The sequence below is a fragment of the Lithobates pipiens genome, unplaced genomic scaffold (genome assembly GCF_037356315.1).
Source record: "Lithobates pipiens isolate NorthernLeopardFrog02 unplaced genomic scaffold, aLitPip1_a1.2 Scaffold_27, whole genome shotgun sequence".
Classification (NCBI taxonomy): domain Eukaryota; kingdom Metazoa; phylum Chordata; class Amphibia; order Anura; family Ranidae; genus Lithobates; species Lithobates pipiens.
The window spans coordinates 16,761,185-16,833,190 of record NW_027507788.1 but is presented as its reverse complement, the minus strand read 5'-3'; the positions used below and the strand labels follow the sequence as shown (position 1 = coordinate 16,833,190).

The 72,006-nt window shown below is 44.3% G+C and overlaps 1 protein-coding gene across 1 annotated transcript; it reads left to right on the top strand.

Annotated features, from left to right (window-relative positions):
• The first annotated feature begins 36,960 nt into the window (after nt 1-36,960).
• Nucleotides 36,961-71,656, top strand: LOC143933581 (uncharacterized). Its single transcript, XM_077456528.1, has 5 exons — nt 36,961-38,173; nt 50,297-50,413; nt 55,367-55,519; nt 58,287-58,427; nt 67,909-71,656. The coding sequence occupies exons 1-5, from the start codon at nt 38,038-38,040 to the stop codon at nt 68,079-68,081; spliced, it is 720 nt and encodes a 239-aa protein (XP_077312654.1). The 5' UTR covers nt 36,961-38,037; the 3' UTR covers nt 68,082-71,656.
• The last annotated feature ends 350 nt before the right edge of the window (nt 71,657-72,006 follow it).

Genomic DNA, 72,006 nt, shown 5'->3' with positions numbered 1-72,006 from the left:
GCCATGATTGTTATGGTGTCAGGATGATTGAAGCTCATTATTTCTATGATTACATTGTAATATGAAATGAAATCATTCAACTCACCATAATGCAGAATCAGTGGGAGCCCTGAGTGCGTCACTAGTAGGGATGAGCCGAACACCCCCCGGTTCGGTTCGCACCAGAACTTGCGAACGACCCCCGCGTTCGGTACGAACGTTAGAACCCCATTGAAGTCTATGGGACTCGAACGTTCGAATTGGAAAGTGCTCATTTTAACGGCTAATATGCAAGATACTGTCCTAAAACGGGTTTGGGGACCTGGCTCCTGCCCCTGGGGACATGGGTCACTGCAAAAAAAAGTTTTAAAAACTGCCGTTTTGGCGGGAGCACTGATTTTAATGACGATTAAAGTGAAAAAAAAAAAGGTGAAATATTCCTTTAAATATGGTGCCTGGGGGTGTCTATAGTATGCCTGTGAAGTGCCACGTGTTTCCCGTGTTTAGAACAGTCCCTGCACAAAATGACATTAAACGGAAATAACACCATTTAAAACTGCTTGCGGTTTTAATGTTATATCTGGTTCCTGCAATATGGTTGAAAACCATTGAGAAACATGGCATGGGTAGCCCTCCCTGCCCATTACCAGCCTATTTGGGTCTTGTACGCATATTAAGGGGAACCCCGTACCCATATTAAAAAAAGGAAATGCGTGTGGCCCCCAGGCCCTATATACTCAGAACAGCAGTATACAGGCGGTGCAAACAAGACAGGGACTGTGTAGGTTTGTTGTGTTAAGTTGAATCTGTTTGTCATTTTCAACCGGTACATTTTTAAAGTGTAGCTCCAGTCAAAAAAACTATCTTTAAGCTTTTTGGAAAACATAGGGAAGGGTTATCACCCCTGTATAATTTGTTTTGTCGTCCATCTTTTTTCATCTCACTTGCTGCTGTCTCCTTGCGTTTGCAAGTAGGAGATGTTTGTAAGTTGGATGTTTGAAAGTAGGGACCTGCCCTATATTATAGCGGTATGTACTGGGTACAGAGCACGCAGACAGCACGCACTATCTCCTAACACTACTGACTGCAAGCTCTATTATTAACCACTTGTTAGCCCAATGTTTGCATAAAGTGAAAGATGAAGTTATGCTGAGTAAATAGATATCAAACATGTCACTCTTCAAAATTGCACATGCCCGTGGAATGGCGCCAAACGTCGCTACTTAAAAAATCCCCATAGGCGACGCTTTAAATATTTTTTTACTGGTTACATGTTTTGAGTTGCAGAGGAGGTCTAGGACTAGAATTATTGCTCTCGCTCTAACATTCTCGGCGATACCTCACATGTGTGGCACATGCGAGCACATGGGGACATGGGCGCTTTAATTTTTATTTTATTTTTTTATTGTTCATTTTACTTTATTTATTTTAGTTTGACATTTTTTTCCCCAAAAATATATTTTTGATCACTTTTATTCCTATTACAAGAAATGTAAACATCCCTTGTAATAGGAATATGGGGTGACAGGTCCTCTTTACAGTGAAATCTGGGGGGTCAATATGACCCCACATCTCACCTCTAGGCTGGGAAGCCTGAAATAAAAAATAAAAAAAAGATTCTGGCTTTGATCGTACTGGCAAGTTGGTAGAAGCACCGGAGGGCGGTGAGGGGTGGGGGGCGTCTATGGCTGGGTATTTCAGGGTATCACCGAGTATGGCTGGGTATCTCTGAGTATGGCTGGGTATGGCAATTTATGGCAGGGTATTACAGAGTATTGGCGGGGTATTGGCGGGGTACTGCAGAGTAATGGCAGGGTACTGCACTGCAGAGTAATGGCGGGGTACTGCACTGCAGAGTAATGGCGGGGTACTGCAGAGTAATGGGGGGTACTGCAGAGTAATGGCGGGGTACTGCAGAGTAATGGCGGGGTACTGCACTGCAGAGTAATGGCAGGGTACTGCACTGCAGAGTAATGGCAGGGTACTGCACTGCAGAGTAATGGCGGGGTACTGCACTGCAGAGTAATGGCGGGGTACTACAGAGTAATGGCAGGGTACTGCACTGCAGAGTAATGGCAGGGTACTGCACTGCAGAGTAATGGCGGGGTACTGCACTGCAGAGTAATGGCGGGGTACTGCAGAGTAATGGCGGGGTACTGCAGAGTAATGGCAGGGTACTGCAGAGTATGCACTGGTATTGCAGAGTATTGGCAGGGAATTGAGGGGTTAAATTCGGTGAGCAGCGATGTGGGCACTGCAGATGCAGCCCACATCGCTGCTGACACCGATCTCTTTCCCCTCCGCTGTACCGATCGGTACAGAGAGGGGAGGGAGGAACAGGCGTCATAACATGACGCCGGTTTGTTTCCAAGTGATCACTCCGTCATTTGACGGAGCAATCACGTGGTAAACGGCCGCTATGAGCGGCCGTTTACCGTGATGCGCCGGGTCCTATGGACCCGGCGGTCACGGATGCTCTTGAGTGCGCACACCTCGGGGCACGCGAGAGCAGAATTCTGGGAGGCCATTAATTAACGGCCTCTCTGAGTTAAACAACCGCCCTGAAGCCGTTAATCGGCAATGGGCAGTTAAGTGGTTAAAGCTAGATCACTAGCTATATAGGTGAGGTGAATATAGTGGTGTATACTGCAGTCAGGGCACAGACAACAACCACTACACAGCAGCAAGATAGGAAATCAGCCAAAAACGATTGGTGTGTACTGTGTTGAAGGTACACAGAACACCCACTGCTTCAGATGCAAAGTAACACACTACAGGAGGCCGCCTTAAAGGCGGCCTTATATAGTGTGGGGTGTGCACTACACAGCCTGAGCTATGATTGGCCACAGGCAGGATGCCTGTGGCCAATCATGGCTCTCCTCGCTGCCGGCGCTGCGATTGGCCAAGCATGCGGGGTCACAGTGCATGCTTGGCCAATCATCGGGCAGCAATGCACTGCGCCAACGCAGTGCATTGTGGTCCGCACGCGCGTCACTCGAATTTTGACGCGAACGGCCAAAACGTTCGGAATTCGCCGAACGGCCAATGTTCGAGTCGAACGTACGTTCGACTCGAACACGAAGCTCATCCCTAGTCACTAGCCACGTTGCCTGCCATCAGGTGCCCCATCAGAGCAGCCTTCCTCACATCTGGTGTCCATCAGCGGAGCCCCTCCTTACATCTGGTGCCCCCATCAGTTCTCCTAACATCTGGTGCCCCTCTGACATCCAGAATCTGACTGGCCCCCCGACATCCGGACTCTGACTGGCCCCCCGACATCCAGACTCTGACTGGCCCCCCCGACATCCAGACTCTGACTGGCCCCCCGACATCCAGACTCTGACTGGCCCCCCTGACATCCAGACTCTGACTGGCCCCCCGACATCCAGACTCTGACTGGCCCCCCGACATCCAGACTCTGACTGGCCCCCCGACACCCAGACTCTGACTGGCCCCCCGACACCCAGACTCTGACTGGCCCCCCGACACCCAGACTCTGACTGGCCCCCCGACACCCAGACTCTGACTGGCCCCCCCAACACCCAGACTCTGACTGGCCCCCCGACACCCAGACTCTGAGTGGCCCCCCGACATCCAGACTCTGACTGGCCCCCTGACATCCAGACTCTGACTGGCCCCCCGACACCCAGACTCTGACTGGCCCACCGACATCCAGACTCTGACTGGCCCCCCGACACCCAGACTCTGACTGGCCCACCCAACACCCAGACTCTGACTGGCCCCCCCAACACCCAGACTCTGACTGGCCCCCCGACATCCAGACTCTGACTGGCCCCCTGACATCCAGACTCTGACTGGCCCCCCCACACCCAGACTCTGACTGGCCCCCCGACATCCAGACTCTGACTGGCCCCCCGACATCCAGACTCTGACTGGCCCCCCCAACACCCAGACTCTGACTGGCCCCCCGACATCCAGACTCTGACTGGCCCCCCGACATCCAGACTCTGACTGGCCCCCCTGACATCCAGACTCTGACTGGCCCCCCCGACATCCAGACTCTGACTGGCCCCCCGACATCCAGACTCTGACTGGCCCCCCTGACATCCAGACTCTGACTGGCCCCCCTGACATCCAGACTCTGACTGGCCCCCCCGACATCCAGACTCTGACTGGCCCCCCGACATCCAGACTCTGACTGGCCCCCCTGACATCCAGACTCTGACTGGCCCCCCCGACACAGACTGGCCCCGACATCCAGACTGGCCCCCGACATTCAGACTGGCCCCCGACATCCAGACTGGCCCCCGACATACACAGACTGGCCCCCGACATACACAGACTGGCCCCCGACATCCAGGCTGGCCCCCGACATACACAGACTGGCCCCTGACATACACCGACTGGCCCCTGACATCCAGACTGGCCCCCGACATACACAGACTGGCCCCCGACATACACAGACTGGCCCCCGACATCCAGACTGGCCTCCGACATACACAGACTGGCCCCCGACATACACAGCCTGGCCGCCGACATAAACAGACTGGCCCCCGACATAAACAGACTGGCCCCCGACATCCAGACTGGCCCCCGACATACACAGACTGGCCCCCGACATCCAGACTGGCCCCCGACATCCAGACTGGCCCCCGACATACACAGACTGGCCCCCGACATCCAGACTGGCCTCCGACATACACAGACTGGCCACCGACATAAACAGACTGGCCCCCGACATAAACAGACTGGCCCCCGACATTCAGACTGGCCCCCGACATACACAGACTGGCCCCCGACATCCAGACTGGCCCCCAACATACACAGACTGGCCCCTGACATCCAGACTGGCCCCCGACATACACAGACTGGCCCCCGACATCCAGACTGGCCCCCGACATCCATAGACTGGCCCCCAACATCCACAGACTTGCCCCCGACATCCACAGACTGGCCCCCGACATCCAGACTGGCCCCGAGACGCGGCACGCCGTCGTTGCCGCGCGGAGACTTTGAACTGCGGCGCCGCCCAGTGCACTTCACACACACTGGCAGCGGGGGTGGGCGGCGCCGCAGCATCTCTATTGAAGACCAACTTCTGGTCTTCATTAGAATGGCGGCCAGTGGAGACATTGTTTCCGCCGGCTGTGGACCTCTAGCGGCTGGCGGCGAAAAACGGGGAATTTGAATTTCCCGGGACAAACCAAATTTCCCGGGACATTTCCCAGAACAAAATTAATTCGGGACAAATGTCCTAATCCTGGGAATGTCCTGGGAAATTGGAGACCGTTGGCAACTATGCTGGAGGCAGTGGCGTAACTAGAACCTTCAGGGCCCCGATGCAAGAAACCATGAAGGGCCCCCCTGAACCCCAGCCAGGGCCCTTCCCTCCGAGTCCGGCGGTGGAACTCCAGGGCGTGGTCACAGGTATGACCTTTGTGAGCCCTGTAGTTCCACCACTGGTATCAGTATTTTTTAATTTTTAGGTGCCCCATTGGGGGACTGTCCCTAGGCAGGGTGGGGTCCCCGTCCCCAGAAGAGATGAGGTCCTTTTCTCCAGGGCAGATGAAGTTACTGCCCCCAGGTGAGAAGGGGTCCCTGTCCCCAGGGGAGGTGGGGGTCCCTGTGCCCACGTGAGAAGGGGTCCCTGTGCCCAGGGGGAGATGGAGGGGGTATGTAATGGTGTGTGGAGGGGGACTCTGGCTGGGGAGAACAGACATCGGACTGAGCGGCAATGCATGGAGCAGGAGAGGGGTACTCTGAGGACACAGGTCATGTGGGGAATGCACAACTAAAGAGCAGCCAGTGCGATAGTTGAGCATGGAGCTCTGCTAGTCACCCTCCACCTCCAGCCACACATGTGCATGGTGCACTGGTACCCCTAGCTGCCTATGCTGCTGCCGGCCATATGTAGAGGGGGCTGAATGGGCCCCCTGCATCACAGGGCCCGGTTGCAGTCGCAACTGCTGCACCCCCTATAGTTACGCCCCTGGCTGGAGGGATGGGGGGGGGGGGCTTATGAACTTTGGACCCCTAGCCAGTTCACCCAGCATGCTGGTGCACAAAAATAAAGAAATAAAAACCTACCACAGTCACCAGTTTAGTAGCTGCTAATCCAATGACCGGAGCAGATTTTATGCTGTTTTCCAGGATCAATAAGCCGCGATGAAGGGAGCCTCTTGGAATATATGAAACGCAAACCACTTGAAGACCAGGCCTGATCTAACACTTCTCTCCTACAAGTAAAAAAAAATCTGTATTTTTTTGCTCGAAAATTACTTAGACCCCCCCCCCCCCCCCAACATTATATACATATATTTTTAAACAGAGGCCCTAGAGAATAAAATGATGGGTGTTGCAATTTTTTTATGTCACGCAGTGTGCGGGCAGCGGTTTTTTCAAACACAATTTTTGGGGAAAGAATACACTTTAATCACCTTTAATGCACAAAAACACAATATAATATACATTGGTGTACGCAGGCTATTGCATTAGGGCAGTGATTCTCAACCAGGGTTCCTCCAGAGGTTGTAGGGGTTCCTTCAGCGTTGGGCAATTTCTGCCTCTCAGATAAGTTCCCACCAAAACCATTGATCTTTTTAGCTATTTATAAAGAAGTAATTCTTCCCAATGACCACAAGTGTAAGGACCATTCTTCCCACTGACCATCACACTAATGTATCATGAGTTGTAGATTTCTTTTTTTTAGCAGGGGGTTCCTCTGTGTTGAAAAAGGCTACATTAGGGTGTGCACCCCAGACCACAAACCCACATGCGTGTATATCAGCAGAACAGTGGGCGGTATCAGCAGAGCCGAGATTGGTGTCGGTAGCGCAGTGGCTGTTGTCAGTAGTTTTTATTTATTCTTTTTTTTTTTTACAATTTTTTTTAGGAGCCCCGTTTGGGCTTTGGTTAAATATCAATGGTCTAAACAGAGAGAAAGGGACTGAGGATATAGCTACCCCCAAAGGCTTTTTCTGCAGCCTCAGCTGAACTGGACAGCGAAAAAATGGGATGTGCTCTGTGCTGAGTGGCTTCCTGTTCATTCACGATCTGAAGCATAGTAAATGGTTTACTATGCTTCCGTTAAGAATGTACACAGGAGCAATTGGTACAGATCACTCGATGTGTTCATTCATGAATCCATCCTGAAACATCCCCCAAAGCAGCGGGCAGGAGAGGAGAGAATGGAAGCTGGCAGCACTGCATTGGGGAGAATGGGGGCATCAGGAAGTAGGAGGAATTGGCACCGCACAGGGTGATTAGGGTGTGCCCAGGCACACCCGTCACACAATGTGCGCACGCCTATGATAATATGCAATTATTTGGTAAACGATAAAAGATGGTGGTACGCCACATAAATAGATACCCAACATTTCACATTTTAAAACTGTGCATGCCCGTGGAACGATGACAAACTATGTACATCATATTAGGTTACTGATTTCGATTTACACGGGAAGTCTTGTGCTAGAATTATTGCTCTCAAACTGAAGTTTATTTTATTAGATTTTTTATTTTTTTTAATCATTTTTATTGCTATCACAAGGCATGTAAATGTCAATAAAGCATGACAGGTCCTCTTTACTGAGACATTCCTATCGCCTGCCCTTAAAAGCATCTGATCAAACCAAGATCGGTTTGATCTAATTATTTCCCAGTCCAAAGATGGATGGTTTACATTCTGCTCAAACCAGAAATGTGGGGACTAAATACGTATCACTTCCAGTCTCTTAAACCATAGAGATGATCGGTGGCATCCCGGTCCCCGATCAGCTCTATGATCATCTGGTGGAACCACCAGCTTCAGTCCTGAGCTGCCCAGTGGGATGGGAAAGTTGCAGCCATGGTATAACCACTCGAGCTGCCTCTCCATGATTAAGCCCTGAGGGTGGGGCGAAACACGTTGGAGTTGTGGTCTCAATGAATCGAGCTGAGGCTGCAGATTACCTTCTAACCACCCCGGGCCTGGTGAGGTGTGCAGTCAGCCGGGCCTTCTCTTCCTATGTTTGTAGTACACTCAAACTGCCGAGATGGACTAGTACGTCATTTGGTGATAATTGGTATCTCCTTCCCCTTTTCTTCTTCTGGTGGACATCCCAAGCTACACCTGATATTGTAAGCCAGTAATGGGGATTATTTACTGCATGGTGCAAAATCGAGTGCAGCTCTGCATAGAAACCAATCAGCTTTCAGGTTTTATTGTCAAAGCTTAGTTGAACAAGCTGAAGTCAGAAGCTGATTGGCTACCATGTACAGCTGCACCAGATTCTGGGTGCTCCAGTGTTAGTAAATCTCCCCCTTTGGTGGAATGACACATTTTTGGGATTTGTTCGACCACCAAACCACCAAATCACAACCTCTGTCTTACATACAATAGTTAACCACTTCAGCTGTATTAGCTGTATACATACAGTACCTGGTATGGACCAGAGCAATTTTTATATTTCTGCTACTGGCCTATACAGGGCCAGTAATAGAACTCCTCCCTTCTGAGACATCCCTTGACTCCGCCCCCCCTAACCCACCTCCAAGCCCCTCTCTTTGGTCCCACCCCTTACCCACCTCCCAGTACCACTCCTTTTAGAGAACTTGCAGAAAATAAAGTATCATTTTGCCGTGCCATTTTGTTTGGAATTTGTTATTGATAATGAAAGCAGTAAAGTAGATCTAACAACAATGGACACCCAAGGGAAAATAGACCCACCCCTGGCAACAATGGACTCCCAGCAGCCAGCAACATTAGACCCCTCCCTCAACAGTAAATCCCTCCCAGTAGCGATTGACCTCCTGCAACATAAGACCTACATCAGCAACAATAGATCCCCCACCAGCAACAATAGACCCCCCCAGCAACAATAGACCCCCCCCAGCAACAATAGATTCCCCACCACCAACAATAGACCTCCCCAGCAACAAACCCCCCCCCCCCTCAGCAACAATAGACCCCCCTGCAAAAATAGATCCCCTCCTGCAACAATAGATTTCCCAGTAGCCAGCATCAATAGACCCTCCAGTAGCGAGCAACATTAGACCCCTCCCTCAACAGTAAATCCCTCCCAGCAGCGATTGACCTCCTCCAACATAAGACCTACATCAGCAACAATAGATCCCCCACCAGCAACAATAGACCCCCCCTGCAAAAATAGATCCCCTCCTGCAGCAATAGATTGCCCAGTAGCCAGCATCAATAGACCCTCCAGCAGCCAGCAACACAGACTCTTCCCTCAACAATAGATCCTTCCCGGCAACAAACAACTAACCCCCCCCCCCCAAGCAACATAAGACCCACCCCAGCAACACATGATCCCCTGGAGCAAAAGAAGACCTCCACAGTAACAATAGATCCCCTTCCTCTAAAAAAATAGATCCCTTCCAGCAACAATTGATTCCCCAGCAGCCAGAATTACTAGATCCTCACGAACATCCCAGCACCCCTTGCCATCACATAAATTCAGTTCTGAAGGTGTCGGAACTGCGTTCCTCCACGTTACTGCTGAAAAAAAGCTCTATTTATTTTACTTTTATACTGTTACTTTCTCATTACTGACGATAACAAAGTGATACATGTATTGTTTTTTTTTTTGTTTGTTTTTTTTCAGCACAAAAACTCTTTGACTTTTTTTATTTTTTATTTGTACAATTGATTTTGTTCTCTATACGATCTATAAACAAAAAGGAACAAAATGAAAACAAATAGCTTTTTTTTTTTTTTTTTGCCATTACCTTTAAAGCAATTGGGTGTTAGATAAACAAGTGCATTTTTTTTTTGTTCTATAATGTGTCTTATTTATGGGGATAACATTATAACTGCGCAAAGCATTGTTAAGTCATTTCTAATTGAAAAGAAGTTGCATAACAAAGGAAACATCTGCCTCCACTGTCTGATGGTTTTACTTTTGCCACATCCTCTACAATATTACATACCACAAAAAACAAAACAAAAAAAAAAAAAAAAAACCTTATGCAAAAGAACTAGATGGGATTTTAAAGAGAAAGTGGGTTTTACTTCCTCTTTATTCCCCTGCAAAGGATAAGAATATGCATAGAAGCCCATTATGTGTCACTTACCTGAAACCGAAGCCCGCGATGTCACTGCTGTCCCCACTAGCAGCGAGTGTCCGTCTTCACCCCTCTTCCTTCCATGGCCGCGAGCTCTGGCTCTATGACTGGCCGGACCCCGGACCCCCAGTGACGTCACTCCCGTGCATGCACGTGGGAGCCGCCAGTCTCGGCATGACCCCTATTAGAAAGGGCCCTTTCTAAAGTGCGCACGCGGCGTGAAGTCATCGGTGATCGGCTTTTTTCTAAAGCTATCCTAAACCGTGGAGGTTTAGGAGATATTTCAAGCACCTACAGGTAAGCCTTAGTATAGGCTTACCTGTAGGTAAAAGTGGTTGTACAGGGTGTATGACTACTTTAAAGGTACTACACCAAATGAATACATTAAAACTTATATTTTTATTAGACAATCCAATATAACCCTTTCATGACTAAGCCAATTTTTGGCATTTGGTGTTTACAAGTTAAAATCCATATTTTTTGCTAGAAAATTACTTGGAACCCCCAAACATTATATATACAGTGGTGTGAAAAAGTGTTTGCCCCCTTCCTCATTTCCTGTTCCTTTGCATGTTTGTCACACTTAAGTGTTTCGGAACATCAAACCAATTTAAACAATAGTCAAGGACAACACAAGTAAACACAAAATGCAATTTGTAAATGAAGGTGTTTATTATTAAAGGTGAAAAAAAATCCAAACCATCATGGCCCTGTGTGAAAAAGTGATTGCCCCCCTTGTTAAAACATACTATAACTGTGGTTGTCCACACCTGAGTTCAATTTCTCTAGCCACACCCAGGCCTGATTATTGCCACACCTGTTCACAATCAAGGCATCACTTAAATAGGAGCTGCTTGACACAGTAAGGTCCACCAGAAGATCCTTAAAAGCTACACATCATGCCGAGACCCAAAGAAATTCAGGAACAATTGAGAAAGAAAGTAATTGAGATCTATCAGTCTGGAAAGGGTTATAAAGCCATTTCCAAAGCTTTGGGAATCCAGCGAACCACAGTGAGAGCCATTATCCACAAATGGCGAAGACATGGAACAGTGGTGAACCTTCCCAGGAGTGGCCGGCCGCCCAAAATTACCCCAAGAGCGCAGCGACGACTCATCCAAGAGGTCACAAAAGACCCCACAACAACGTCCAAGGAACTGCAGGCCTCACTTGCCTCAGTTAAGGTCAGCGTTCATGCCTCCACCATCAGGAAAAGACTGGGAAAAAATGGCCTGCATGGCAGAGTTCCAAGGAGAAAACCACTGCTGAGCAAAAAGAACATCAAAGCTCGTCTCAATTTCTCCACAACACATCTTGATGATCCCCAAGACTTTTGGGACAACATTCTGTGGAGCGATGAGACAAAAGTGGAACTCTTTGGAAGGTGTGTGTCCAAGTATATCTGGCGTAGAAGGAACACTGCATTTCAGAAAAAGAACATTATACCAACAGTAAAATATGGTGGTGGTAGTGTGATGGTCTGGGGCTGTTTTGCTGCTTCAGGACCTGGAAGACTTGCCGTGATAAAAGGAACTATGAATTCTGCTGTCTACCAAGAGATCCTGAAGGAGAATGTCCGACCATCTGTTCGTGTACTCAAGCTGAAACGAACTTGGGTTCTGCAGCAGGACAATGATCCTAAACACACCAGCAAGTCCACCACCGAATGGCTGAAGAAAAACAAAATGAAGGCTTTGGAGTGGCCTAGCCAAAGTCCTGACCTGAATCCTATTGAGATGTTGTGGTATGACCTTAAAAAGGCCGTTCATGCTCGAAAACCCTCTAATGTAACTGAATTAGGACAATTCTGCAAAGATGAGTGGGCTAAAATTCCTCCAGGACGCTGTAAAAGCCTCATTGCACGTTATCGCAAACGCTTGGTTGCAATTGTTGCTGCTAAGGGTGGCCCAACCAATTATTAGGTTTAGGGGGCAATCACTTTTTCACACAGGGCCATGATGGTTTGGATTTTTTTTCACCTTTAATAATAAACACCTTCATTTACAAATTGCATTTTGTGTTTACTTGTGTTGTCCTTGACTATTGTTTAAATTGGTTTGATGTTCCGAAACACTTAAGTGTGACAAACATGCAAAGGAACAGGAAATGAGGAAGGGGGCAAACACTTTTTCACACCACTGTATATTTTTTAGCAGAGACTCTAGAGAATAAAACAGCGATTGTTGCAATATTTTATGTCATTTTAAACTTCTGACTTTACAACCACTTTAAGGCCTCTTTCACACGGGGCGGATCAGTAAAGACCCGCCCCGTGATGATCCGCCCGCTCAGCGGGGATCGCTCCGTTGTCCCCGCTGAGCCGGCTGCGGACAGGGCGGTCTCCGCACACTGTGCAGGGACCGCCCTGTCAGCTCTCTGTTCTCCTCTATGGGGATCGGATGAGCACGGACCGTCTGTCCGTGTTCATCCGATCCGCTCTTCAGACGGACAGAAAAATAGGATTTTCCTCCGTCTGCAGAATCGGACAGTTGCGGAGGCGGACAATAGCGGGTGTCTGCGGATGCTCATCCGCAGACACCCGCTATCCCATAGGGATGAATGTATGCCCGTATTTCATCCGCAAACGGATGGATGAAATACGGACATACCATCCGCATGTGTGAAAGGGGCCTAAGTTTTGACGATCAAAACTGAAAGCTGATTGATTTCCATGCAGAGCTACACCAGATTAGGCACTCTCCAGTTTTAGTAAATCAACCCCCTTATACTACCCCCCTTTTTTCTTTTTTTTAAAATCTATTTTAACCCCTTTCCGCCGAGCGTACGCAGATGTGCGTACTCGGCTTCCGGGGGGTATACCGGGATGATGTCCGCACCTGCAGGCATCATCCCGGTACCGTTTTTTTCAGCAGGTGATTGGCTATCCAGCCATAACAACCGATGCGGCTAAAAGCCGCTCAGCTGTTATGCCGGAGGAGCGGGAGGGGACGTCCCCCCCTCCCGCCACCTCCCGGCGCTGTTACCGGTGCTCCCGCTCGATCGGGAGCACCGATTCCATGTCCGCTGCCTCCGGCTGCTGGGGAGGAACTGGAACGAAGCCGTAATCGGCTTCATTCCAGTCTCCTCATAGTAAACATGGAAGCGACGTCATGACGTCACTTCCTGTTTACTCGGCTGCCAATGGCGCCGGTTTTAAAAATATATACGGTATTCAGAATCGCCGTTTTCGGCGATCTGAATACATTGAAGTGTAAAGGAGGGGTGGGGGGTCTTTTAGACCCCCGATCCCTCCATAAAGAGTACCTGTCACCACCTATTACTGTCATAAGGGATGTTTACATTCCTTGTGACAGCAATAAAAGTGATCACATTTTTATTTATTTTTTTAAAAACAATTTAGTCATTTAAAAAAAAAAAATAATTATTAAAGCGCCCGCCGTCCCCGCGAGCTCGCGAAGCAAAGAAAATGCATACGGAAGTCACGCCCGCGTATGTAAACAGTGTTTAAATCACACATGTGAGGTATCACTGCAATCGTCAGTGGGAGAGCAATAATTCTAGCACTAGAACTCCTCTGTAACGCTAACCTGGTAACCGTAAAATTTTTTTAAAGCGTCGCCTATTGAGATTTTTAGGTACCGTACTTTGTCGTCAATCCACAAGTACGTGCAATTATAAAGTGTGACATGTTTGGTATCTATTTACTCGGCGTAACATTATCTTTCACATTATGCAAAAAAATTGGGCTAAAATACATAAAATGACATAACCTATGAAAATGTGCCAGAGTACAGCAAAAAAGATCCTCCACCAATGAAAATACTGCCGCTTACCAGCTAGTTAGATCTCTTGTTTAGGGAGATCTAATACGCCTGTGGCTCTGTGTCAGGGTGACAAAAACATTTCCCAATGCTCCACTCAAATTGACAATAGGTGTTCTCCAATATCCAAACCGTAACCGTTAAAAGCTCATCTCCCATATAAAGACGGAAAAGCTACCATAGCGTAATACTGTAAAACCTTTAATAAATATAACAAGCAACAATGATGCACTTACATTTTGCCGTATATAAAAGCGTGTTCGATACAATGTTCAAGCCGGCCAGCATTCTATCACTGCCCGTTGTTTCTGGGACTAGCGTGGATTTGTGGTGACGTCATCACGTCGTTCCTCTCTACGCCGTTTCGTCAAAAGTGACGTCTTCCAGGGGCATGTGCATTTTCAACGAGCTGGAATTGCAACCGCACTGCACCAAAAGTAGAGCATGCACTTCTTTTGGAAACGTGCAGCAACCCGGATCGCATGATCACCTTTGTAGCATGCGATCTGGTGCTAGGGTTGCCACCTGTCTGGGATTCACCTGGACAGTACGGGTTGGACCGGTGCAGATAACCGCACTGCGTTTCTGACCTGTGTTTGTGGTGTGTCGTGAACTTTGCACTGACAGAGCAGCGCGATCGGACTGCTGTGTGGGAAACTAGCAGGGAACTCGAGTTTCCCGCACCCTAACACTGTTATTTGCATGTTCTGTTGTCAGTTATCTCACATGTGTTCACATGTACCTGAATCACATTGTTAAAGGGTGACTCCACTTTCCTGTGGGGGTGAGGGGTGGAATAGCAAATAAAAAAAATAATTATCTAGCTTACATAATTGCTACACAGTCACATTGTAATTACCCACTTCCCGCCCGGCATATAGCAGAATGACGGCTGGGCGGTGGTTGCCTTATCCTGACTGGGCATCATATAATGTGCAGCAGGATAAGCCGCACCGAGGTAATTGGTGGTATGTCGCTCTGACACACCGCAACTCCGATCTAGGTAAAGAGCCTCGGACTGAGGCTCTTTACCACATGATCAGCGGTGACCAATCACAGCGGATTACAGCGTGTAACCAAGAAGTGCCGCTAAACATCTTTCCTCAGTTTGCGCTGACAGGGAGAGCTGATCGGCGGCTCTCCTGTCAGAGGGGTGGGGTCTGTACCGATAATAAGCACATTGATTATCAGCTCAGAAATATGTGAGCGTGGGGTTCCCCCCAAATTCAATTACCAGGCCCTTTAGGTCTGGTATGGATATTAAGGGGAACCCCATGTCAAATAAAAAAGAAAAATTATGTGGGGTTCCCCCCAAATATGCATACCAGACCCTTCAGGTCTGGTATGGATTTTAAGGTGAACTCTACGCCAAATAAAAAAAAAATGGAGTGGAGTACCCCCCAAAAATCCATACCAGACCCTTTATCTGAGCACACAACCTGGCAGGCCGCAGGAAAAGAGGGGGGACGAGAGAGCACCCCCCTCCTGAACCGTACCAGGCCACATACCCTCAACATTGGGAGGATGGGGACAAGGGCCTCATGCTGTGCTTGCGCTGGTGTGCTTGGGGGACAGGAGCCACACTGGGGCAGAGATTCTGTCAGCTCTGCAGGGGCAGGCTGAGAGGTGGTTGATGCCATGCCAGCTTAAGCCAGGAATGGTGGTTTGCGACAATGGCACCAACCTCCTCTCCGCCCTCCGACAGGGACAACTGACCCATGTGCCCTGTCTGGCTCACGTCCTTAACTTGGTGGTGCAGCGGTTCTTGGGCAGGCACCCGGGCTTACAGGATGTCCTGAGGCAGGCCAGGAAAGTCTCTGTGCATTTCCGCCAGTCATACAGTGCCAGTGCTCGGCTGGCTGACCTACAAAAGGAATTGAACCTGCCCAAGAACCGCCTAATCTGTGACATGCCCACCAGGTGGAACTCAATGTTGGCCATGCTGCAGCAGCTGCACACGCAGCAGATGGCCATCAATGAGTACCTGTGTGACTACGGCACCAGGACAGGGTCAGGGGAGCTTGTTTTTTTTTCCCCACGCCAGTGGGCCATGATCAGTGATGCATGCACTGTCCTGTCACCATTTGAGGAGGCCATGAGGATGGTGAGCAGTGACAGTGCATGCATCAGTGACACTGTCCCTCTTGTCCACCTCTTGGAGCATACGCTGCGTGGAATAATGGACAGGACACGTGAGGCAGAACAGAGGCAGGAAGAGGAGGACTTCCTTGCCTCTCAAGGCCCCTTTATCCAGACAATGTTCCTGCTGGGCCGCCGATCACACAGGAAGAGGAGGAGGATTGTGTCAGCATGGAAGTGGAGCCTAGCACTCAGCATCAGCAGCAGTCTTTTAGGGATGATTTACAGTCCCAAGAAACTGTGGACTTTTTACGTGGCTGGGAGGAGGTAGCTGCGGATCATGTTGTCCTTAGTGACCCAGAGGACTCCGGACCGAATGCCTCAGCTAACCTACGCTACATGGCCTCCCTGATCCTGCAAAGCCTGTGGAAGGATCCTCGTATTCCTTGGATCAAGGAGAGGGATCATTACTGGCTGGCCACTCTCCTTGATCCACGTTACAAGGGTAAGGTTGCGGACCTTATCTTTCTGTCGCAAAGGGAGCAGAGGATGAAACATCTTCGGGAGGCCTTGCAGAAAGGTCTGTGCAACGCGTTCCCAGAGACTGGGAGGTTACAAATTCCTGGTCCTAGACAACGTGTTGCTGAGGCTTCTGTCAGTCACAGAAGGAGCGGTGGAGAAGGTGGCCGTCTGACCGATGCATTCAGACAATTTTTTAGTCCGTAACCCCAAGGTATGATCGGTTCCAGCAACCAACGCCAGCATCTGATTTACATGGTGCAGGAATACCTAGGGGCAAGATCAGACTTGAACACCTTTCCCACCGAAAATCCTCTGGGTCTTGAGGCTGGATCACTGGCCAGAGCTTGCACAGTATGCAATTGAGCTACTGGCCTGTCCTACATCCAGCGTTCTTTCGGAACGCACCTTCAGTGCTGCTGGAAGCTTTGTAACTGATCACAGGGTGTGCCTGTCCACCGACTGGGTTGATCGACTGACCTTCATAAAAATGAATCAGTCTTGGATCACCACCAGCTACCAAGCACCTGAAGCTGATGTAACTGAATCTTTTTTTTTAAAATGTCAGATCCCTTCAAGACTGCCTATGTTGATGCTGAGTGACTATCCTGTTATGCTGAGTGACTATCCTCTTCCTCTTCAATCATCATGCTGATAGCTTGGAAGAACATTTTTGGTTCTGTCCACTGCCACCAGTGGCTAAGGCCCAATTTTCAGCCCCTGTTTAATAGGGGCGTGTAATAAAATTTTTTGATGCAATACATTGCAGCGGGGCTCATTCCTGCGCTCCAACTAGAATATCTGTGAGGGGTTGCAGTGTCGTGGCATCAGGACCAGTGCCTACGGCCCAATTTTTCAGCCCCTGTTTAACAGGGGCGTGTAATTACAATTTTTGATGCAATGCTTTCCAGCAGGACTCATTCCTGCTCTCCAACTAGAGTTTCTGTGAGGTGTTGCAGTGTTGTGGCACCAGTGCCTAAGACCCAATTTTTATGCCCCTGTTCAACAGGTGCATGTAATTACAATTCTTGATATAATATTTCACAGCAGGGCCCGTTCCAGCACCCACCAAGAGTAACTGTGAGGACTTACAGGGGGTTATTTATGAAAGGCAAATCCACTTTGCACTGCAAGTGTGCCTGAAAGTGCAGTCGCTCTAAATCTATGGGGTAAATCTTAAATGAGTGGAAGCTCTACTGATTTTATCATCCAATCATGTGCAAGCTAAAATGCTGTTTTTTATTTTCCTTGAATGTCCTCCTCGGATCTACAGCGACTTTACTTCCAAGTGCCCTTTCATTGCACTTTCAAGTCCACTTGCAGTGCAAAGTGGATTTTCCTTTAATAAATGACCCCCACAGTGTTATGGCACCACCAAAGGCCCAATTTTTCTACCACTGTTCAACAATGGCATGTAATTACAATTCTTGATATAATAGTTAACAGCAGGGCGTTCCAGCGCCCACCAAGAGTCACCTTGAGGGCTTACAGTGTTGTGGCATTTTGCATGCCATTTTTCTCAATGATTTTCATCCATATTGCCAGAACCAGACATTACATTAAAACCGCAAGCAGTTTTAAATTACTTTTTTTCCGTTAGAAATGTCATTTTGTACAGGGACTGTTCTAAACACGGGAAACACGTGCCACTTCACAGGCATACTAGAGACACCCCCCAGGCACGATATTTAAAGGAATATTTTTTTCACTTTAAGCGTCATTAAAATCAGTGCTCCCGAAACACGTCCGTTTTTAAAACTTTTTTTTGCATTGATACATGTCCCCTGGGGCCTAAAACCCTTTTAGGACAATAACTTGTATATTAGCCTTTAAAATTAGCACTTTTGATTTCGAACGTTCGAGTCCCACAGACTTTAACAGGGTTCTAAAGTTTGTGCAAATTTTCAGTCCGTTCGCAGGTTCTGGTGTGAACCGAACCGGGAGGTGTTCGGCTCCTCCCTAATAGATACACTCCCAAACCTTGTGGACAGCCTTCCCAGAAGAGTTGAAGCTGTTATAGCTGTAAAGGGTGGGCCAACTCAATATTGAACCCTACGGACTAAGACTGGGGTGCCATTAAAGTTTATGTGCGTGTAATGAAAGGTGTCCCAATAATTTTGGTAATATAGTGTACAAACAGCAAAACCGCCAATGCGTTTCAGGGACATTACCACTGCCCGTTCATCGAGGCAATATTAGAGCCTGCTTAGGAGAACCCCTTCCTTGTCCAGGCATGAATTATTTAAAATGTAACTACATGCTATTTTTTTTCTTTTGGATGGAGTGGAGAGGGATTAGAATCCCTGTGGAGTTTGTATTGCTGTGTGTACCTCAATGCAGGAGATTAACTGTCTCTTTTTGTCCTGTTTGCAGTTTTCACAGAGAGTGAAAGTTAGTTTGTTTATTTGTTATAAAGAACTGTTATATGTAATCAGCAGTAAATTGTGCACGCCTAGAAGTGAAAAAAATAAAACTTCTGTCTGGCATAATTAGTCACTTCTCCCTTGACACCAAACTAGAGATACCGCAAACTCTCATAATGACACCACTTCTCCAAATTCTCTGTGTGCTCTCGGCTTTGGTAATATCTGGTAAGTGCTTATTCAGTTTAATTCTTAATGGACTATTTTATAGTGATGGCCGAACGGTTCGCCCGGCGGTCGTTTCGCGGCGAATTTCGGCCGTTCGCGGTCCGCTCATTCGCTCGACTATTGGCGTCGTTCGCCCCGGCGGACTTACGTGTTTAATGTGTAAAATAACTTTGACCTATGATGACACATCCATCATGGGGTACAGGACAGCCAATTGAGACATGACAGCACATGGACACTTGGACATTCCCCCTAACCTATAAATACACCCGATCCGGCGGCCATTTTACATTCTTTCTTCTGTCACTATAGGGAAAGGTTGCTGTGTGGAGTAGGGAGAGATAAATCGCTAGCTATTTGGTACACAAAAGTTCTTTTCAGGACTGGTATAGGTGTTAGGTGTATATAGGTTTGCTGTTCTACTGATTGTTGCAGCAGCCTGAGTGTCTTTTGTCAGTTTAGAGAAAGGGACAGGACGGTGTGTGCTGCAGGGAGAGTCAGTTTAGTCATCATCATCATCATCATTAGCTGTTACTATCAGGTCCACAAAAGAGCTATTCGAGTAACCACTAATCGTTCCAGTCTCCTCTTTTTTGCCACTTTGTATAGGGACAGGAAGGAAGCAGTGTGTCAGGCAGTGAGGGTCAGTTTAAAGAGTTGCTGTTACTATTAGTTCCACAAAGGTTCTTTTCAGGACTGGTATCAGTGGTATGGTAATAGGCTTGTACACGTATAATATTCTTTCTTCCAAATATAGAAAGAATATTATACTTGACTGCTGCCCTTCTGCTGCAGTCTGCTAATCATTCACAACTCACTTGTTCCACAAAGCTCTTTATCAGGACTGGTAACTTGGTCTGTGTAGGGTGCTACAGTACATAGGGTTGAGTGAGGTACAGTCTGCTGTTCTGTAAGGACCGCTATCGGTCCACAATAGATAGGGTTGAGGTGCACCACTGCTGACCGCTGCCCTATACTGCAGCAGTCCTTCATTGGTATAGGGACTGAAGTACAGTCTGCTAATCACTAACACACAACCTGCTTGGTCCACAAAAGTTCTTATAAGGACTGGTAACTTGGTCTAGGGTGCTACAGTACATAGGGTTGAGTGCGGTACAGTCTGCTGTTCTGTAAGGACCGCTATCGGTCCACAATAGATAGGGTTGAGGTGCACCACTGCTGACCGCTGCCCTATACTGCAGCAGTACTTCATTGGTATAGGGACTGACGTACAGTCTGCTAATCACTAACACACAACCTGCTTGGTCCACAAAAGTTCTTATAAGGACTGGTAACTTGGTCTAGGGTGCTACAGTACATAGGGTTGAGTGCGGTACAGTCTGCTGTTCTGTAAGGACCGCTATCGGTCCACAATAGATAGGGTTGAGGTGCACCACTGCTGACCGCTGCCCTATACTGCAGCAGTCCTTCATTGGTATAGGGACTGATGTACAGTCTGCTAATCACTAACACACAACCTGCTTGGTCCACAAAAGTTCTTATAAGGACTGGTAACTTGGTCTAGGGTGCTACAGTACATAGTGTTGAGTGAGGTACAGTCTGCTATTCTATAAGGACTGTTATCGGTCCACAATACATAGGGTTGAGGTGCACTACTGCTGACTGCTGCCCTATACTGCAGCAGTCCTTCATTGGTATAGGGACTGACGTACAGTCTGCTAATCACTAACACACAACCTGCTTGGTCCACAAAAGTTCTTATAAGGACTGGTAACTTGGTCTAGGGTGCTACAGTACATAGGGTTGAGTGAGGTACAGTCTGCTATTCTATAAGGACTGTTATCGGTCCACAATACATAGGGTTGAGGTGCACTACTGCTGACTGCTGCCCTATACTGCAGCAGTTCTTCATTGGTATAGGGACTGAGGTACAGTCTGCTAATCACTAACACACAACCTGTTTGGTCCACAAAAGTTTTTATAAGGACTGGTAACTTGGTCTAGGGTGCTACAGTACATAGGGTTGAGTGAGGTACAGTCTGCTATTCTATAAGGACTGTTATCGGTCCACAATAGATAGGGTTGAGGTGCACTACTGCTGACTGCTGCCCTATACTGCAGCAGTCCTTCATTGGTATAGGGACTGACGTACAGTCTGCTAATCACGCGTACTCGCCTAGCTCACGACAGTGTTAACTACCTCACATTTCTAAAAATGAATGAGGCATGGATCTCGGAGGAATTCAACACATGTGACCAGTAGACCATGTATATGTCTATAAACAATTTTTTTAATCAAGCACACAGACCTTCTTTCTTCATTTGGCTCACTTCCTTGTCCCAGAAAAGCACACCGTACTATATGCCCCTACCCTCCTCTTTAAAGAGGTTGAGCGGTGTCATATTTCTACTGGGGCTGCTTATGATATCCCTGTGCTGTGCTGACTTCCTCCTGGGGGTTCTTATTATGAGGGGATCACACCATCCCTGTGCTGTGCTGACTTACTCCTGGGGGTTCTTATTATGAGGGGATCACACCATCCCTGTGCTGTGCTGAGTTTCTTCTGGGCCTGCTTATTATGAGGGGATCACACCATCCCTGTGCTGTGCTGACTTCCTCCTGGGGGTTCTTATTATGAGGGGATCACACCATCCCTGTGCTGTGCTGACTTACTCCTGGAGGTTCTTATTATGAGGGGATCACACCATCCCTGTGCTGTACTGAGTTTCTCCTGGGCCTGCTTATTATGAGGGGATCACACCATCCCTGTGCTGTGCTGACTTCCTCCTGGGGGTTCTTATTATGAGGGGATCACACCATCCCTGTGCTGTGCTGAGTTTCTCCTGGGCCTGCTTATTATGAGGGGATCACACCATCCCTGTGCTGTGCTGACTTCCTCCTGGGGGTTCTTATTATGAGGGGATCACACCATCCCTGTGCTGTGCTGACTTCCTCCTGGGGGTTCTTATTATGAGGGGATCACACCATCCCTGTGCTGTGCTGAGTTTCTCCTGGGCCTGCTTATTATGAGGGGATCACACCATCCCTGTGCTGTGCTGACTTCCTCCTGGGGGTTCTTATTATGAGGGGATCACACCATCCCTGTGCTGTGCTGAGTTTCTCCTGGGCCTGCTTATTATGAGGGGATCACACCATCCCTGTGCTGTGCTGACTTACTCCTGGGGGTTCTTATTATGAGGGGAATCACACCATCCCTGTGCTGTGCTGAGTTTCTCCTGTGCCTGCTTATTATGAGGGGATCACACCATCCCTGTGCTGTGCTGACTTACTCCTGGGGCTGCTTACGGTGCTGCTGTCAGTGCTGTATATCACGGTGCTGGTGTGAGTGCTTAATGTCACGGTGCTGTTGTCAGTGCTGTATATCACGGTGCTGATGTCAGTGCTTAATGTCACGCTTCTGATGTCAGTACTCTCTATCACGGTGCTGCTGTCAGTGCTGTATATCACTGTGCTGATGTCAGTGCTGTATGTCACGCTTCTGATGTCAGTGCTCTCTATCACGGTGCTGCTGTCAGTGCTGTATATCACGGTGCTGATGTCAGTGCTGTATGTCACGCTTCTGATGTCAGTGCTCTCTATCACGGTGCTGCTGTCAGTGCTGTATATCACGGTGCTGATGTCAGTGCTGTATGTCACGCTTCTGATGTCAGTGCCCTCTATCGCGGTGCTGTTGTCAGATGACTCTATCACGGTGCAGGTGTCATTGCTGTATGTCACGCTTCTGATGTCAGTGCTCGCTATCACGGTGCTGCTGTCAGTGCTGTATATCACGGTGCTGGTGTGAGTGATTTATGTCACGCTGCTGATGTCAGTGCTCTCTATCACGGTGCTGTTGTCAGATGACTCTATCACGGTGCATGTGTCATTGCTGTATGTCACGCTGCTGGTGATCATCTCCTGCACCCTCTTCTCTGCCTACCCTGGTCCCTGACCTTCCCTCTCCTCCATTGCCTTCATGCGCTCCACAGTCCTGAATTGTCAGAACAATTTCCCATATAAAAAAAGAATGCTTGTAGTTATCAATCCCAAATTCACCTCATACATGTGTTATGTCATTGGCCATGTGGTGGGACTATGTTTGCCCAGCTAATAATTATCTTGTGGCTGCAAATTTGACCTAAAGGTTTGCGAAGTTCGCCTCCCATTGAAGTCAATGGGGCCCGCCTCGAACGTTCGGTTTCGCGAACGGTCAGCCTCGTTCGCGGTCCGCGTTCGCGAAACGTCCCGTCGGAAGTTCGTCCATCACTACTATTTTATTTTATTTTGAACAATATGTGCAGATCTAAAAACAAATAACAGGAATCAATACTAACATAAAGTAAAGCTATCTAAAGTGATTTAGACAATTTTAGAAGGTCGAAGTTCTCATCGAGAAGTACATGGACATTGGTCCTTCAAAGCACTCCAAGACTCAGGACCTGAGAACTTAGTATGCAAAACATGACATTTAGCGCCAACATAAGAGCCCCAAAAATCCTGGGGTGGCACAGGCTGGGAATCAGTGGCGGCCGGTGGAGATTTTTTTGGCGGGGGGGGGGAAGCAAGCAGAAAAAATGTGTATGCCCCCCCCCCCATCTGTAGCACTTATCCCATCACTGGTGTCTTCCCCTGCTCCACGGCGGTGGCCACCTGTTCTCCTGCTCTCCATGGGCTATCACGGTGGAGACGGCAGCTCCTGCTTTCTCCCTCCTCCTCGGTGGCCAAGGTCTCAAACCTGCTTCTGGATTGCAGGATTGAGGATTAGTGTTTCAACAGTGAATATTCATTTGCTGTTGTAACACACATGGGTGGGATCGGAGTACATTCCCTGAGACCCAAGCCCACCCTATTTTTAAAAAGAAAAAAGGAGCAGGCTTAGCACATATTTATCCACTTAGGTAAAGTAGCCACTCGTAGATCATTTACCATGTAGGGTGCTGTTGCTGTAACCACCAAAGCATATGTCATGTCTATGGTAAGACCCATGCAAACTGCCTATACCTATAATACCATAACCCTACTTCACCTATGAATAACCAGACGACACCCATTTTGGAGTAAATTTGCCATGCTGGGCATTTTATTAACATTGAACCATAACATTTATTTACAAACAATCCTTTCACAGATACGTTGTAACCGCGTTGAGGATCATTGAAGGCACTGACCACATTTTTTTCATATCAGCGTGGCCACACAAGGTCCCCAGTCGCTGCACGCCGACTCGAGGACCATACCACTCTGTGCTTTCCCACTCTAATACCCATCTCCCAATGCCAGTTAAACCTCGGTTAAATGGCATCAACCGAGGATCCCATACCATGATGGTTCCCCACTTATGCCATATTGGTCTTACTTCTGAATGCCTCCAAAGATCCCTAACTGCTACCCCTTACCCTAATAACCGACATACATACAGTCAAACCAAATTATTAGGGTGGGAGCTCCTTCTTCCTCCAGTGACCTCTGACTGACCACCGGACCCAGGCCCCTTGTCAGGGAAGGTTCCATCTACTGAAGACACTGCCTGATATTTGGCGTGCAGTACTGTGGTCCACCAGCGGGTGTCTCCTGGCAGTCTGGAACTGCCAGGGGAGCTTTCCCCTGTTGGTAGTATTATGCGATCTTTGGGCCGCAGTACTGGCGTCCACCAGCGGGTGGTTCCTGGCAGTGTGGGGCAGACATCATCTCCTGCAATCAGGCATCACCTGAGTCTGATTGAGATGAGTATAAATACCTGGCAAGTGCGCACACACCTTGCCCTGGTATTGTCCTTGTGCCCTGACCTGCAGCCTGTTTATCTGTTATCCTGAACCCTGAACCCTGAACCCTGATTCCTGTATCCTGTATCCTGAACCTGTTTGTATCTGTTCCTGTATCCCTGGATCCTTGCCCTGCAGCCTGATCATTTCCATCCTGTTCCCTGTCTGTTTACTCCTGGCCCCCCATCTACTGATCTCCTGTTTATGACCCTGGCCTGGCTTGACTATGATTCTGGTACTCCCTTTTGCTATATATGCTGGTTGGTTTATTATCACTGTTTGGTTGTTTGGTTTGTTTGGTTTGTTCACTCTGTTTGTATTGGTGGTGTGTTCACATTTATATGTATTTACTTTAATAAACGTACTTACTTTCACCTATTTAGGTCTGGTTCACTCTGTCGCAGTCACACAGTTATGGTCACATCTGGTTTATGACACCCCTCCTACCCCCCCCCTTTCTAAGGTTACCCCCTACCCTGGCCAGCTACACTCCCCCAAATTCAAACCCTATGAATGCTGTTTTACCCTGCTTCCCTGTCATGCCAGCCCTACGCCTAAGCCTGTGTCTTGCTGCGGGCTTCTCTCAAACAGTGGCCCGGCAAAAGGCACCAGGATAGGGTTGTTTATGGCAACAAAAATTTGATCACACTAGAATTATCATTAAAAACCACACATTTTTATTATATTACAGAAGGTTTTGGCACGATCTAGGGCCAAATTTTAGCAAAGTGCCGCTTCACAAACATTGGCTTATAACAAATCACAGTGGTGAAGTAATCACCACACACACATACACAGACACAAGACACTACATATAATGCACCGTACCCACGACTGGACTTTTCGACAGCAAAGGTCTGACGGAACGAATCTGCCAGACAATTCAAAAGTTTGCTCCATCGGATCTTTGCTGTCCAAAAATCTGACAGACTTTAGAAATAGAACATGTTTCAAATTTTTACGCGGGAACTCTGCCGGACCCAGTTCCTATGCAGAAATCCGTTCATGTGTATGCTAGACCGACGGACGAAAACCGACGCTAGGGCAGCTATTGGCTACTGGCTATGAACTTCCTTATTCTAGTCCGGTCGTACGTCATCATGTTCGAATCCGTCGGACTTTGGTGTGATTGTGTGTGGCCAAGTCCGTTCATTCGGAAAGTCCGTTGGAACTTCGCCAAAATTCAGTCGGGAAGACCGCCAGACCTAGTCTGATGGAAAGTCTGATCGTGTGCATGCGGCATAACAATTAAAAAGAAGTAACGTCTGTATGCCATGTAACACGCAGTCAGGCTGTCAGAGGAAAAAAAACATCATAAAATCATTCCCTATAGGAGGGGAAAGGAGCCTTAATGGCTATGATATGAAATGACAGCCTAGCTGTGTGTGGCTCCAGGGAAAGGAAGGGTTTGGGTAGGGAAGGGAATGCTAGTAAATGTTGGTTTTCATGGAGTTTGTCCTGCTCTCAGGTTTGTGGTATCGGGGACATTAATCCCGGTTATTCCATCTGAAGAGTAGTCATGGTGACTTATTCTAGAGCTGAAGAAAAAAAGTCAAGAGGAAATCCTTGGTGTGCATACACATTAGCTCATGAAAGTCCTGACATAAATGTCAAAAGTACTCTTAAGGTGTAAATGGATGACTCCTTGGTAAGAAAGACACACACAGGAAGATTGTGATATCCAATCCAGGCCTATTCAGAGAAGGCATGCTATGTTGTAAATCCTGACATTTGGGAGACTTATACCCCCTTTGCGTCTGGGTAGATATAGTTTCATAAGTGCAATGTGTGGTTGTTTGTTTTGCCAGATACATTTAGAGATGGCTTTATTTAATAATTTAATATCTTTATGTTCCAGAAGTAGCGGTATCATTTGAAGTGGGTATAGTAGGCGTGCAGAACTGACCATTTTTACAAGGTGGCATCTTCACAGGAGCGAGAGAGGCAGATCCATCCAGTTACCTAATTCCTGGAATAGCTCAGCAATCAGAGGGGGGTAGTTGAGGTGATTGATAAAAGATGGTAGCTTCCCTATTTTTATGCCCAGGTAGGTTATGTGCGATTTGGCAACTGTGAAGGGTGAGTGGGAGGTCCAGGGAGGGTTTATGAGGGTGCCTTTGGGGAGAATTTCACTTTTACTGTAGTTGATGCAAAGGCCCAAGCAGAGTTTGAATTCGTCAAAAATAATTTTAATAGTGGACATGTCGGATGAGGGGTTCACCGAAAAGATGATAACATCATCGGCAAAATAGGTTGTGTTTAATTCGTGATTGCCAATGTTGATTATATGTAGTGGGGCCTTTTGGGTTAGGAATCTGGAAAGCGATTCTAAGGCAAGATTGAATAACAGTGGGGAGAGGGGCAACCTTGTCTTGTGACCTTGTGGAGGTGGAATTCGTCAGAGAGAAAGCAGCTGCCACCAGTCTGGCTGCGGGAGACGTGTACATAGCAGTCATAAAGTGGTTAAAGGGGCCTGTGAAGCCCATTTTTGACATGGTCATCGGAAAAGCCATTCAAAGCTGATGTTGTCAAAGGCTTTCTTCATGTCCAGAGTGATACCCCCCCAGTCAACCCCCAGATTACATTTTGCATGTTCTAGGACCATCATTACTTGTCGTATGTTTAAAGTGGCTGTTCTCCCCTTTACAAAGATGGATTGGGCGGGGTGTATCAGAAAGGGAATAATGTTGGTGAGTCTGGTAGCTGTGATTTTTGAGAGAATAGATTTAAAAGTGATATAGGCCTATAGGAGCCTGGTTCGAGGGGGTCTTTTCCTTTCTTGGAGAGTAATTTGATGATGGCTTGGTTTCCCGTGGGTAGGTATGGGTCGCCTTAACAAATGCCTTTGTATACTTTGAGAAGGATGGGCTCTATTGTTTTTTGTAGGGTTTTATAAAATTCCCCTGTAAACCCATTGGGGCCTGGTGCTTTTGATGGCGCTAGGTTGCGGATGGTTAGATACATTTCCGATAGACAAATGGGTGCAATTAGTGCCCCCAGTTGGTAAGAGCATTGGTAGGGCTACTTTATCAAGAAAATATTGTTCAACCTTTTTGTCTATGGGGTCGGGCGCATACAATGATGTATAATATTGTAGCATAACTTTGTTAATCTCCTGGTGTGAGCTTTTAATGGAGCCTGACGTATCATTTACAGAGGTAATATGAGTGGGGTGAAGGGGCCTTTGCAAAGTCTTGTCAGCAATTTACCAACATTGTTGCCAAACTTGTGTAGTGTAGTGTCCATATGGGCTCTTTTTGTCATGTTATAAAGTGTCTGCCCAGGTGTCAAAGGCTCTTTTTGTAGCCTGCCATTCAGATCTGTTTTTGGGCGAGTCCAGAGTATATAATGAGACAGAGTCTGGAGGTAGCCATCTTGTAGTTTGATAGGGTGTGTTTTTTGTAAGAAGTGTCATAGGAGATGATTCGCCCTCCAAGGAAGGCTTTGCTAGCTTCCCAAAAAAGGTTCAGGTTGTCAGCATTCGACGAGTTAGCTGTGGAAAATTCTTTCCACGCTTCCTCCATGTATTGTTGGAATTCAGAGTTGTTATGTAGGATGGAGAAGAAGCACCATATTCTGGGGATAAGATGTAGGTCGGAGTTGTCCAAGATCATTTATACTAGGGCGTGATCAGATATGGCTATATCGTGGATGACCGCTCCGGATATCATTGGGACAAGGTTATAGTACCTGACCTCCAGATTGTGTGTAACTGCGGCTCGGCATCGGCGATATTGACCCTCCGTGACATGTGTTGCGGAAGCCAGTGCCATTTTTTTGCGGAGGCGTTTGGGTGTAGATCTGCCATCTGTCGGGTGCATGATGGTTTTGAAATTGCCCCCAACTACATATGGGATATATGGGATGTGTAGTAGTTTAGTGGAAAGCTCACTAAAGAATTGTTTGCCGGGATTGTTGGGCACATAGATATTAGATATCACAAGATCTCTGTTTCCTACATGGATATGTGCTGTGAGGAAATGGCCTTGATCATCGGGGTCTATGAAGATGACTTCACAGGGGAGGTTTTTGTGGATCAGGATGAGGACCCCTGCTTTGCGTCCAACTGTGTCGGATCCCAAGACTGTGCCTACCCAGAGTTTCCTTATGCAATGAAAATCCGGGGATGACAAATGGGTCTCCTGAAGAAGGTCAATGTCAGTTTTGAGCCTCTGAATATGGCACAGGATTTTACGTTTCTTGCTGGGGGACCTAAGCCCTTTCATATTCCAAGACGTGACTTTCATGGGGGAGGAATGTATTGAGGAGTTTGGGCTGGTATTAAAGTTATAGAGGGTTCTGGCTTGTAGGGAGGGGCTGGTGCATTAATGCATAGCGATGTAACTGTTAGGTGGAAGAGTGTTGGTGCCTGAGTGTCTGGTGTTGGATAAGTGGTGTGAGAAAAAGATGGAGATGAGAGGGTATTTGGAGGGATATAAATAGGGAACAAACAATATACAAAACTTTGAGTGGACTTTTCTTTTTTCCTCATGGAGTCACTGTATAGGCCAGCTCCCAGTACTGACCCAAGTGTTGTATCGGAGGGTTGCCCAAAAGGAGCTGCAGCATCTTTCGCTGCAATACTCGGGTTGTATATGAGGGAGGGAGGTGGCTGTATGCAGTAGAACCATAGGAGTCACTTAAAGTATAGAAAATACTTATCCTCTTGCTTACTGGGCACTTTTTTTAGCTTTCAGCACTGTCGCACTTTGAATGACAATTGGGCGGTCATGCTGCACTGTATTTAAATGAAATTTTTAGCATTTTTTTCACACAAATGGAGCTTTCTCTTGTTGGTATTTAATCACCACTGGGGTTTTTATTTTTTGCTAAACAAACAAAAAAAGACAAAAAATTTGGAAGAAAAAAAAAAACATGTTTAATAGTTTGTTATAAAATTTTGCAAATGGGTAATTTTTCTCCTTCATTGATATTCGCTGATGAGGCTTCACTGATGGGCACTGATGGGTTGCACTGATGGGCACAGATAAGTTGACACTGACAGGCACAGCACAGATAAGATGACACTGATAGGCACAGATAAGACGACACTGATGGACACTGATAAGAAAGCATGGGGTGGCACTGATAGATGTCACTGTTGGGCACTAATAGGTGGCACTGATGGGCACTTGTAGATGGCACTGGTAGGTGATATTGATATGCAGCACTGGTGATGCCACACTGTGGGCACTGATAGGTGGCGCTGGTGGGCACTGGTAGGTCAGGCCAGTGGGCACAGAAGCCTCTCCAGGATTGGGACTGATGTCCCTCTCGCAGCCGCTGGGGATCGCCTTTTTTTTGATAGCGTGAGAAGAAAAAAATAGATGATTACTGGCTCTGTTTAGGTCACATGATCAGCTGTCATTGGCTGACAGCTGATCATGTGGTAAGGAGTTGGACCGACCCCTTACTCAGATCTGTGATCAGGCGAGTCTCATAGACTCACTGATCAAAGAGCGTGCTGCACGTGCCCTGTGGAGGGGGGGCGCCTGGCACGGGGTGCGCAGGCTGCTCAAGTACGGGAGGATGTCTAGGGACGCCCTCCCGAAAAATGAAGTCCATGCTGTAGCCATCTTTCGGCTATAGCGCAGACGGCAAGTGGTTAATAAAGTCGGGTATAAACTTATATAGAACATGATATCAAACACAACATCAGGGCCTGCCAGGTTAATGGAGACTGTATCAGAGAGTATCAATGTAGGTGAAACCCAGACTTGGGTGACCAAAAGAGAATGCTCATAAGTGCCCGTGAGGTGATTGGACGGGTATATACAGTTACCAAGTCAACATTGAATAGAACGGGTCTGAAGCCTTTTGGAGAGTCCTTCCTAGGGTTTCTTTGATCCAGTGGGCGGTTGTTCGGGGAAGCCCTGGATGGGGAGTTGATATGTGGGTAAGCGTGTAGCTTGCACAGGAAAGATTCTGCTTCATAGGGCTCCTGGAAAGAGAGCTGATTCCCATTGGGGGCCTTGAGGTGGAGAATTGTGGGAAAACCCAGAGTAAGTTTCACTTGTAGCTGGTGGAGTTTCGAACAGGTGGATTGGAAGGCTTTCCTTTTTTTGGAGAATTCAATTGGAGTAGTCCGCAAAGATTAAAACCTTCATTCTGTCTAGTTGAATAGAGGACTGTCTGAATTTTGTAGGCTTTCTCCGGGTAGTTCAGATATTTTGCGATGATCGGGCGAGGAGTTTTGCGCTCATCGGTGAAGGCCCCCATGCGGTGGGCCCGTTCAACTGTGCATGGGCCAGGAAGGCCTAAAGCTTCTGGGATGCGTCTGGTACAGAAATCCTTGAGAGCTTGGAGGGACTCTGGCATTCCTACAAAAGGTAGATTGTTCCTTCTGGACCTGTTTTCCAAATCGTCCAATTTTTGTAGCACATATTGGTTTTGTCTTGTGCCTGTTCTGTCGCTTGTGCTTGATATAGTTCCTCTTCAACGTTGGAGAGGCGGCTTTCAACCTCGTTCAGTCTGGTGGTGTGTTCCCCCAGTTGTTTTTTGATCTGTGTCATCCCCGCATTTACTGCTTTTTCAATTGAAGCAGCAATCATGGGGGACACTGCTTGAGCTATGAGCTCAGTATTGTTTTTCCCATGTTGTGAGGGGGGATAGAGGTGGTGTGAGAAGGGAGATGCTGAGCAGCTGCTCACTTCAATTTCTGGAGTGTCCTCCACGGTTTCCGACAAGATCGAGACCGGGGCCTTCAGGGCGCCATCAGGGCCATTAGCGAATCGGTCCACGAGAGTGCTGGGAGTTACCTGAGGTGGCTTCGGGCTGTTGTGGAGTGTTGGGCTGGTTTTATGGGCTGGTTTGAGGGTCAAGCTGCGGGAGCTGAGTAGCGATGCAGCTACTTCATGCGGTGCCGAAAACACATTCGATTCAATTATTTTATTTGAATAAAATGTACTGGAGATTTTAGTTGACGAAAATATGACTAAAACTAAAACATTTGCAGATGACTAAAATTGGACTAAATCTAAAATGGCATTTTAGTCAAAAGGTTATAACTAAAACTAAATCAAAATGTGATGCCAAAATTAACACTGCAGCATAGTGAGAGGAGCCTCAGCCTAGCCTACTGTAGGCCAAGCTCTGTCCAGGCCAAGCCCCCCAGGCTTGGCCAGGATAAGCCAAGGATTGAGCTGGGACAGCCTCTTCCTAGTCAGGAACCTTAGTGTGAGTCATCGCACTGAGATATAGTGGCACCCCTAATAAATTTTCTATATCTGTCCAAAGTTACCTATTTCAAAACTGCCAAGATGTTAGGATTTTTACTAAGCAAATTAAATGTTTGTGATTTGTACTTATGCCAAGTACACAGTGCATAGTACACTGCCTTAAAACAGTTACAAAACAATAATAAGATAGTAATAAAACCATCTGATAACGAACAACATGTTCTACATATGAGTAATCAGAATTATGAAACTATGTGGGAGATTTACTGTAACTAGAGTGTACAAAATCTGGTGTAGCTCTGCATAAAAACCAATCAGCATCCAGGTTGTATCGTCAAAACTTAATTGAACAAGTTGAAGTTAGAAGCTGATTGGCTACCATGCACAGCTGCAACAGATTCTTAATACCCAGGTTTTAATTAATCTCCCCCTATGTGCCAAATAATCCTAAACCCACGTACACACGGTCGGAGATTTTGCCAACCAAATCCGTCGGATTTTGCCCGTCAGATTTAGTCCGACGGATTGTGTCCGAAACTGTTGCATACACATGGTCGTGCCAAGTTGGCGAAAAAATCTGATCTTTCAGAACGTGATGGCGTAATTTAGTTACGATGGGACTACATTCAGGCTAGTAGCCAATAGCTTTGATGTAGGAATTTGATCTGAGCATGTGTGGCACTTTGTCCGATCAAAATTCTCTACACATGATCGAATTAAGTCCGTCCGGCCCAGTTGGTCGGGAAATATTTCCAACATGTTGGAAAATTGGGTCGGACGGAGATTCGGACGGAATCAGTCTGATGCATACCACACACAGTCGGATTATCTGACGACACAGTCCGATAAGACTCATTCCGACAGATTCTCCAACCGTGTGTACAAGGGCTTAGAAAGAAGGAATGGTACAACTCCCACAATTTGAAAAACTGGAGACATTCCAGTGGGAAATTATTTATCATGCATATATTTGGACCATTGTCAGTAAAGAAACGTATACATTTCTGAATATTAAAGAACCACAAATTCCCACCTTCAATGCTCTTCCCAAAATTCTCAAGGATTTACAGAATCCTCTATTCCGGCCTATTGTATCAGGTATAGGGTGCCTAATGCTTATTTAAGGCCATATATCAGAAGCCTTCCATCATATGTAAAATACACAATAGACCTACTTAAGATACTAAATGACATCCAAGTCCCACTGAGAACCATGGCTGGTAGCCACTCATATTGAGTATTTACAAAGTAGTATCCTTGAAGAAGGGACTAGAGAGTAGAGGTGGTAGAATCCTTCCTTAGAGAGTGAGACTGCTTGATCATTTTGTACTACAACTCTTGGAAAATATTTTGACCCAAAATATCTTTTTGTTTAATGAAATCCTTTACCTCAAGTTACAGGGAGTGACGATGGGAACACTTTGTGCCCCATCAAACGCTAACCTGCACCTGGGGGATATGAAAAGATGTTTTTTACCTAATTAATTTGCCTGGAAAACATACTAGCCTGGTATTGTCCAAATGATTGTTCTGCATTAATGCTATGGACGGACGCTATACAGGAGTCGGATCTCTTCTTGGCTATGCTTCATAAAAATGAGTTCAATCTAAAGTTCAAAATGAGTTGCAGTCAAAGGAAAATTATTTTTTTTTGATGCTGAAATTGCCCGGCAGGATGGCTCCTTAGCATCAAAACTTTATAGAAAACCCAACACAGACAGCAACATTTTATATGCAACCAGTCCTCATCTATTGTCTTTAGTCAATAGTATCCCATACAGTCAGTACTTATGGATAAGGAGAAACTGCACAAGTAATTCAGATTTCAAGTAAAAAGCTGATGTCCTATGGCTTCGCTCACAAGAAAGAGGTTATAGTAGCAAAACACTGAAGGGGTCTTACCAGAGGGTCTTAATATATAATGTCCATTCTACTAAAGATTCGAAAACTGTCAATGTTTTTGTAAAATATTTGTAAGACACCAACAATTTAGAAATCTACTTACCAACTATTGGCCTCTACTATTGGCACTGCCCGAGGGCCCCATGCCACTAGGGGGCCCCATCAGGGTTGCCAGCCTCAGTAAAACCAGGGACAGTATGTAAATCCCGAGATTATAGCTGTCCCACCTCTCCAGTACCTTCTCAGCCAATAGAAACATGTCTGTGTGTACTGTGTGTGTGATTGTATACTGTGTTTGTGTTTGTGTATACTATGTGGCCCCATAATCTCTGATTGCCTGGGGGCCCCATAATCTCTGATTGCCTGGGGGCCCCATAATCTCTGATTGCCTGGGGGCCCCATAATCTCCTATTGCCTGGGGGCCCCATAATCTCTGATTGCCTGAGGGCCCCATAATCTCCTATTGTCCGGGGGCCCCATGAGTTGTCAGTCCGCCCCTGGCACCTTCATATGCCACAGTTATAAACATTGCCCATTGATAATGGAAGGGGATAATATTTCTCTAACAAATAGAAAACTTTGGATGCCTTAGTGGGGCGTGATTATTCTACATAGGGAAAACCAAGATATTTTCTTTAAGGTCCAATTCACATCACATGCAAACCAGAGCGTTTTTGTTCTGTATCAAAAACGCATGGAAAGTAGGTTATATGGTTTCCAATGGCACAACTCACACCAGTGCATACTGCATTTTTCCTGCACTGGACTCTACTCTAACACAGTAAAATGCATCAAAAATACACAGAAGCTAAAACTAGGAAAATTCTATTGCCACTGGCAATTTTGGCTATCTGATCATAGAGCCTTGCCTTGCCCATGACTAAACACCCAAGTGCTATTTTTCACAGTAGGACTTTCCCCTCAGAAGAGATCCTATATGTCTGTACTTTTCCTGGAATGAACTGCGCTTTTTGCGTTTGGGTGGGTCTAGTTACTGATAAGTTTACTACATTATGTTTTCCTAAAATATTGACTAATAGCCTTCTCAATATCTATCCCCTCCCCTCATCTCTACAACCCCCCCCCCCCCTTTTTCCCCATCCCTCCCCCTTTAATGTTACACACCATTACATTAATGTTGATGTAAATTATTTATGTTTTCCGAAGTTTTTGTACATCACTTTATTTTCTTTATCAATAAAAATTTTGAAACTGAAAAAGACAAAAAACAAGAAAACAAAAACACACTGAAAGGCACTGGAACACATAAAAATGCATCAAAAATGCACTGGACCTTAGTATCGTGAGAAAAAAAAAAGAGGAAAAAATAAGAAAAAAAAGCACATGGAATGCATCCGGAAATGCATCAAAAACATACCAAAAACGCACAGGAACTTTTTAAAGAATGCCTTAAAAACGCAGATGCAAAAACGCATCTGGAATTGATCTGAAGTGCATTTTTGTGGTGTGAGCCAGTCCTTAATGATTGACCATACATATTTAATAGCTAATAGACAACTAACTACACCCGTTAGTCATCATGTTATGTTAGTCATAATTACGATGATATTCTAGAGTGGACACTTTCTCAATATCCTAAAGTGCTAATGCAATATATATTAACAGGTGATAATGCAATAATATCCAAATATGCAAAAAAATGCAGTAATAAAAATCATCAATATCAATAAAGTGCTTGGTGCGAAAGATCTTCAGTGCAAAAAAAAAAAATATTTCATAAGTAGTTTCACCAATCACAGTGCAAAACAAAATAATATATATTCTCAATTGATAATGCTATTCAAATAAATTCATAAATATATTCGGTATAATAAAGTGCAAAAAAAGTGCAATGATAACTTATATATAACAGAGTCCATAAAGTACTTGGTGCAAAAAATCTTCAGTGCAAAAATAGTTCATAAATTGTGTCACCGATCACAGTGCAAAACAATAGTGCTTCCACCATCCGTGTATATACCCTGTTTCCCAGAAAATAAGACCTAGCCTGATTGTCGGTGATGGCTGCAATATAAGCCCTACCCCCCAAATAAGCCCTACCCTGTTTCCCCCTAAAATAAGCCCTACCCTAAAAATAAGACAAGGACTTTAACTAGGGCTTATTTGGGCGGTAGGGCTTATATGCAGCCACCACCGACAATCACGCTAGGTCTTATTTTCGGGGGAAATAGGGTAGTGTGCCCTAGCCTCTCACCTCAAGGAAAGACCCCGACAGGTCTAGTTATAAGCTTTTTCCTTGTGATCCTCTGCTGGATCAGACCGGCGATATTCTCAGACACAGGCAGGCAATTCCACTAAATATATCAATCTCCTCCACCTCCTCCACTTCCCTCCAATATAGGCTCAGATCTAATGAAAATGACTCTCCATGTGTAGCATTCCAATACAAATATTTAGTAAAAAGGTAGTAACTCGAATATAAAAACACAATCGTCAGCTTCACATATATCAGGGACTTCTGGTCTCGGCCACGACAAAATTTCACAATTTCTGCCAGGGTATGCAAATTATGAGCACAACTGTATAAAAACAATTGCATCATGTTTTTTTTATACAGTTGTGCTCAAAAGTTTGCATACCCTGGCAGAAATTGTGAAATGTTTTCATTGATATTGAAAATATTGTCTCGGCTGAGACCAGAAGTCCCTGATATACAGTATGTGAAGCTGACGATTGTGTTTTTATATGTGAGTTACTACTATAGTGCATGTTTTATCTATCTATCTATCTATCTATCTATATATATATATATATATATATACATGTTATCATTGGTAAACGTCCCCCAGCAGTGCTCAGCTACTCATTTTTTTTACCAAAAGATTGCAAATTGGCCAGAAAATGATCCCCAAATTTTGCTTCAATAGATTTTAACCACTTTCAGACCGGACCATTTTGCTGGCTTAAGACCAGACCACTTTTTGCGATTCGGCACTGCGTAGCTTTAACTGACAATTGTGCGGTCGTGCTACGTGGCTCCCAAACAAAATTGACATCCTTTTTTTCCCACAAATAGAGCTTTCTTTTGGTGGTATTTGATCACCCCTGCGTTTTTTATTTTTTGCGCTATAAACAAAAATAGAGCGACAATTTTGAAAAAAAACGCATTATTTTTTACTTTTTGTTATAATAAATATCCCCCAAAAATGTATAAAAAAATGTTTTCCCTCAGTTTAGGCCGATACGTATTCTTCTACATATTTTTGGTAAAAAAATCGCAATAAGCGATTATTGATTGGTTTGCGCAAAATTTATAGCGTTTACAAAATAGGGGATCGTTTTATGGCATTTTTATTAATAATTTTTTTTTTACTAGTAATGGCGGCGATCAGCGATTTTTATTGTGACTGCGACATTTTGGCGGACACAGACATTTTTGACATATTTTTGGGATCGTTGTCATTTATACAGCAATCAGTGCTATACAAATGCAGTGATTCCTGTGTAAATGACACTGGCAGTGAAGGGGTTAACCAGTGGGTGGCAGTGTAGGGGTTAAGTGTTCCTAGGGGTGTGTTACTAACTGTTGGGGGCTGGGCTTTGTTTTAGTGAACACTGATCTCTGCTCCAATCACAGAGATCAGCGTCACTTGTTGCTAGGCAGAACGGGGAGATGCTGTTTACAACGGCATCTCCTCGTTCAGCCGCCCCGTGAGACAATCATGGGTATGCCCGTGGTGATCGAGTCCGCGGGACCCGTGACTGGACTCACGGGGGGTCCCGACCGGCCCGTCAGCATTTAAAACTGGACGTACCTGTACGCCAATATGTCTGCCCGTGCCATTCTGCCGACGTACATCGGTGTGCGCCGGTCGGGAAGTGGTTAAATGGCTTTGGGTGCTATGTTCATGTGTGGGTATTTTTTTTAGGTGTGCAGAGAACATCCAATGACTCAAACTTATCACTACTCTACAACTTATTGATCGCAGATAAATTCATTTTTAGCAGAGTTTCACCATGATCTGCAAATTCTTTCAAGGGTTCCTCGGTAGTAAAAATGTTTAAAAAAAAAAGGATGATCTGAAAGTCATGAAAGATCGACCTTGAAGGCTGAAAAACCTTGCTTATTAAAACTTTTTTTTTTTCGCAACTCAGAAATATGAGGTGATATGAGGTGGCTGACTTTCACAAGCTGTTCTCTATTACAGGCCTTAATTGAGGACTATAAAAGAAACGTTGCCTGTTATCTTTGTGACGTAATATTTTTTATAACTTTCCTGGGTCACACCTTTCCACCCAATGAGCTTAAAAAGGCATTCTCGAGCAAACACACTAGATCAGATTCTCCTTTGCATCAGCCTAGAGATACAGCGGATTCTCCTGATGGCATCGCTTTATCAGATTCTTGGTGTCTTCTTGGCTTTGGTAACATCTAGTAAGTGTATTACTCTTTAAGGAATGATCTAAGTACGACCTTGAAAGACTGTACTTACCTAAAGTAAATAACAGCAAATACTCTAATTTAAAGTGATCTGATGAATAGAGACGTATAGAGAGATTTTAACAAAACTGATTTATTACATTTTGACACAATGGAAAAATCTCAACTGCGTTCATTTAGCTACTTACTGTAGGTGAAATATATGTAGAAAATTACATAGTCATTTTCCCCTTTTTTTAGAGGTTTTTATATATTTATTAGTGTGCTTTGTGTAGTGAACTTTTTCATTATTGTTATTTGTGTGCAGGCGCTTACCAATTTCACATTCTGCTTCCAATAAAATAAACCCCTTCCCTCATTCAAACCCCCTATTTCCCCTCCCTCTTCTAACACCCCCCCCCCCCCCCCACTTCTCTTTCCTCTTCCAAACCACATTTCCCATCTCTCTTCCAAACCTCCCTTCGGCTCCCTCTTTCAGCTGCCTCACTTCCCTTCCCAAACCCTCATTTGCTTCCCATCTGCCAACTTCCCAATTCCCTTCCCTCTTCCAAAACCCCACTGTTCTTCTTTGTTACCAAAACCCCAATTGCCTTTCCATCCACCAATGCCCCACTCTCCCTCCCTCTTCCAACCCCCCCCCCCCCCCCCACACACACACACACACACACACATCCCCTCTATCTGCCAATTCTCACTTGCCTTACCTCTTCCAAAACCCAACTTCCCTTCCATCTGTCAGTCCCCTGCTGTTCTTTTTTTTCCAAACCCCCGATGGCCTTTCCATCCACCAATGGCCCACTTTTCCTCCCTCTTCTACCCCCCCCCCCCCCCACATCGCCTCTATCTGCAAATTCCCACTTGCCTTCCCTCTTCCAAAACCCAGCTTCCCTTCCATCTGTCAATCCCTCACTGTTCTTCTTTGTTCTAAACCCCCAATTGCCTTTCCATCCTCCGATGTCCTACTTTTTGGCCCTCTTCCAAACCCCCCACTTCCCTTCCCTCTTCTAACACCCCCCACACACACACACACACATCCCCTCTATCTGCCAATCCTCACTTGCCTTTCCTCTTCCAAACCTCTCACTCCTCTTCCAAAACCCCACTGTTCCCCACCATCTACCAAACCCCTCCCCCCTCAATTCCCTTCTCTACTTATTCGCTCCCTCCCAGTAACTTTCCTCCCCACTCCCATCCTGCTGTACTTTCTTTTCACTGTCTGATTATTATATGAAAAGAAATATAAAATAGGGAGGGTGAGGAATGTAAGTTTTTTTTAAAGGGACATCTATAGTCTTTACGAATTTAAAGCTCACCACACCTTTAAAAACGACCCAAAACCTTAACTTCACCTTCCCTATTGACTCCAATGCATTTCACTGAAATGCCTAGATTTTGATAAAGTCTCCCTGATTTTCACAGAAATTTTGGGGAAATAAACATTCTCAGTTTTGGTCATCCCATTTGATTAGGCAAGGTAATTAGGAGCAGTGCCTAAGAAGAACGTTCACATACTATACCTCCATTATTTTCTACCAAAAACCTTCAAAGCTCCCATATAATAGACCCATATAATAGATCTGCAACATTTTCCTCTAAGATTACATATTTGGTACAATGCAATAACCATTCCTTTATATAGTATAGGCAATACACATACGTTGTGAGGGATTCAGAAGCCATGATGGACCTCCAACCTGCATATTAATACCTTCTGACTTGGTATCCCCCGGGACTCTTCGAAAGAAGAAATAGACATGTGCAAACACCTCTTCATCTACCATTTTATTAATTTATGTTTGCACTTTTTATATATTATGCTAACTTTTTTTAACCCCATACGTTCTAATCCTTGTTTGTTTGCTGGCTATAAAATATCACAAATGCTTGACTTATTTGAGCAGTCATCTGTTAGCCTCCACTCTAAAGAAAATGTTGTATTTTATTAAAAAAACTAAAGACAATATTTTGCATTCAGCTTTTTAATTAAATTACAACATAAAAACATACATTGGCAAAACTAACATTATTTTTTTTTTTAAAGTATAACTAAAAGGCAAAACTTTTTTTTTTTTTTTTGGATGGAGTGCAGTGGGTTTAGAACCCCTTTCAGCTTTTTTTTTTAAATAATATTTTAATGATTTTCAACAAGAAAATAAAAAAACAAGTACCAAAGTCCAGGATACAGTCACAGTCTGGGAGGGTACGTATAATACTGTCAGTGTGAGATTAAAGGCATAAAGGCGATTCAGTTTGCGTTGTGCGCTATACAAATTATTCATTCATTCAATCATTCATTCACAAACAAAAAACATAAAACCAACAACAATGATACCCAAGTAAATGTATAGGTTAAAAATGTATTTGTTAGCACGGAGGCATGGATGGATGGGTGGAACACACCTGTCTCTGTATCGGAGATTAGAGTGCTCTCAGTGTTAATCATAAACTACAATAAAACAACAAAAAATAAATAATTGCTCATTTCTGGCTAGGTTGCAAAATATCTTGATACCAATACTTGCAGAAGCATCTCAACAAGAGGGAAGGGAACACCTGTCAGTTTGTATTGCTGTCTGTGCCCCCCGGTAAGGAGATTCATCCTCTCTATTTGTCCTGTTTACCATTATCATTGAAAGTGAAAGTAATGCCCCGTACACAGGAGCGGAATTTCCATCCGAAAAATCTTGGATGGTTTTTCCGACGGAATTTCGCTCAAGCTTGGCTTGTATACACACGGTCACATAAAAGTTCTCTGAACTTTCGAAACGTGAAGTACGCAGTGACGTCCAACACTACGACGAGCCGAGTAAATGAAGTTCAATGCTTCCGAGCATGCGTTGCGGAATTCCGCCAGCAAAAGTCCGATGGCGCATACACACGATCGCATTTTCCGACCAAAAACTTTCATCGGTCTTTTGCTGGCCGAATTTTCGATTGTGTGTACGGGGCATTAAAGAAAATCCCAAATTTTTTGTTGTCCCCAGAAAATTAACAGAGGGAAAATCTTCCAATGGCGGCACTAGTTATGGTGACCTTGGCGTCCCAAAGGAATTCCCTTAATTTGCAGGGATTTCCTCTCACTTCATGTTTTTGCTCTGGGACAGAAAGCAAAGAGAAATTTCTACAATATGGCCTCGTACACACGCTTAGATTTTCAGGCCACTGAATGTCCGTTTTTTTTGTGGCATGCTAGTTTCATGTCGAAAGTGAAGAGGTTACTCACAATACGAACATTTTGGTATGACAGAATACAACGTCAGAAGTGACGTCATGGGTTGAATAGTTTTGTACGTGTTCTTTCGTCTTGCTCTTACAATTTTTTTTTCGGATGAAAAGCGTACTAATGAAATGAAAATCAGACGTTAAGTTCACATCCAACAAAAATGTTATAGTCTGCGCATCCAGCTTTTGTCTGACGAAAAAGCAAAGTCGGCTGTCGAAAGCACCGGAAATGCTCATCGTACAAATTTTTCCATCCAATTTTCGTATTGTGTGTACGGCATTTGCTCTATCCAAATTGAAAAAAAAATGCCTAAAGTTCTACTTTAAGTGTAGACTTAAAGTAGAACTTTAGGCATTTTTTTTTTTAATTATTAATGTTTACGTTTTTTAGGAAAATTTTAATAAAGAGAGCCAAAAAAATAAAAATGGCATGTTAACAAAATAATGCGTTGTTTATTACAGCCATTTCTAGTACTGAATATTTTACACAGCTCTTTACATACATTCATATCAGTTTCTACCCTCAAGGAGCTTACAGTCTAAGGTCCTTATTTCACCTACATGCTTGGAACAATTTAAACAGAATCCAATTATCCTATCAGCATGTCTTTGGAGGGAGGAAAGAAATCCATGCAGGAACAGGGAGAACATACAGTGTCCTGGTCAAAATGCAAACTGAGGACCCCAGTACTGCAAGGCAGAAGTGCTAACCACTCCACCTGAATTCTCCTTTCACTTCTCATGTGTAATGTAATGTGGATGCAGGAAAATGTTTTTGCCAAAACTGTATCGGTACAAAAAATTTAATTTCTTGTAAATTTATGCATTTTTGTTGTTAATTATAAATTTGCTGGCTATAAAGAAAGTGGCTTAGTGGTTACCACTTCTGCCTTGCCATGATGGGATCCATTTTAATAGATTAATTGGCTTCTATCTAACATGAAAATATGTAAAGTTCTGTGCAAATTTTTCACCCAATTTAAATACCTCTTCTAAAGAAGGCAATGTTAAAAATGAACCTATATTCTTAAAGATTCACATGTTAAAGAGGAAGTAAACCCTGATGAGTTTACTTCCTCTTTTTTTCCCTGCAAAGGTAAAGCATAATGGACTACTATGCATCGCATAGTAGTCTATTATGTGTCACTTACCTGACACAGGAGCCAGCGAAGTCGCGCTGTCCCCTGTAGTCCGCCGCATCCATCTTGCTGGTGGCGTCTCGCAGCTCCGTCGCTGTCATTCGGCAAAGCCGCGATGACGTCACTCCCACGCATGCGCACGGGAGTCGACAAATGCGGCAGCTCCATTTTTGGAACTGCCGTGTTCAGTGCGCCTGTTCGCCGCTGTCTACGGCGCATGCGCCGTAGACAGCGGTGCCCGTTTTTGGGCAAATATCTCCTAAATCATATAGGTTTAGGAGATATTTCTTGGACCTACAGGTAAGCCTTAATCTAGGCTTACCTGTAGGTCAAAGTGGTTTGTAAGGGTTTACAACCACTTTAAATACCTTCAAACTTGGAACTAATAGTTAGATTACGTCAATGATCTAAATATCGACCATGCCCTCCTCTCCCTGTAATTGTTACTATCCAATTTTATGCTTTTTTTTTTTCTCCCCTTTCTTTTTCTTTCTTTTACCTTGTGTCTAGACACCTTGCCTTTGTATCTAGACCACATATGATACCCCTCCCCTTCAATTCACCTCAATCCTTCTACCCCCTACCCTCTACCCCATTTATTTATTTTTTCTCTTCTTTTTCATTTATTTAGATTTTACATTGTTACATTTTTAATATTCTCCTATCTCCTCCATTTTGTCTTAATATTTTATGTAAGAAATATTTACACGCTTGTCTAAACTAGTACATTCAAGTGTTTACTTTGCTTCAAATATTTTATTACATTTTGTAAAATTATTTTGTTAATCATTTGCTTACATACTTCTTTTTTTTTTTTTTTTATAAAAATGTTCCTGAGCTCTCACCCTTACTTGTCCTAGCATATTGTTTTCGACAGAATTGAGTAATCATTTATGGTTTGCACCCTGTTTTTGAAAAATTCAATATAGCTCTTTGTAACAATAAAGAAGACAACGTTGCCAGTGTATATGGAATTGTTCTCCACCTCTTATAAATGATTGTACCATTATGGACCCCGTACAAGTCTTAGGTTTTGAGACAGAGATTGTGTGTTTGTTTTTTGATTCTCAAAGATACACCATCTTGAATTTGACCCACACCATGTCTATCTGTTCAAAAATACAGGAGACTGAATATAAAACCTTAACAGGGTGGTATAGGACCCCAAATCTATTAGCTGTGATGTAGCTCTCTGTCTTGGATAGGTCTGGGGGGGGGGGGAGGGGGGGTTGTGGTCAGCAAGGCAAGGTTTGCATATTTATATATTGTGAGAATGCCCCAAGCTTAGATCATCTTGGACGGCAATTGGACAACTGCTTTCAGACATCAATACAGTACAAATACAGTATATCAGTATATTCTCTACAATTGTTCTTAGCCAAAAGACATTGGGTTCCATCATCCATCAAGTGTTTGCCAATTTTCTCTGTTTTTAAATTAGTTTTATTGAATTCATACACATATAAAAAAAATTCCACATTATTTCAAAGACAAATATACAAAACATTCAACAGAAAAAAAAAAATATAAAAAAATACAAAAACACAACACTGGATCTATCCCATGACATACTCCTTTCAGAAGATCAGATTTTCCATAGTTCTCAAGGAAAGTGAGAAATCCCAGAAAAGGAACAATTTTTAAAAGTTGAAAATATTCCACCATCTCCCCCCTCACAAAAAACAAACACAAAAAAAAATATATAAAAAATACAAAAACACAACACTGGATCTATCCCATAACATACTCCTTTCAGAAGATCCGATTTTCCATAGTTCTCAAGGAAAGTGAGAAATCTCAGAAAAGGAACAATTTTTAAAAGTTGAAAATATTCCACCATCTCCCCCCTCACAAAAAACAAACACAAAAAAAAATATATAAAAAATACAAAAACACAACACTGGATCTATCCCATAACATACTCCTTTCAGAAGATCAGATTTTCCATAGTTCTCAAGGAAAGTGAGAAATCTCAGAAAAGGAACAATTTTTAAAAGTTGAAAATATTCCACCATCTCCCCCCTCACAAAAAAACAAAAACAAAAAAAAAACACCCCCCCAACATATATAATTAGATGCTTATTAGATATGTTCATAGACAAAAGACGCTGGGTTTCATCATCCATCATGTGTTTGCCAATTTTCTCAGGACTGTTTTGAATTGTGTATTCATCCAGATACGTTAGAATAGCTTTCAATAATTTTTGATGTTAATTCATTTGTAAAGTAATATTTTTTTACATTAAACAGACATGTAACTTTTGGTAATTTATATTTTATAATGCAATTTAACTAAAAGGCCAAATGTAAAATACTGCATTTATTTTTTATAAAATCATATATAAAACATATTTTAAGAGCGTCTGAAGGAGAAATAGCCACATGCTCCCACGTCTAGTAGCAACAATAAGTTCTTTAGCCTGAAACATTTTTTTAATTGTAACACCATATTTGTTATTTATGTTATTATGTGTAAGACCTGTCCTACCTTTCTTTTTAGGATGCTTCTTTGAATAGTCTAATGTTTGTCAATCTTTTTTTAGGTGGCTGTTTTGTAGCTCCATTTTGTTGATTTTTTTTTTTTTTTTTTGCTTGACATATTCTTGATGTACGTGTGTATTTTTTTAATTCGTATTGTATGTGTTATATTTTGTTTGTTTTTTTCTACCATTGGATATTTTGTTTATTTTTTTCAATGATTTTATCTTTAAGTCTGGGTTCACACTTGTGAACGCAGCGGCTCACAGCAGGAGTCTGGTGCGTCTCCATTCACCATTTCAGGTCTGATTTCCGCCCGGGCTGAATTCGGACCTGAAACGGACCAAAAGACGCACATGATCCTTGTGACATTCACACTGGAGCCGCTGTGGAGTTGTATGAACCGGCTTCGTAGAGAGCCCGTCACAATCTCCTGCTATGCGAATTGGATGCAGAAGACCCAAATTCAAATCGCACTGGGGTGAAGTGAACCCAGCCTGAAGGAGAAGTACAAAGCTCGTTTGGCTGTATTTCTCCTGTGGATCACAGGAGTGCAGTTCTTTTTGCACTTCTGTGACTTATTTTCAGAACTGTCCGCTGATGTCACAGAGCTGGTCAAGGTTGGGGAAAGATGGTGACCATATGGTCGGGATCCGCCCAGGAGGCTGGACTGGCACCCAACTCAGCCTCTCAGTGATCTGCTCAGAGCCTGAGCCAACTCCTCCCACCTGGCTGTCCTGGAGCTGTTTGTTTTTGTCTTTTTACCTGTACAGATTTAATCAATAAAAGAAGCCTGTTTTTGTACGTTGGAGTGCCGCTACTTCTGTTTTCTGCCATTACTCCCAATATCACCTTATCTTTGGAAAAGAAATAACAACTGTACAAGGTTATTGACCGTCTGATGGATCTTTACTGTTTTATGACTGTCAGCCAGGAGCATGACCTGATGTAATGACCTTTGTTATGCAGCTTCAGCTGATTTTTATATTTTTTTTACAGATATGTATTCTTGCGTATGCCAATATCACTGAAAAAAAAAAGTGATAAGTATTTATTTACTTCATGCAAAAAATAAAATAAAAAATAAAACAACTACTTGCAAAAAAAACCCCCAAAAAACAAAAGCAAATTGGGGGTTAAAAAAAAAATGCTTTGTTGCACTGCTTACAACAAAGCCTTACTTTATAAGGTGCAAATTCCTTCCAAAGTCAAATTAGATGGTGGCTCGTAAAAAATGGGCTACTTGCCATAAAGTGTCCCAGTAAACAATAGGTTTCTGTGTATAAAAGCCAGTCAAACAGAATGAGATCCTGGCATATGTGCCTTGAATAAAGTTATCAACAGCTTTTAAGAGCAATAGCTTGTATGGGAACAGGACCATAAAGCCTTCCATTGTCCAATCATTATGATGTCATCTGGGCAGATACTAATTGTATAAGTTTCCTGGCTGAAGGTTTACTCTATATTCTCGAATCACCAGGGTAATGATGTTAAAACAGCATTAAATATGAATAAAAGATGGTCGGGCAGCACAGTGGAGTAGTGGTTAGCACTCTCACCTAGCAGTAAGAAGGGTCATTGGTTCAACCACGACACTACCTGCCTGGAGTTTGCATGTTCTCCCTGTGCCTGTGTGGGTTTCCTCCGGGTACTCTAGTTTCCTCCCACAATCCAAAGACATGCAGGTAGGTTAATATGCTTCTGTCCAAAATTGGCCCTAGTGTATGAATGGGGACCTTGGATTGTGGGCTCCTTGAGGGTAGGGACCAATGTGAGTGTGCAATGTACAGGGATAGGGTCCATTGTAGACACTCAGGATGGACTGGTGTCTTTATTCAACCTTACTAACTATGAAACTATGGTCCTGAAGGCCCCACATGATTAGGGATGGTTGTCCCATATGGCCTCTTTAACTCTTTTTGTGAAACGATTGCCCGAAATGAGCACCTCAATGTTCTCAAAATATGTCCCATTTCCATGGGGTGTAGGAAAGTTTCTCACCTGCAGAACTTGCTTTAAGCCACATTGTGTTTCCCGGCTTGAAAAATAGAGGAAGCGATACCTCCATTTCTTCCTCAGTGGTTAGTGGAAGCAATTTTCCATTGTCCGTGGTTAGTGAGAGGAGACATTTTTTTTTCCCCATCAGTGATAAATAGAAGGAATTAACCAACATTGATGTTCAGTGAGAATAAGAATCTCCCAAGCATTAGTGTTCAGTCAACAAGGTCAGTTATAGATGGATCGATTTTTTTTTTGCAACCACAGGTTGCAGGAAAAACAAAAACACTTGGTTCCCCATCAACACAGACAGTGTTGACAGGGAAATCCCTTCTGTCATGTGTTCTTATGGTAGTGGGGCAGAGGAAGCCATCCCCATTGGGAGAACACAATGCATATTGCTAGAGGCCTAACAGCCACTATCAATAATTGCATGTAAAAATTGGCATGCTGATTGTACCCAAGTTGATTGCTTGATTAACTTGGTAAATTCAGCCTGTCCATACATGGTTCGAATCTCAGAAGGTTTCTGCTGAACTGGAAGAGATTTGAACCGTCTGTGGCCAGCTTAACACATCACTGGTGTTCAAGTTTACTTATCTAAAAGACAGAGGCTCTATATCCCATTCCTGAATTTATTTTTTTTTTTCAAGAATACTTGTACGGATATATGGTGGACTTTGAGGGCACAGCATGAGATGTACAAATTTCTATATAAAAGACAAAATTTTTATTGTAAACTTGTCTAGTATAAAAGACTTAAGCTCCATACACACTATCAATTTTTCTGCTGAGTTTTTCCTTCAGATTTACTAAAACCATGTAGTACAAGGAGCTGCCTGATTGCATACAAATTGAAACTCCTAAGGCCGCGTACACACGAGAGGATTGTCCGCCCAACTTAGTCCTCTGAACCGTGTTTCAGCGGACAATCCGCTCGTGTGTGGGCTTCAGCGGACTTTTTCAGCGGACTGTCTGACAAACCAAGTCTTACGTAATTTCCGTAATTTTGTCCGTCCAAACTTGGTTTCAGCGGACAGTCCGCTCGTGAGTAGGCAAGTTGGACGGACTAAGTATGGCGCATGCTCAGAAAGGATTTACACTGCGAAGGTTGCATTGCAGTGTATTGGACGTCGAATTTCTAGTCCCGTCGTACGTGCTGTATACGTCATCGCGCAAGTTTTCAGCAGACTGTTCGTTCATCGTGTGTGGTCAAGTCCGTTCATTCAAAAGTTGGACGGACTGTCTGTCGGATTGTCTGAAGAACTTAGTTGGGCGGACAATCCTCTCGTGTGTACGCGGCCTAAGGTTTTATCTCATATTACATGTTTTTGATAAATCTGAAGGAAAAACTCAGCAGAAAAAACTGATAGTGTGTATGGGGCTTTTGAAATAGACTTATGCCGTGTACACATGACTTTCCGGCAGACTAGGTGCGACGGAATCAGTCCGTCGGACAAACCGATCATGTGTGGGCTAATCTGATCGTTTTTCGTTAAAAAAAATCTAACGGACCTAGAAATAGAACACGTTTTTAAATCTGTCCAATGGACTCAATTCCTATCGGGAAAACCGTTCGTCTGTAAAGTCGGAACTCCGCTGAAAGTCCGTCGGGAAGACTGTCAGACCTAGTCTGCCGGAAAGTTCGGTCATGCGTACGCGACATTAGAAACAGTCAAATGTAGGAATAAATCTCATCTATCCATATAGATTACCCTCAAGTGGTGCAGAACAACAATGGCCATTGACAAAGTTGATATGACAGCGATCTGTGTAGTCCAGATGATCTGGTCCAGCTTGCAATGATCAATGTGTTTAGCTAATTAGCTTCCTCAGGACCATTTATTTATGAGGGGAACAAACACTATTATTATCAAACAGACAAAACTTAGATCCATATATGTTTGTTGCATCACCTTACAATACATATAGCATTACATCATTTTTATTATTTATGGACACAAGGACTGCATGGCTTACATTAGTAAGGTGAAAATCGGTGGAATCCACTAAACAGTCTGCAAGGCGGAAACAGGGGAACTAGACATCCCCAGACAGGAGAGGCAGAGCAATGGGATAAGCATGCATGGGGACCTATAATGTATAAGGTCAACACAGGATATAAACCATGGTATATCTATATTTAAACTTATCACCAAAAGGTAACATAATACCTTTGTTTGTGAGCAACTTACAATATAGACTCCTCATTAAGTAGTCTGCATACTGTGATTCAAGGTGTAACCCCCAACTCCTGATGAGTTCCCAGCTTGGGAATATGTACTGGACCCATGAGACCCTGAGATATTTTCAGATCCCAGGGCATGCTTCTAAGGCCGCGTACACACGGGCGGACTGTTCGCCCAACTTAGTCCGCTGAACAGTGTTTCAGCGGACAATCCGCTCGTGTGTGGGCTTCAGCGGACTGTTTCAGCAGACAGAATTTCCGTAAGACAGTCCGTCCAAACTTGGTTTCAGCGGACAGTCCGCTCGTGTGTAGGCTTGTTCGCCGTACTAAGTTGGGTGCATGCTCAGAAAGGATTTCCACGGCGAAGGTTGCATTGCAGTGTATTGGACGTCGAATTTCTCGTCCCGTCGTACATGCTGTATACGTCATCGCGCAACTTTTCAGCGGACTGTTCGTTCGTCGTGTGTGGTCAAGTCCGTTCATGCAAATTTTGAACGGACTGTCTCTCAGACTGTCTGACGAACTAAGTTGGGCGAACAGTCCGCCCGTGTGTACGCGGCCTAAGAAGCCAGGTCAATTGGGGAGGGGTGTTACAATCGGTATTTTTTTTTTTTTAAATCCTGGAATAGGTAAACCAACAACGTATTACGTTCTACTATTTTACCTACCTTTGAGGTTTGGGAGCTAGAACTCCATGAACAATCCCCTAGAATGCTTTACACAACGGTCACAACGGAACGGAACACAGCGGTCACAACAGAACAAATCTATTTGCACAAGCACACACCTTGTTTCAAGCCAATGGGACTCAGGAACCATAAGCATGCTGTTCATCCATAGCAAAACCCTTCCGCAAAAGCTTGGATTATTGGGTAGGGATGAGGCTCTCAGAATTAAAGATCCTATGGCCAAAATGACCAACAGAGTAGAGGAAATCGTTGAATCCCATTATCTATCAAGTGCTAACATTTTAGTTTGAGATGGACATGCTTGGGAAGAATACAGATAGTTCTTATGATTGCAAAATGTGTTCTGTAAGCAGGGCTGCTATGACTGATGTACTCATTCTATGTTGTGATCTTTCTGTCATAGGCTACTCACTCTCTTGTAGGACCTGTACATCTCTAACAACATCATGCTATAGTGGCTCCAGTGTGACTTGTCCTTCTGGCTCTGTGTGTTTAGCCACATATACAAAAACTAAAATGAGTAAGTTCTTTGATAAAATATTAAACTGCTGTTAGCATGTGTTTTGTGCCCCCCGTCGGGGAGGGGGGGGGGGGGGCTGATTTTCTGTTGTAAAATGATAATACATAAAACATGTAAACATGAACCCTGCATTTCAGGCAAACAGCTAAACTCATATAATAATATAACTTTTCACTGGTTGTCAAATTTCAATATTTGGAGTCAACCAGCAAAGCCTGATGACCTGACGTTTCTACGTCACAGTTCAGCAATACAGTCGGGGCGCTCCCCTGCCCCCCATTGCTGATTGGACAGTAAACAAACAGCAGCAGACCGATGAGGTCACAATTTTTCCTCACTCTGCTCTCTGTACCTATTAGCATGCTCCTTGTCGGCTCATTTGGACTCAGGACACCTGACTGGTCCCAAGTGTTGCTCCTCCCACTACAAGTCTGGGTGCTCTTGTACTGAGCAATTGCAATAAGCTGAAATATGTTCATATTCAGGTGTACACAGTTTTTTTTATTGTTTTTTGTTACAACAACAAATCGTTAATCATTTGCAAGTGGTAAAATGGGCCAATATTTTTCCTCCCAGCATAAGTTAAGCACAGTATCTCTTCAGGGTTGTGCATTGAGTCTCTTTCTTTATGCTCTCAACACCTGGGATTGTTTTTTCCCACTATCGTACAAATGCTATTTTTAAATTTGCTGATGATTAGGGATGAGTCGAACACCCCCTGGTTCGGTTCGTAACAGACCCTTCGAACGGACCTAAAATTCGTACGAACTTTAGAACCCTATTAAAGTCTATGGGACTCGAACGTTCAAAATCAAAAGTGCTAATTTTAAAGGCTAATATGCAAGCTATGTAACAAACAACACCAGCAATAAGGGGTATCTTCAGGTGTATACTGTGCTGGAGGCGCACAACACCCACTTTAACTCCTGCAGATGCCTGTATTATAGAACACCAGCAGTAAAGGGTAGATACAGGTGTATACTGCGCTGTGCTGGAGGCACACAACACCAACTAACTCTTGCTGATGCCTGTATTAGAGAACACCAGCAATAAAAGGGTAGCTACAGGTGTATACTGTGCTGGAGGCACACAACACCCACTATCTCCGGCAGATGCCTGTATTAGAGAACAACAGCAATAAAGGGTAGATACAGGTGTATACTGCGCTGGAGGCACACAACACCCACTAACTCCTGCAGATGGCTGAGAAAGAACACTGTCCCTGCCTATCTAGCTCTTTCCCTGCACGCCAACACACTACACAAGGCCGCCACGTTGGCAGCCTTATATAGTGTGGGACGTGTACTAAACCCCCTGAGCTATAATTGGCCACAGGCATCCTGCCTGTGGCCAATTGTGGCTCTCCTTGCTGCTCGCTTAGCACATTATGGCTTAAACCTGCAGAGAGGACCCCCCTGCATCGGGATTTCCAGAATTGATGTTCTCGGCATCTGAGAATGTTGCCAATGCCGAGAACGCCACTTCTGGAAATCACAATGCAGGGTGGTTGCTATGGCAGCTGGGGGGGAGCTATTTAAGGGCTGGAGTATTGTCGGCTGTCCGCCTACTGAGGAAGCCCAATCACAGGACGTAACGTGTATTGGTGGGAGGAGCCGAGCCTGTGAGGTCATACCCGGGAAACTGTGGTTAACTGAATGCATGCTTTCGTCTCATCTTAGCCATTATCTATTTAAATGAATGCCTTTGGATTGATGTTTTTAGGGACACTATGGTGAGCACAAATAGATTTAGAGACAAATAGATTTAAGGAGGAGTATGCAAGCATTATTATTTGTCGTGTAAGAAGTGGCATTTGCAATAAATTTTATTTTACAATGACAATAAAAACCTTCTTATCTTCTTATCTAGTTTATTTGATAGTCCGTCCCATCTGCTGATGATAATTACCTCCTCTGTTCTCCTTTGCTCCCCATATGCCTGGCGGTGTCCCAAATAGGGATGAGCTCGGTGTTCAACTCGAACATTGGCCGTTCGTCTGTTTGGCGAATTCAGAACTTTGTGGACCGTTCGCACCAAATTTGTGTGGCACAAATGGCCCACAATGCACTACGCCATCACAGTGCATTGCTGGCTCATGATTGGCCAAGCATGCACTGTGACCCCGCATGCTTGGCCAATCACAGCGCCAGCAGCGAGGAGAGCCACAATTGGCCACAGGCAGGATGCCTGTGGCCAATTATAGCTCAGGGGGTTTAGTACACACCCCCACACTATATAAGGCTGCCTGCCTTGTATAGTTTGTTCCGGCGTGCAGGGAAAGAGCTAGATAGGCAGGGACAGTGCTCTTTTCTCAGGCATCTTAAAGTTAAAGTGGGTGTTGTGTGCCTCCAGCACAGTATACACCTGTATCTACCCTTTATTGCTGGTGTTCTCTAATACAGGCATCTGCAGGAGTTAGTGGGTGTTGTGTGCCTCCAGCACAGCACACTATACACCTGTATCTACCCTTTATTGCTGATGTTCTCTAATACAGCCATCTGCAGGAGTTAAATTGGGTATTGTGTGCCTCCAGCACAGTATACACCTGAAGATACCCCTTATTGCTGGTGTTGTCTGTTGCATATCTTGCATATTAGCCTTTAAAATTAGCACTTTTGATTTTGAACGTTCGAGTCCCATAGACTTTAATAGGGTTCTAAAGTTCGTACGAATTTTAGGTCCGTTTGAAGGTTCTGGTGCGAACCGAACTGGGGGGTTTTCGGCTCATCCCTAGTCCCAAATAGAAGCCCTGTGGAAGCTTCAAGTCAATCTCAGTCGAAGATTAAAAAAAAAAGGATAAGGAACCTTCCCCTGCTTCCAAAATGGCAGCTCTCAGGCTTGGAAATTAGTTGCTAAGGTACCAACCCCTGAGAGTCACATGTTCAACCATACCCAACAGTACAGGGCTTTTCACAGGGCTCCAGCAAGCATGTAAAGCATAGGAGTAGTGCAGGAAGGTAAGTACCAGCATTAGAGGGAGGATTTCAGGCAACTTAACACTAACAGTTTTTTTTTTTTTTAGAACTAAACTTTTAATTGAAATTTGTTAGTATGTAAAAAAACAAGACAATCAAGTAAATCCTACCAAGATCGAGTAACAAAGTTGGTGCATAAATTGAGCTGAAAAATAAGACCTAAATATGCAAAAGAATAAACATTAAAATAGACCTTTCATCACTTACCTAATTTGGCTCCTTTTAATTACACGTAAAAATCAATATAAGGACATAGAACCCCCAAACATTATATATATATATATATATATATATATATATATATACACAATATCTCACAAAAGTGAGTACACCCCTCACATTTTTGTAAATATTTGCTTCTATCTTTTTCATGTGACAACACTGAAGAAATGACACTTGTCTACAATGTAAAGTAGTGAGTGTACAGCTTGTATAACAGTGTAAATTTGCTGTCCCCTCAAAATAACTCAACACACAGCCATTAATGTCTAAACCACTGGCAAGACACCGGGAAGGGAAAATGGCTAATTGGGCCCAATTGGGACATTTTCACTTAGGGGTGTACCGACTTTTGTTGCCAGCGGTTTAGACATTAATGGCTGTGTGTTGAGTTATTTTGAGGTGACAGAAAATTTACACTGCTATACAAGCTGTACACTCACTACTTTACATTGTAGACAAGTGTCATTTCTTCAGTGTTGTCACATGAAAAGATAGAATAGAATATTTACAAAAATGTGAGGGGTGTACTTTTGTGAGATACTGTATATATATATATATATATATATATATATATATATACACACACATGGAGGGGGCGAGGACGCTTTGACATTTTTTTAATTATTATTTATTTTATTACTTTTTTTTATTTTTACACTGTCCCTTAAAAAAAATTGTATTACATTTATTGCTGTCGCAAGAAATGTAAATATCTCTTCTGACAAGAACAAAGCATAACAGGTGCTCTTTTTGGAGAGATCTGAGGTCAATAGGACCCCACGTCTGCCCTCTACAATGACATCAGATCAAAAAACAAACATTGATTTATATCAATGAAAGAAAAGAAAGAAAAAAATGGCCTTGCTAACATCGGCCGTGAAAAGGAAATGATGTCATGACGTCACTCTGGGCCTCCTAGGCCATGGAGATGAGCAGAGGCCATCTAATCTCTATGGCCAGCCGCCGCCACTGCCAGATCGGTTCCTGAGCTTCATGATGACCCAGGTAAGTCTGGGAACCACCATACGCAGGGAGGGTTGGGTGACCTAAAAGTGCTTCCAAAAGTGAACAAGAGGCTAATCAGCCCCTCAGAACACTTTTAGCAGAAAAATCTGTGGCTGCTGAAAATTTTAATACTGGGGTTATGGCATCTACCTGTAGCCATATCCCCGGTACTAAAATCTAAAGTAATGACAATATTCCAGAAAGAGGAAAACCCAATTATATTGATTACCCCGTTATGGACTTGACTTAAATCCATAATCCACGGTCCTAAGCCAAGAGAGATATCTAGAAACATACAGGAGGATAAGTAAGGGCCCAGTAAAATATAAGTACATCTAGGTACATGTAAATATTGGTGGATAAGGAGGTCAGGTGTCCTCACGAAAAACGTGAACGTCTGTAGTCAATCCGCAGTTCCCAAAAGGACCGAAATTCAGATATTTTAAATTTTGCTTTTGCATACAAATATTCAAAGAGGAAGTGTTCATTCAGGATATTACCAACCTCCTGGAGATAGGGAGGACTGAGACATTTCCACCTCCTCGCAAGTAATGGGTGGGCCACTAAAAAGACACGAGTGAGTAAAGCTTCTATGTTCGTGGGGCCAAGAGTCCGGCCCAATCCTCAAAAGGATTAGCTGGGAAGTTAAGAGTAACTGGATACTAATTACAGATTTAATGAACACAAGTTATTTTATAGAAGTATGGTTACTTTTATTTCAGAAATGTATACAGTTTGTTTATTTATACAGCTGGTGGTTATAACGGACATTCGTATGTATTGTCATGTTCACCTCGTGACAAGTGTAACATGAGAGGAAGTGTCAGCATGTCTTCTGGATGGACGATACAGAGGGCCACATCCTGTTGTTCCACTGACAACTGCACGCCACCTTCGCCTTCCTGTAAGTGACTCTGTCTGCTTCTTTCTCATGAGTATTAACTGTAAACACTCTAACTTCTTGCTAACCGCATAATGCATATGTATGACAGCAAGGTGAGTGGGCCTTAAAGTGGTTGTAAATTCAGTGAACACAATTAGTGGCAGCCCCTCTATAATAACAAGCTATACAGTGCAGTGCAGCTAAATACCTTATTTCACAGCGCCCCTGTGCGGGAATATGACCTCCCACCGCTCTCCTTCCCCGATCTATGGACTATAGCCGGGGGAGCTGAGATTCCCCTCTGATGTCAACCGATAGATCACGTGACCGCTCATCTGAGATGTCAAATACTGTATGGTATTTAGCTCCATCATTTTTTTTAAAACACAGAAACTGTGTAGTATATCTTGTTATAACAGAAGGGATGGCAGTAATTGGCCTTACTAACTTTACAGCCACGTGGAATAGCGGCAGGGGTGGAGGCGGGTTTGGAGAATGGCTCACACTAGGAACTGACAAGCAGGGGTGGAGAGGGAGAGACTCTAAACACAGTAGGATGACTGAGGCATGTAAACTGACCACAATATTATGGATCAGCAGACATGATTACTGTGATCTATTCACATAGGGGAACACAGGAACAAGCAGAATCAACCAGGTATTTTTACAGCATAGAAAGGGACAAATGACACCACACAGGCACTATGCTTAACATACTTTAATTCCCGACCGCCGCACGATGATGTACATCAACAGAATGGCACGGCTGCGCAAATGGGCGTACCGGTATGCCCCATTGAATTTGCCGCCGCGCCATCGCGTGCGCGCCTGCTGCGAGCTCCATGAGTAGAATCGTGGGTCCCACAGACTCGATGTCCGCGGGGATACCCGCGATTGTCACATGGAGAGGAAGAACGGGGAAATGCTAATGTAAGCAAGCATCTCCCCGTTCTGCCTAGTGACACCGTCACTGATCACAGCTCTCTGTAATCGGGAGCGGTAATCAGTGATGTGTCACAGACAGCCCCTCCCCCCCACAGTTGGAATCACTCCCTAGGACACACTTAACCCCTACAGCGCCACCTAGTGTTAACCCCTACACTGCCAGTCACATTTACACAGTAATCAATGCCATTTTAATCGCACTGATCGCTGTATAAATGACAATGGTCCCAAAAATGTGTCAAAATTGTCCGATGTGTCCGCCATGATGTCGCAGTCACAATAAAAATCGCTGATCGCTGCCATTACTAGTTCAAAAAAAAATCTTAATAAAAATGCCATAAAACTATCCCCTATTTTGTAGACGTTATAACTTTTGCACAAACCAATCAACAAACGCTTATTGCGATTTTTTTTTTTTTACCAAAAATATGTAGGAATACGTATCGGCCTAAATGGAGGAAAAAAAGTTTTACATTTTTTGGGGATATTTATTATAGCAAAAAGTAAAAAATAATGTGTTGTTTTCAAAATTGTTGTTCTATTTTTGTTTATAGCGCAAAAAAAAATGCAGAGGCTATCAAATGCTACCAAAAGAAAGCTCTATTTGTGGGGAAAAAAGGACGTCAATTTTGTTTGGGAGCCACGTCGCACGACCGCGCAATTGTCAGTTAAAGCGACGCAGTGCAGAATCGCAAAAAGTGATCTGGTCTTTGGCCAGCCAAATGGTCTGGGGCTTAAGTGCTTAAAGGAATGGGATTTTTTTTAGGGTTACAACTGCTTTAATCACATGCTGACTGCCTTATAGCAGTTTTACTGATACGGGGTGGCTGCTGTGTGCAGAATCACATATATATATATATATATATATATATATATATATATAGCTATATATATATATATATATATATATATATATATATATATATATATATAGCTATATATATATATATATATATATATATATACACACACCTGATCCTACACTTCTGGGTAGTGGGTGTGAGTGCGAGCCGATTATTCACAGCGGGACCCGATGGTCGGGTAGGGCAGACCCGATGTCCACTGGCACCCGCTGATCGCTCGGTTCACAGGCAGAACTTCAGTCTGCCTATGTAAACAAGGCAGATTGCTGTTCTGTCAGTAGGGAAGACATGGATCCTGTGTTCCTGCAAAGCAGGGATATGGATCCATGTCTTCCCCTAGTACAAGCGCCTTCCCCACAGTTAGAAAACACAGGCTAAGCCCACATTTAACCCTTTGATCACCCCTGATGTCCAAACCCTTTCCAGCCAGCATCATTAGTACTGTGACAGTGCATATTTTTAGCACCGATCCCTGTATTAGTGACAATGGTTCCCAAAAGGTGTCAAAAGTGTCAGTTATTGTTCGATTGTCCACCGCAATATTGCAGCCCCATTATAAGACACTGATCACCGCCATTACTAGTAAAAAATAAAAAAAAATTAATATCCCATAGTTTATAGACTTTTGCACAAACCAATCAATATACGCTTATTGGGATTTTTTTAAAACAAAAATATGTAGCAGATTACATATTGGCCTAAATTAATGAAGAAATTAGATTTTTTTTTATTTTTTATTGGATATGTTTTATAGCAAAAAGTAAATAATATATATATTTTTTTCCACATATGTCGTTTTTTTTTTTAAAGCGCAAAAAATAAAAGGTGGTGTACAGATGATCGGAATTTCTGTCTGAAAAATTGATATCCTGCTCTCAAACTTTTGGTGGCCAAAATTCTGGTCGTGTGTACGCGGCATAAGGCAGTTTCAGCATTTTTTAATTTTTAAATGATGTAATTCTGTTCTGTTTTACCCTTAGTGCCAAGTCAAAACTCTGCTTCCAATAGGGTGACATGCCGGTCCTGCTTCGCTTTTGATTATTCCTCATGTTACGATCTATCTCCCATGAATTGCAGGGGGGATGAAAACATATGCATCCACATGACCACAAAATTATCAGGTAAATAATCAGAGCCATAAGGGTGAATTTACTAAAGGTTCAGAGGCAGGGGCGGACTGACCATTGGGGCACTCGGGCACTACCCGAGGGCCCCATGCCACTAAGGGGCCCCATCAAGGTTGCCAGCCTCAATAAAACCAGGGACAGTATGGAAAAATCTGTGTTTTTTTTAAATCCCAAAATTATAGCTGTCACGCATCTCCAGTACCTTTTCAGTGTGTGTATGTGTATTCTATGTGTATACTGTGTGTGTATATTGTGTGTTTGTGTGTGTATACTGTGTGTGTGTGTGTGTGTATACTGTGTGGCCCCATAATCTCCTATTGCCTGGGGGCCCATAATCTCCTATTGCCTGGGGGCCCATAATCTCCTATTGCCCAGGGGCCCCATGATCCTCTCCTATTGCCCAGGGGCCCCATGATCCTCTCCTATTGCCCAGGGGCCCATAATCTCCTATTGCCCAGGGGCCCCATTGTCCTCTCCTATTGCCCAGGGGCCCATAATCTCCTATTGCCCGGGGGCCCCATGATCCTCTCCTATTGCCCAGGGGCCCAATAATCTCCTATTGCTCGGGGGCCCCATGAGTTTTCAGTCCACCCCTGTTCAGAGGTTGTTCCCTAGTAAAGTGAATGTGTACCGTATATACTCGAGTATAGGCCGACCCGAATATAAGCCGAGGCCCCCAATTTACCCCCAAAAAAACTGGCAAACTTATTGACTCGTGTATAAGCCGAGGGTAAGACATGCCTGTCCATCCCTGTGTGTGTGTCCGTCCATCCCTGTGTGTCCGTCCATCCCTGTGTGTCCGTCCATCCCTGTGTGTCCGTCCATCCCTGTGTGTCCGTCCATCCCTGTGTGTCCGTCCATCCATCCCTGTGTGTGTGTGTGTCCATCCATCCATCCATCCCTGTGTGTGTGTGTCTCCATCCATCCATCCATCCATCCCTGTGTGTGTGTGTCTCCATCCATCCATCCATCCCTGTGTGTGTGTGTATCCATCCGTGTGTGTGTGTGTGTGTGTGTGTGTGTGTGTGTGTGTGTGTGTGTCCAGCCTACCTGTGTCCCGAGCCTTTGTCCCGAGCCTCCGTCCCGTGCCTTGCCTCCGTGCCTCGCCGCCGTGCCTTGCCTCCGTCCCGTCCCGTCCCGTCCCGTGCCGTGCCTTGCCTTGCCTCCGTCCCGTGCCCTCTTCGTCGGCGCCTCGGCGGCCATTGTAAAATTCAAAAGCTGCGCCGCCGCCTTCGCCTGTGATAGGCGGAACACTGAATTTCCCAGCAGCCTGTGTTCCGCCTATCACGTACATCGTATCATCCTCGTCCGTAGTACGAGGATGATACGATGTCCGTGATAGGCGGAACACAGGCTGCTGGGAAATTCAGTGTTCCGCCTATCACAGGCGAAGGCGGAGCCGGAGGCGCGGCTTTTGAATTATAGAATGGCCGCTGTCTGTCTGCTCGACACGCTGATCGAGCGGGCAGACAGCGATGACTCGAGTATAAGCCAAGGGGGGCACTTTCAGCCTCAAAAAAGAGGCTGAAAATCTCGGCTTATACTCGAGTATATACGGTACTTTTCAAACATTAAACTTTGTTCATTATGAATACTCAATGTATGAATACCTAAGTGCAAGCAAAAGTTCTGTTTTTGTTATCCCCTCATATGATTGGGTAGATGTAATGTTACTTGCACACCACTAATTAAATTACTTTACAATAAAAAGGCCGAGCTGTATCCAAAGGTTATCACTTCTCTTGGCTAAGATCAAATGTAGTATTTGTTCTTATAAGTATCCAGTAGGGGCGCTCCTCCATCATTCTGGTATTCCAGCTGGGATGGCTGGCTGTATGTAAAGTCCCTGTACCAATGTTGGATATACAGTGGTGTGAAAAAGTGTTTGCCCCCTTCCTCATTTCCTGTCCTTTGCATGTTTGTCACACTTAAGTGTTTCGGAACATCAAACCAATTTAAACAATAGTCAAGGACAACACAAGTAAACACAAAATGCAATTTGTAAATGAAGGTGTTTATTATTAAAGGTGAAAAAAAATCCAAACCATCATGGCCCTGTGTGAAAAAGTGATTGCCCCCTAAACCTAATAACTGGTTGGGCCACCCTTAGCAGTAACAACTGCAACCAAGCGTTTGCGATAACGTGCAATGAGGCTTTTACAGCGTCCTGGAGGAATTTTGGCCCACTCATCTTTGCAGAATTGTCCTAATTCAGTTACATTAGAGGGTTTTCGAGCATGAACGGCCTTTTTAAGGTCATACCACAACATCTCAATAGGATTCAGGTCAGGACTTTGGCTAGGCCACTCCAAAGTCTTCATTTTGTTTTTCTTCAGCCATTCGGTGGTGGACTTGCTGGTGTGTTTAGGATCATTGTCCTGCTGCAGAACCCAAGTTCGTTTCAGCTTGAGTACACGAACAGATGGTCGGACATTCTCCTTCAGGATCTCTTGGTAGACAGCAGAATTCATAGTTCCTTTTATCACGGCAAGTCTTCCAGGTCCTGAAGCAGCAAAACAGCCCCAGACCATCACACTACCACCACCATATTTTACTGTTGGTATAATGTTCTTTTTCTGAAATGCAGTGTTCCTTCTATGCCAGATATACTTGGACACACACCTTCCAAAGAGTTCCACTTTTGTCTCATCGGTCCACAGAATGTTGTCCCAAAAGTCTTGGGGATCATCAAGATGTGTTGTGGAGAAATTGAGACAAGCTTTGATGTTCTTTTTGCTCAGCCGTGGGTTTCTCCTTGGAACTCTGCCATGCAGGCCATTTTTGCCCAGTCTTTTCCTGATGGTGGAGGCATGAACGCTGACCTTAACTGAGGCAAGTGAGGCCTGCAGTTCCTTGGACGTTGTTGTGGGGTCTTTTGTGACCTCTTGGATGAGTCGTCGCTGCGCTCTTGGGGTAATTTTGGGCGGCCGGCCACTCCTGGGAAGGTTCACCACTGTTCCATGTCTTCGCCATTTGTGGATAATGGCTCTCACTGTGGTTCGCTGGATTCCCAAAGCTTTGGAAATGGCTTTATAACCCTTTCCAGACTGATAGATCTCAATTACTTTCTTTCTCAATTGTTCCTGAATTTCTTTGGGTCTCGGCATGATGTGTAGCTTTTAAGGATCTTCTGGTGGACCTTACTGTGTCAAGCAGCTCCTATTTAAGTGATGCCTTGATTGTGAACAGGTGTGGCAATAATCAGGCCTGGGTGTGGCTAGAGAAATTGAACTCAGGTGTGGACAACCACAGTTATAGTATGTTTTAACAAGGGGGGCAATCACTTTTTCACACAGGGCCATGATGGTTTGGATTTTTTTTCACCTTTAATAATAAACACCTTCATTTACAAATTGCATTTTGTGTTTACTTGTGTTGTCCTTGACTATTGTTTAAATTGGTTTGATGTTCCGAAACACTTAAGTGTGACAAACATGCAAAGGAACAGGAAATGAGGAAGGGGGCAAACACTTTTTCACACCACTGTAGATGTCTCTATTATAAGTATTATATTTACATTTAGACATATATGTATTTGTCTCTTTTGTTTTTTAGCATAGATTTTATTTATTTATTTTGATAGGTATCGATCAAATGACACCAGTTCACTTTTTTGTACGTACTTTGCACTTTTTATTTAGGATTTATAGCCCTATATATATTCATATATAACACGTACACATCGGTTAAATTCACTTTTTTATATAAATGTATATATCTATATCTATATATATATATATATATATATATATATATATATATATATATATATATATATATATATATATATATATATATATATATATATATATATATATATATATATATATATATATATATATATATACTTTATATATTTTATGAAGTATATTTTCTTTACCTATTCAAAACTCCTTTTGAGCACTATTCTCAAACACACAGCTTTTGGTTTTAGTTTTGATTATGTTCACAGCACTCGCTAGTTTGTTTGTTAATTGGACCCAATTAATGAATTATCTGAACACATGATCAATAGATACCAGTATATATGTGAGATTCATTTCTGTGATGTTTAGCTATTATTAAGCACTGCTTGTAGTGTGAAACGCGTCAGTTATTCTGTCCGTTCTGCTGTGGCATGTAGTGTTGATTTTTTACGCAATAATTTTTTGAGTGCGGCTGTCCAGGATTTTTCTCAAACTGCATTGCTCAGAGCGAGTAATCAACCGGGGTCAGGAAGCCAGAAGTCAGCGTAGTAAGGAGCAAAAGCAAGAACACGTATTGGAAGAGAAGTCAGCCAGGCCAAGTCATACACAGGGACACACTGGAGATCATAGACCACATCAGGGCACAGAGGAAATGAGCAAAGTTGTTTAAATAGCCAAAAGGGGCTGGCTGTAGGCTAGACTGATCAAGCAGGTTAATAATGACCAGGTCAGTCACTGTGGAAATGAGTGGCTGGTAATTAACTGACAGCTGAGATGCCTCTGTGCACTAAAAGAAAAGAGCTACTCGTAAAGAGCAGGAGACAGCCCTGACAGAGTGGTGACCCGGGGGGGGGGGGGGGGGGGGTGTTGGCATAATACTATGGGTTTTGGGGTTTTGGACCCCCATGGTGTGAAACTGTACTAGTTCATGAAACATTGTGCTTTTTTCTGCACCTCTCTTCATGTGCTAGGCCTTTTGGCCAAGACTGGGACAATTTTTTAACCAGACTAAAGGCCCTAACCATTGTAAGAGAGTGCAATTCATTAGTTCATTATTTGTCACTCGGGTAGGCTTTGAGTTGAGTCATTGCTCAATGACTAAGCACAGGAGTGTGAAACGGATTTGGTGAACCATCGCGTACTTGCGTGGTCATGTTGTACCTTTTATAGGCATGAAATAAAGCAGGGATATGCAATTAGCGGACCTCCAGCTGTTGCAGAACTACAATTCCCATGAGGCATAGCAAGACTCTGACAGCCACAAGCATGACACCCAGAGACAGAGGCATGATGGGACTTGTAGTTTTGCAACAGCTGGAGGTCCGCTAATTGCATATCCCTGAAATAAAGCATGTTTTTGTTCCCGGATGGTGCCGCCACTCTTTTTCTTCCTCTCATGCTATCTGGCGGACATAACAGGCAGGCACCCGAGTTCATATAGCAGTTTTAGGCTCTCTGTGGAGTGCCTTGGAGCAGCGTGTACCCAGTACAGCTCTATATGTGAGTCTTCAGGCCTACTCTGCAATGTAGGGGGAGAATGTGCAGACCTCAGGTTCCCCCTTGCCCTACCTTGAGAGTCTCTCTTTAGAAGAGCCCCTAACCTAGTACTTGGTGGTCGGTTTCAGCTGATCATAAAGATGGGGGTCCACGGGGCCCTTTGGTTAGGTAGACCTGCATGTGCTCTACCCTTGTCAGGAGTCTTGCACCCCAAGAGGGTCAGGAAAAGTGCACTTTTTTGCTTCACTTTGGTGTTTTGTTTTTGTGCACCACGGGCACTAAAGCGGAGGTCCACATACTCAGCCCAGGTCCCCTCCACTTTCAAAAATCACCCAATGTTACTAGGTGGGAAGACTTCCAGGAAATCTCACAAGAACACTCTCAAGTCAATTGCAAGAGATTCTTCTCAGAAAAATCTGGGCCGCTCTATATTCCCCAGGATCTCGCTGGAAGAAAAGTGACATTATCATCACTGTGGGAAGAAGACAGGGGTTGAATAAGTAAAAAATCGAACTTTATGGTACATTTTGCAACTAGTTGTGTGATTTTGAAAGGGGACAGTTTTATGTTTTAACCTTTTTGGGATACCTCCCAAAATGGTATCCCATCCCATTTTGGGAGGTTGTCCCCAGGAAAAGAGGGTTCCCGTTTTAGTCCCTGGTTAAAAGAATGTGTCCCTGATTTCTTTCCAGCTTTAATAAAGGTGTCTGCAGCTCAGGCGGCTTTAGGTTAATTTGTCTTTGCAACATATCTATGATTTGCCTTGAAGAAGGAGGCTGGAGTTGTGTTATTAAACCAAACTCCTTTAATCCCCTCCCACTGTCAGTACAAGTTAACCACACCCAACATTTGATGTAGCATGCTTCACATACCACTATTATCCCTGCTACTGCTCTACCTATTCCCCACCGACCAATAAAATGAGAGTTGCCAGTGAGGTGTCCCAAGATTTAATTTTGGAAATCTGGTCACCTTAACCACTTCAGCCCCGGAAGGATTTACCCCCTTAATGACAAGGCCATTATTAGCAATGCGGCATAGTGTCACTTTAAAGCGGAGGTCCACCCTAAAGTGGAGCTTCCGCTCATTGGAACCCTCCCCCCTCCGGCGCCACAATTGGCACCTTTCAGGGGGGAGGGGGGTGCAGGTACCTGTACAGTACAGGTATCTGCACCCACTTCCAGCATAGATATCCGCAGAATCTACGCCCCTTTCCGCAGAATCTACGCCCCTTTCTGCAGGTCCCCGGCTGTCTGCTGGGAAACACACGGATCCCAGAGACAGTGGAGACCATCCTTATTGCGCAGCGCAACTCGTGCATGCGCAGTAGGGAACCAGGAAGTGAAGCCGCAAGGCTCCACTTCCTGATTCCCATACCCAAGATGGCGGCGGCAGCACCCGAGAGACGATCGAGAGATCGGCTTCGGGTGCCGACATCGCGGGCGCGCTGGGCGGGTAAGCGTCCTTATTTTAAAAGTCAGCAGCTGCAGTATTTGTAGCTGCTGGCTTTAAAAAAAAAAAAAAAATGGCGGAACTCCCGCTTTAACTGACAATTGCGCGGTTGTGCGACCCTGTATCCAAACAAAATCGATGTCCTATTTTTCCCCATAAATAGAGCTTTCTTTTGGTGGTATTTGATCACTCTGCGGTTTTTATTTTTTGTGCTATAAACAAAAAAAGACCTACAATTTTGAAAAAAATATATATACATTTTTTTTTTTGTTATAATTCATATTCCCTCCAAAAATGTAAAAAAAAACAAATGTATTCATCATTTTAGGTCAATATGTATTCTGCAACATATTTTTTGTAAAAAAAATCCCAATAAGCGTGGGTTGATTTGCGCAAAAGTTATTGTGCCTACAAAATAGGGGATCGATTTAGGGTCTTTTAATTTTTTTTTTTTTTACTGGTAATAGCTGCAATCTGCTATTTTTAGTGGGACTGCGACATTGCGGCAGACAAATCTGACACTAAGTGAAACTTTTTGGTGACCAGTGACACCAACCAATACAGTGATCAGTGCTAGAAAAATGCACCGATCACTGTATAAATACACTGGCAGTGAAGGGGTTAACACTATGGGCCGATCAAGGGGTAAGTGTTCCCTAGGGAGGTGCTTTCTTACTGTGGGAGGAGCGAAACTAACAGGAAGTAGAGAGATATCTCTGTTCCGGATCACTAGGAACAGCAGATCTCTCTCTCCTCCCCTGTCAGAATGGGGACCCGCCTTGTTTATATTGACAGATCCCCGTTCTGTCTCTCTGTACCGCGATCGCAGGTGGCCGGCAGACATCGAGTCCGCCGGACCCACACTATCACACGCTTGGACAGACGTATGGGGAAATCGGTTTGTGCAGCTGAGCCGCCTTGCAGCAGTATATCCGCGGTGGGCATTTGGCAAGTAGTTAAAGTAGCAAACAAGTTGGACATCTGCAGACAGATCACTGCTTCCAAATAGAGAGCAAGGGCCCTTCTCTGTAGAACACTGACAATTGACTGGCTCTTCTTCTTAGGCTGTGGCTACTCTCTACAGAACTAAAACTGTAGGACTTTGCACACCTTTTGCTTTGATGCTCTCGGGGTCATTTTTGCCAGTGGCGAAAAACCATGACTCTGTACATGCCTCTTGGAGCTTAAAGGGTTACTAAGCCCAGGACCCTGCATTCACTATATCTGGTCTCCGACAGTACACAGAACATGGAAATGCAATTATTTTAGTAAATATAAACTGATAAATGCCTTTTCTCATCAGCAGTATATAACAGTCTTGTGACTTCCAACAGTGTTCAGCTGAGCACGGGTTAAAGCTTTTAGGAGGAGTTTTCATTCTCCTCGGACTCTCCTATGAGGCTACATGACCCTGTGTCTGGAGTGCTGATTGGCCCTGTGCTGATCACATGCAGCCTCAGAGAGAAAAAAACTCTCTAGCAATACTCACCAAACTGAGCATGTGCAGAGTGCCCCCAGGGCTCCGTACTATCAGGAGATAGATTGGGGACTGTGGAAGAAGGGGAGGATCAGAGAAGACAGGATCAAACAGCCTTTTTACACAATGCAGAGGATTAACCCCTTAGGTTCTACAGTGAGTATAACACGCATACAAGTTTTGCTACCAGCATACACATTTTCCTTCTACGAGTATAACAAGCATGCTTTACCGTGTATACAGACTGATTTTGCTGTTGTGGGTTTAGTAACACTTTAATGGGGGTGGTTCAGCCACGTTTTCACTATCCCCCACCCCAACCGCAAGTGTAAATGAGCCCTAAATAACATTTAAAAATTCTGACAACAAGCTCAGAATTCTAAAAAGAAAGTAAAAATACCCATTAAAAATGTATTTTTGGAAACTTACTTATTTCTATTTTTGGTACAAAAAAAATACAGTATGATATATGGTAATTATAAGAATTGTTTTATTTTGTAAAGGAAATTTGTAAATTCTGTATAAAATTGTATTCTATTTTGTATGTTTGACTATGTATTGCACATGGCACTCATTGTGCACTAATAATGTTTTCATTACATGTTTGCATTCTTTCGAGTCCTGATTAGAATTAGCCTGCCTATGTTACGCCCCTTGTTACCATACAAGTACAATTGTAATATTAATGTGATACCTACATAATCATGTGTATAAAAACCTTCAATTGCTTTGAATAAACAGAACAGTTATTTGGAAAGATGCTGAGTGTATCTTTTGTGTCTGTTCACTACTGCAGTAGTTATTAATTTTTGTAACCATTAATCAATATGAGGATAGGAGTTGCCTATCTATACATTTTCCAGAACAATTTAACCACTTCCCACCCGGTCATTAGCAAATTGGCATCCGGGAAGTGGTTCTGTTATCCTGACTGGGCGTCATATGACATCCTTCGGGATAACATGCCACTGTACGCCCGTGGGGGTGCGCACCAAGGTGATCGGTGGTGCGGCGTGTCAGTCTGAAACACCACTACATCAATCTCGGTAAAGAGCCTCCGGCGGAGGCTTTTTACCACGTGATCAGCCTTATCCAATCACGGCTGATCACGATGTAAACAGGGAAAGCCGTTGATCACAAAAAATAAAAATCACAGAGGTGATCAGATACCACCAAAAGAAAGCTCTATTTGTGGGAACAAATGATAAAAAATTTGTTTGGGTGCAGTGTTGTATGACCGCGCAATTGTCATTCAAATTGATACAGCACTGAAAACTGAAAATTGGCTTGGGTAGGAAGGTGTCTAAGTGCCTGGTATTGAAGTCGTTAAACTTTCTAAACTATTTATGTATTTATTTTACAGGATTCACAGCACCTCCATCGACATTTCGTGGTTGTGCCACAAAAGGTTTCTGTGACCTCGGTCTCCGATCTGAAACCGATGAACTACTCCATTGTGCTGCAAGCTCTGGTCTCCAAAAAGGCTTCTATCTCCCGGCTGTGATCTGTCTTTTCTTGTTAAAATTATGGATCTAAAATGTTCTAGAAAAACGTGTCCATTTGTTCAGCAACAAAGCCAGCTTGTGTTGGAGAATTAAACAGCGCAAATCAGGAATGTCCAGCTCAAGTCCCACGGGCCACATGCAGTCCACAACGGCTATGAATGCGGCTCAACACAAAATCATAAACTTGCTTAAAATGTTGATTTTCTTTTTATATGTTTGGTGAAAATGTGTAAAAAAACTCAAAATTTCCTATCAAATACTTACCGTATGTTTCCTTTCCTGATAGACTCCATGGCAGCATACGTGTGGGTTAACTCCTCCCCTATAGGACCCCTCTCCCATAAATCTTTGCTCCAAGCCAGCGACCGTTTTTCGCAACTAGCCTACGCCAGACATTTGAGAGGGAACTCCTGCGGCCATGGAGTCTATCAGGAAAGGAAAATTACGGTAAATATTTGATAGGAAATCTTCAGTTTTCCTGACAGACTCCATGGCACCATACGTGTAAATAACTCGCCGTAAACACCTGGGTGGGCAGGTAGGATCGAAACTTGCCAACTGTGGCCCGGGTTACAGTGCTTGCCAAAAGATGACGCTCCCTAAAAGGGAATGCTACACTACCCCTATTAGAGGTGGGAACAGTAAGCCCAGGCCCCAGCCATAGATAGCACTAATTCTGCCGTAACTAACAAGAGCATAACCCGTGCCACTATGCGGCTGATGTCATTTGGAGCTTTATCATGGAAACCAACACCAGCTCTGACTCCTGAGCTACAGAGTTTCTGAAAACACTCCTGAATACTGCATCCACCTTCTCCATCCACATTTCCATCCTTTTCGATATGGCCACAAGAGCCAAGGCCGACCTTCGGGCTATTCACTTCCAAGGAAGAGCGACATGCTTGCTGCCCTCATCAAGGCCTAAGCCAATTAGAGAGGTAGCCTTTAGATGCTTCACATCCTTATCTCTGAATGGATAGAGCTTGGCCATCTTGCTCAGAAGGGAGGGATGTCTCACGACCTTGCTCCACTTATCCAAAATGATGTCCCTTTGTTCTGTTAAGAATGAGAATTTGAAACACTCTCTATACGGCTATATCTCCAATTCATGCGGTTCAGAGTGCGACCCCGATCTAACTTTACAGTCTCTGGATCAAAGTTGCATCAAACTAGTGCAGGAACCCTTCAAAGTCGCTACAACTCTAAGTTGCTTAGATTGGAATGGGCGCCATTGAACTTAATGGGCTGTGACCTGCCATGCGACATCATGTGTCCAAAGTCACATGACAACTCGCACTAGTGGAAAAGGAGCCCAAAGGTGCTTATAGAACTTCCTCTTGCTTTGCAGGAGACACTACCTTGTTTGGAACAGTTCCAGTACTTCCTGGTCATCCTAGTGGGAGAACATGCCACAATGGCTTTTGGACTTCTTGTGGGACTTGTATCAGACTATTTAAGGGATTATTGCACCACGTACCTCACAAGGGATTCCATTTGCTGGGAATCACCACCGCCTGGGCTTAGCATGGCTCACACAGAGACTTGCCCTCTGGGACCAGATTCCCGCATCCCCAGAAGGCTCCCTCCTTGGAGCGGTTGATATAGCGTACAGGAGGATTCATGGCTTCTGCTATGAAGGGTGGACCTTGATGGTGACCTATGCCAAATACATTTGGAAGAGGAATGTTGTGACCCAATGAGGTCTTTATCATCTTGTGCTGTGTATTGTCAATGTGACCTAGAAGGACTCACAAAAGCAAAATGGGATAGAAAGGAAATGGTTAGAGAACCCAAAAAGAGTACCCAGGTCAGCAAGGAAAGAAAGGGTTAAACCCACCCTCTTATACCTGCTACACAAGGGCTGACCCCACAGGTGGGGACAGTGATACATCCACAGTGTGAACTGCACAGACAGACAGACAACCTGCACAGGTGATCAAATCATAGCAGAAACACACAGGGGCAGCATATCAGGGTGTTAATGCAGAACATACCTGTGATGATTGCACACAGCATTTAGGGAAACTGCTTAGGGTTGCCGCCTCATCCCTTTAAACCCAAACACATAATAATTACACAGGTTCTGAGGCTAATTTAATGCAAATAAAGCACCAATTGAGTTTAATTACCACCTTAATTGGCCGCGGTACCTGTGTAATTAATATGTGTTTGGTTTTAAAGGGATGAGGTGGCAACTCTAAAACTGCTGCAAGCTGCCCACAAAGAAACCCTAATATCAACAGTACTGACTGTTGATTGAATTTCTCTACTGAGCCCCTGGGCAGGAGTAACCCAGGGGCACCTGGCTGGAAGCGAAAGCAGCGGCTTGGAACGCAAGTGCGCTCCAGCTGCCATAGACTGGAAGACATTACATCCAGAGAAGAAACAGACAAACAGAAACACACAAACTGCTGCCATGGAATATGTAATATAAAAGTATACATCACCGCACACGGCAACTTCAATCCTGCTTCCACAATCAGACCGGACCAGGTAGGTTGATCACACTGGGTTTGGGGCAGATAGGGCCATCCGCTAACAGTTGGGCTATCTGGCCATTGATATCTGGCCGTGACTATGGTGTCCCCCTAGCGCAGGCCACCGTCCCGCCTCTTTGGGGCAGCGTCCTGCGCTCGTGGAACAGTTGGTTCGTACTACCTGGCTGATGCGCATGCGCAGCGACTTTGCTTTTGTCACTGGGCGTGCGTCGTGACGTCCCTGTTGCGCATGCGCGGAGGTCCCATCGATATTTATCAGAGCTGTCACGTGTAAACACAGCTGCAACGGCTCTGATTGCCTGACAGATTTGGTGTGCAAACAAGCGGAGGTAAGCCAACAATGTACCGAAATCTTTCGGTATTTTGCCGCATAGTTTCATATATGTCCTCATCCCCTATACTATCCATATGCATCCCTACAGGCATACTTCCTGTGCTGGATACTTATTGATACTTTCCAGCCAGCCTGGTTTTCTGCAAACCATGGATGTTTCTTCTTTTTTGCTGGGTGATATCCTTGGCTTGCCTTTTTCCCTTGGGTATGTACGCTTAATGTGTCCCTGTTTTATATACTCCTAAATTCTAATACAACTCTGCTGGGAACATATTATCATACCCTATATATATATATTTGTTTTCTGTTTTTTATTTCAGATCATTTGATCTGATTTTTTGCTGGGGGTTTCTGAACCTTCGCTGAGAGATCTCCTTGTGACTGATCGGGGCCATATGGGAGCGGCTTCTTTATTTTCATTTATTTCTCCTTGATTCATGGGACCTTCTCAGTTCCTTTGATATATGGGTAACTGATATTCTTTGGTATGTGACCTTTGTTTTTCATTTTTGTACTTTTATGTCATTTTACTCCACTCTATTTTTAAGACATATACATTGTGTATACTAATGCACACTTAATGATATATATATGTTTTTCTACTAGACACTTGGCTCTGTATGTTAAAAAAATCCCTGAAGAAGGGCATCCAGCCGGAAACGTTGGGTTCATCCACTAAGCCTACATGTGTCTGTATATGTATCGTTACCTACAAAAATGCTATGTACTCTATTTATTGAATATTATTTTGTAATAAACTTTTGTTTTATACGATATCAGTATTGTTTTTGGTCACTTCAAAAGTCCCACTTACCAAAAGGGGGGAGTTGTGTTTTCCCTATAATTTTGGAATGTGGTGACCTCAAACATTCGACTGCAGATCTTGGAATCTTGTTCCTCTTTATCTGGCCATTGTGCCGCTTTCCTGCCAATGGCCAAGCTTTAGCTCTTCCAGGGCCTTCTTCGTTCTTCTTCTTCCACTCCATACCCTGCTTACAGCCAAGGCTTATCGGAGTATCTTCCGTTTAGCTCGTTCCATAGCCTGCTAATGGCCTGGGGTTATCGGAGTATTGCGACCTGTCTTCCCAGTGCTCACCGCCGGCTGGTCTTCATCCCGGAGAGAA

Excerpts from the sequence above, each read along its gene's own strand:
- LOC143933581 (XM_077456528.1), top strand. The coding sequence starts at position 38,038 with ATGAGCTTAAAAAGGCATTCTCGAGCAAACACACTAGATCAGATTCTC. Across the intron at positions 38,174-50,296 it reads CTTGGCTTTGGTAACATCTA|GCTACTCACTCTCTTGTAGG; the intron begins GTAAGTGTATTA and ends TTTCTGTCATAG. Across the intron at positions 50,414-55,366 it reads ATATACAAAAACTAAAATGA|CTGGTGGTTATAACGGACAT; the intron begins GTAAGTTCTTTG and ends TTATTTATACAG.